The sequence below is a fragment of the Homo sapiens genome, chromosome 15 (genome assembly GCF_000001405.40).
Source record: "Homo sapiens chromosome 15, GRCh38.p14 Primary Assembly".
In the NCBI taxonomy this organism is placed as follows: domain Eukaryota; kingdom Metazoa; phylum Chordata; class Mammalia; order Primates; family Hominidae; genus Homo; species Homo sapiens.
Genome location: NC_000015.10, coordinates 21,391,707 through 21,452,654, shown reverse-complemented (window position 1 = coordinate 21,452,654; position 60,948 = coordinate 21,391,707). Strand labels below are relative to the sequence as shown.

The following is a 60,948-nucleotide window of genomic DNA, read 5'->3' as shown; positions in this document are numbered from 1 at the left end:
GAGCACGCGGCGCTGCATGCGGGAAACCGGAGCTGCGCCTCCTGCCGCCCCTCAGTCGCTAGGCAGGAACCCCAGGAGAGGCTACGGTCCCCTGACCTCCACAGAGGCTCGCCAGGGCCGGCGCGCAGGGGCAGGTGGGCGCGGGGGCTGCCCTGCGGCGCCGCAGCCTGGGCCTCCCCTGGCACCCGTGGTCGGCCATCCGCCGCGTCCGCAGCGGCGCGCCGAGCCTCTCCAGTTCGCGGGCCCTCCCCGGCTCGCTCCCGGCTTTTGCAGACCTCCCCGGCTCCTGCCCTGAGTCCGAGCAGAGCGCAACGCCAGCCGGCGCCTTCCTCCTGGGCTGGGAGCGAGTGGTGCAGCGGCAGCTCGAAGTCCCCCGGCCTCAAGCAGCCCCCGCGACTAGCGCGACACCCTCGCGGGATCCGAGTCCACCCTGCCACCAGCGCCGGGACGCCGCGTGCCTCAGAGCCCAAGGGCTGACCCGGGCCTTCCAGGTGGTCCATCTCGCTCCTACGGCTCCCGACGGTGGCGCTGGGTGTCCCCCATCCCGCAGTTCCTACCGGCTGACCCATGTGCGCTGTGCCCAGGTACCCCGCCGGGCAGGGCTGAGCAGCCCGGACCCCGCGCTCTCCTGCGCCCAGATTCAGCGCTGCAGTCGCCAGGGAAAGTTTGCGCTCCGGACTGGCCGCGGCGCCCCGCCTGCTCTGCACCTCTCCTGGCCCACCACGCAGCCCGCGATTCGGGATCCCAGAGGAGAGGGGTGCGGGCTGAGCCGGGGCCACGAGTCCTCTCCCGCGCTCCCGCCCTTTTACCTCACTGTCCCGCCGGGCGCACGCAGAGCTCACCTTGCGTGCCGGCCGGTGGAGGCGAGCCATAGGTGACGGTGCATCCTCCTTCTCCGCCTGCTCTCGCCCGGCTGGCAGGGGCTGGAGGCTGCCAGCGCCAACCTTCCCGGCGCTCCGGGGCGGAGCAGCTCCTGCGCCCTGCGCTACCGCAGCGGCCCTTCAGTCAGCTCCGCGCCGTCCCCAGCAGAGCCCCCGGCGCACCAGCGCCTGCTTTTCCTTCCCCGAGCGCCTCAAGCAGTCTCTGGGCCGCAGGAACAGCCCTCTGAAGAGGCGCTTGGGTAGAGGCCACCAGACACTCAGCAAACGCGCCCTCGGCCCCGCTCGGCTGAGCGGGAGGGCGCAGGGCCCGCGGCTGGACCTGCAAGGGGAGTTCCGGTTCTGCTGAAGTTTCTTTAGGGCCTTCAGCAGCGTCTTCGGCGCCTCCTGTAGTCGCCGCTGTCCTCTTGTAGTGCAGGGATGGGAGGGCAGGGTCAGGAGCCCGGCAACAGAGGCCAGTTTCAAGAGCTTTGCTCCCCTAGGGCCGGCCCCCCCTCCCTGCCCAGGCCTGGGTCCCTCCCGGGTGCTCTGAGGCACCCCCGGACATGCGCATGTCTTAGTCGCTCCTGAAAGAAATTGGCTTGTTGTGGGCACTCTTTTCATCTCATTCATAGACAGGAGTGCATTGCTGCCGGACGGAAAGCCAGGGTCACATGGGACTCCATTAGAATGAAACCCTTACCTAATGCAGTATATATTTGGGGGTTTTCTGAAGTTCCATTTCTTAGCAAGAAGCCTCGGTGACAACGGGAAAGGGCCAGGGGCCAGGGGCCGCAGGTCCGAGAGCAGGTCTGGGGTGGCGCATCTGGGGTGGGGGGGCGGGATTTCCCTAGCAGGGCTTCCACGCCACGTTGGGCACTGCCTCATTAGCCACGCACATGGGGTCTTACTATGGTCATTACATAGGTGTCTTGTCCGTCCGAGTGATGCAGTTCCTGGGAGGTGAGGGTGGCGTTAATGACAGCTGGGTGGCAGCAGGGCCTCTTCAAACAACACAAGCAAGATGGGGCCAAAGCAGCACAGCCCATCGTCTCGGGGTTTCGGGGTCTTGCTTCCTCAGGAGGTGGGGGCCTCTCGACTGTAACACCCAGTGGAAAACGTTCAAGACTTACAGGAAAGCCACCAGAACATGATGGGGAGGTTTATTTACACCACTGTCCCCTTCCTTTTGTGAAACTGCATTGTTTATATTCTCTTTTAACAGAGTCATGGTAAGAAAAGGCAAATTCTTAACTCTCCTCCAGGAAAGATCTTTGACCTTCCAGTGTAGGAAGCCTCTCAGTTTTCCAGTTACACCTAATACAGTGTATTCCAAATCTAAGTTACCCACTAGTACTTCGGCACATTCCAGAAATTCTGAAATTTTCTGAAAAGGAAACTGGTAAGTCTATTCCAGGAGCAGGACATAAGTGTATAAATGTGCAAATATACAGGAAGCATTACTCTGAATACGCGTTTAGCCACATTATTAAATAACTGTTTCCAGTGGTTCTTCACAATATATGAATAAGATGCTCATTTGAAAGACTTTTTAAATTCTAAAATGGATCATTGAACACGTGCATTTCTTCATTTTCTAATCTCTCAAAAGATGTATCATTAAGGTGAAATTCCTTGGTAGTCATTAAATTTTAAAAAGTTAACAACATGGTTTTATGATCAGCCTACTATAATTTTCACCTATTAGGTGGTGGAATTCTAGGCTTAGAATTACCAGCGACAGCTGCTCGCCTCTCAGGATTAAACAGCATAATGCAAATCAAAGAGTTTGAAGAATTGGTAAAACTTCACAGCTTGTCACACAAAGTCATTCAGTGTGTGTTTGCAAAGAAAAAAGATGTAGACAAATGGGATGACTTTTGTCTTAGTGAGGGTTATGGACATTCATTCTTAATAATGAAAGAAACGTCGACTGTGAGTATGTTCTTTTGGTGGATTATGTTTAAAACTTCCATGTTTTTTGGTACACTTTCTATCAGTTTTATGTCAACACAACACATATCGTCTTGGTAAGAATTTCATTTTCAGTGTCAGAGCCTAAAATAGCTGGAGGTGGAGAAGCATGAGTGGAACATGTGCCAGAGAGCGCCCACCCTGTCCCCCAGTCAGGGGCAGGAACTGAGATGGGTGGGTGTGTTTGCATGGGTGGGTGTGGCAGAGGTGGCTGAAACGTGAATGCAGTGTCATCCTATAAGTGAGACAATGTGTTATTCGTCTTTCTGTGCTTGGCTTATTTCACCAAGCATGTTCTCCAAGTCCATCCATGCTGTCAAAAATGGCAGGATTTTTTTTATTCATTAATGCTAAATAATATCCCACTGTGTGTGTGTGTGTGTGTGTGTGTGTGTATTTTTTTTCATTTCTTTATCCATTTATCCATTGACAGACATTTAGGTTGTTTCTATTACTTGGCTATTGTTAAAAATGCCCAAATGGACATAACAGTGCAGGTATCTTTTCCAGATATTGATTTTATTTCCTTTGGCTATATCCCCAAAGAAATGGGATTGCTGGGTATAGAGTGGTTGCCAGGGGCTGGGGGAAGGAGAGATGGGCAGATGTTGGTCAAAGGGTATAAAATTTCAGTTATGCAAGATGAATAAGTTCTGGAGATCTACTGTTCAACATTGTGAATATAGCTAACAACACTGCGATGTATACTTGACATTTGCTGAGGAGGTAGATCTTATTGTTCTCACCACACACATGAAAGAGGGCAGCTCTGCGAGATGATGGGAATGTGAATGAGTTTGATTTTGATGGCAAAATATACATATATTAGTCATCAAACTGAACACCTTAGAAACCAGATTTTACATCAATGAATGGTTGAATGAATAGATCTGCACTTCTGGATTTCTTTAAAAATGGGAAGACACTCCATAGCTTTAGCAACGCTGGGCACCCACCCATTCCCACCCTCCTGCACCGCCTGCATTCCACAGATACCTGACATGGGTCCTTAGAGGAACGTGATCTATCCTTTTTCACACTTTGCCTCCTTTGTGTAATTAGGAAAATCGAGGCAAATGGGGCTTTTTAAAGGATTTTAATTTTTTTCTAATTTCATTGTATCTATTTTGTCTTCACTAGTGGCTTATTTACTGTATCTGTATTTTACCTTATTTTATTTTGTGATGGCTCTAGGGTTACAGCCAGCATCTTTAACTTAGTATAGCCTACCTTTATTTTGTTTATTTATTTATTTATTTATTTTTGAGAAAGAGTCTTGCTCTGTCACCCAGGCTGGAGTGCAGTGGTGCGATCTCGGCTCACTGCAAGCTCCGCCTGCTGAGTTCAAGCCATTCTCCCCCTCAGCCTCCCCAGTAGCTGGGACTACAGGCACTCACCACCATGCCCAGCTAATTTATTTTATTTTATTTTATTTTATTTTTATTTTTATTTTTATTTTTAGTAGAGTTGGGTTTCACCGTGTTAGCCAGGATGGTCTCGATCTCCTGACCTCATGATTCACCCGCCTCAGCCTCCCAAATTGCTGGGATTACAGGCACTAGCCACTGCACCTGGCTGAGGACATGTCTTTGAAAAGGTAGCATAACTCCTATTTCTAGCTGCTCTTGCAACTAAAAGTGGCTGTGTACAGAATAACTCTATTCCTCTATATCCAGTTTGGACAAACCAACTTTCCATTGATTTAAGCACACTTTCAGAATAAAGCGTAATTTCTTATCTCAGGAATTCCAAAGTCTAATGGAAGAAGCAAGCTTATACTGAATAATTTAGCAAAGCAGATTGTGCTTGGCAATAATAAAGTAATTCAATATCTGAAACATAAGAAAAGAAGGAAATATCTGTTTCATAGTTGTAATTAATTAGAACTTTACCATGCAGAATAGGTAGAGAGGCATTCCTCAAAAGATTAAGAGAGGTATAAAGTAAATGTAAATGTCAACCATAGGGGTTTTCTTAGGCAGAGAATCATGCTTTAGGGTAAATGAAGGTGATGCTGGTATTCAGGTTCCTTTGGAGAAGGCAACAATAAAAGTAGAGTTATCATTTATGAGATCCAAGAAGCCCAAGAAAAGATAATAAGAGCCCAAGCCACAGCAGGCTCAGCCTTTTTTTCCTAAATAAAAAGGAACGAATAGCTAAATGTGACAAAAGTCAAGGTATCTTTTAAGAAAGTTACACTTCCTCTGAACCACAACAGAAATCAAAGATAGTCACCCTACAGCACTCCTTGCCTCTCTTCCAAGGATACAGCTATGTATTGTTTTTTAAAAAAGGTAAAGGTAAAGAGACATGGTCACTTGACCATGTCTCTATCCAAGGTGAATTTCTCCAAAAGCACAACTTTGGGACACTTGTATGAGATATAGTTTAAACCCCACTGAATTTGATTTCTCACCCTCCCAGACACTTACCTTTATTATTTTCTCATATTTGTTTGCTTTTGTTTCCTTAATATAGTCTAGGAAATGTATCTGTGGGCTGTCCTACAGGAGAAGTTACAATGAATGGAAAAATGTGAAGAACCTTCTATTCTCCCAAGAGTATATGGCAAAGAGGGTGCAATTGCACCCAAAATATCAGTGTGGAAGGGTCACATAACTGATACTATAAAGTAACACATTGTCTTACAGAATTCTCATTCTTAGGCTAAAATATTATCTTCTTCATCAAACTTACTTGACTGCATGTTTGATGTTGTTTGAGTAAAATATAATACTCTTTTATTTCCCAAATGCACACACACACACACACACACACACACACACACACACACACACACACACATATTATATTATGTTTTGGGAAATATATGTGCTATAGTATCTATATTTATTCACTTCTTAAATTTGAACTTAATTAAAATGACAAAATGAATTTGCTGAAAGGAGTTGGTAAAATGATCAGCTGTATTCAGTCACATAACTATTGTTTAGTCTTAGTAATGAAAATAGAAAAAAAAAACCAGCCAGGTGCAGTGGCTCACGCCTGTAATCCCAGCACTCTGGGAGGCCAAGGTGGGTGGATCGCCTGAGGTCGGGAGTTCGAGACCAGCCTGGCCAACATGGTGAAACCTCATCTCTACCAACAATACAAAAATTAGCTGGGTGTGGTGGCACGCACCTGTAACCAGCTACTTGAGAAGCTCAGGTAAGAGAATCTCTTGAACCTGGGAGGCGGTGCTTGCAGTAAGCCGAGATTGCGCTACTGCACTCCAGCCTGGGTGACAGAGTGAGACGCCACCTCAGTCAAAAAAAAAAAAGAAAAATGAATATAGAAAAAAACGACAGACGCTAAAAGCTAAGAAAATAGTGTGTTCATTTTGGAATCTAATTCAAAATTCATTATAATGAATTTTAACGGGCCACCAAAGGTATGTGTTGAAGTTCACTGAATATTATTCAATGTTTGAGAATTACTGACAGCACATATATTTCATTTGTAGCAATGTTTGATTTGTTTTGCATCCATATATTTGCATTTATTTAAAACAAAAAACATCAAAGTATATTTCATCTGTTATTTGGAAAAAACATTGAGTAACTAATTGTCCAAATATAGCTATTTTCTAATTTTTAATTAAAAATGCTTCCTGTTTAAAAAAATAACTTATTTCAAAATAACTGACATTTAATGTATTTACATTTTTTAAAGTGTTCACGCACATCTATTTAATTTCTAGATGTCTTGAAGGAATCGTCACTGTATCTGGAAGCCAGATGCCAAAGATGTTCAGTTATTATCAATGCATCTATGCATAAAGGATTGAAAATGATTCTTCATGCCATAATTTATCTAAATGTTCATTCCTTTGGAAAACTGTTTTCCACCAATAGTAACAAGACTTGGAACAAAATAAAATAGCAATATCATATGCATTTTCTATTTCTGCACTTTTCCACTTCTGGAAATAGTCATAGAATCATCTTGTGACAGATTAATATCATCCATGATCCTAAGCCACTAAGAATAAGTGTTAGATTCTTTGGGTTAAATTGTCATAAGGACTAAATTTATTTTTTTAACCAATTCCCTAAAGAATCAACTGATATTTCTGACATAGTTTTACAGCATATGTATCACCTCTCCATCCATTTTGCCTTAATTCTATTTCTTTTTATCCTTCACTGGTGAGGATGAGAAAACCTGGATGCATATGGGTATGGTTGATTTGAAAAGTACTTTTTAAACATTTGGAAGTTTTTCAAAACCAAAAACATATTTGCCAAGTGATCTTTTTCCCCTATATTTTAAATCCATGTGCAACTTAAAAGAAACTTAGACCATATGCTAGTTCAGATTCACTTATATTAAAATCATGAAAATTTTATTTAATAGCTCTTTGACACACAGGGAGTGTTTAAATTAAGCTTCTCTAAATTTTACATTTCTCAAAATACACTCTCTTTCCTATCTACCCTCAACTACTCCTCACTACTCTCCAAGAAAATATCAGGTTTAATTCAGGAGATGTAAGTTGGATGTTGTCAGTCCATCAACAATGATTAAGTAATTTAAAAAGCATTCTTTTCTTCACTTCTTCCCTAGATTTTTTGTTTCTTTGTTCGTTTAAATATCTCTGTGCAAGTTCTGAACAGTTTTATTTATATCAGGATCAATAATCTGAGGAATGAAATAAATTGTTGCATTTGTTGCAATAAATGAGTTTATGCTTCCTTTACAGAACATTAAGGACATGAACTTTTAAGAACATTTTAATGTTTCACTATAAATGATACTTGAGCCTTGCATTAGAATACATAATGTAAACTTATATAAAGAAAAAATAAAAATCTTCTCCTTCTCATCTGCATTTGCAATCCCACATGCACTGAAGTAATCAATGTTAATGGTTTTCTGTCCATTCGGCCACACCTCTAATGGATGGAATTTATGTAGTGTAATTCTTTGTCAGGTACAACTACACATGAGTAAAACTAGGTGTGATTTAGAACTCAAGATTAGGATTTTTATCTAGTAGTGAAATGGGAAGGGAAAAGCAAAAGTAAAATATACATCAACTAATGGCAGAATGGTGTACAGAAGGGAGTCATCTGTATATATGACATCTGATGGCCCCGCCACTCAGCTAACCCATCCACACATGAAATAATAAGTAGACAAGTGCATTGAAAATTGTAAGTGTGACAGAAAGGTCACCACTTGATTGCTACTATTATATCGTTTTATTATTTTGTTCTCCCAACAATGTATAGCTCAAATTTATACTACAGGCTGTTCATATCCCTTAACAAAATATCCATTAATTTATGAATTTGATAAAATTCTAACTTACTGCAGTGCCCTACAAATAATAGTTTGGCCCATCTGTGGTGATGACTGTTCTGGAAGATCTTTCTGATGTTGAATAACTAATATTGTGTTTCAATGTTACTATTAGGTTGGTGCAAAAATAATTGCGATTTTTGCCATTAATCACAACTACATTTGTGCGAACCTAATAGTAATTTAACATTCTGTATCTAACATTTGTGGACACTGATCGAATATGCAATATTCTGGGGAGAAGTTGGTGGAAGAGATGTGTGTTGTTTTGTGAAAGATAGTATTCTGAGGGAAGGCAGAAAAGGGATATACATATAAGAAAATAGTGGATCTTGATCAGATGCACACTTGTTCCTATTTACAAGAAGTCTACTCTGTGTTACTGAACAAATCAACTTACATGAAGTCAACTAATTCCAAAGAATTTACCGTCTAGAGAAATTCACATTTGTAATAATAAATACTTTTCTTAATGACAGAAATTTTATAATATGTCTTTTTTACTTTATAGCTATAACCGTAGAGTTATAAAATCTAAATACAGACAAGCCTACCCAGTGTTTGATTATATTCAATGATGTTTAAAAGTAATGGCCTCTCTTTTGTTCTTACTGGGAAAATTATCATTAGCACAGTGCTTCATGCAGGCTCTTATTACTTCTATCTCCCATTGTTATGATTGGCAAAGCACAAAGCCATACTCAAATTGGAATGCTTGGGCACATTGCAGTATTTATCACAGGGTGGACTGGATACTGAGTTTCTTAATTTATAAATATTTCTTTCCAATGCAAAATTCATGAAGGCTTAATGTTGGGAAATGTCTGAATGGCTATAAATTCCCTTCCTAATTCCCTCCCCTCAATGCATACCCATTTTTTTTTGGCTCATTCTTAGAACTGTAGCTGTTCTTGAATCTTTGATGAGTTGAAGCTAATCCACATTCGGATTTTACAATCTCATATAATTGCCAAAATTCTACCCTTCAAAACACTTGTTTCTTTCTTTTTTTTCTCTTACATTTCCTCAAAGAAAATTAGTGAAAAAACAATTTTTTATTTGGTCTGAAACTTTATGGTGGAAATCTGAGGACAGGAAGAAATTTAGGGACTTGTTCATGCACTTTTGATTTGGCGAATGCCTGGAATATATTTTTTTCTCTCTGCACAATGCAAAGTAGTTGCACTCACAAAGTATCAATTAGAAAAAGAAATTCTTTCCACATTTCATCAGAGTTTTAAGTGGTTACACCACAATAATCCCCAGCTATTTGGGAAATGGTAAAAAAAAAAAAAAACAACTTTGAAGATCAAGCCATCATTATTATTTTCACTAAAACCTAAAAATTCAGCCACAATATGTCAAACCAGTTGGGACAGGACTTCCTTCCACTAATTTAGTTTTTACTGCTGGATACCTGATGGGCTACTTACTATATCAGGTGTCTCATAGGGCAAATTGTACCTGGAGATAAAAAAAAGAAGAAAAAAACAGGCTCCACCCCCTAGCAGCAGAATACAGCAGAACATTTAGGTACCCACAGAACATAAACCAAAATGGACTGTATCCTGGATTTTAACAAACATTAAGAATTTTTTAAAAACTGAAATCCTGTAGAATGTATCCTCCAGCCAAAATGGCATCAAATTAAAAATATAAAAGTAAAATAACAGCAGAATCTTAAATACTTGAAAAATAAACAGCATACTTTTTTAGTTCTTTTTTTTACATTTTTATTTATTTTAAGTTCTGGGGTAGGTGTGAAGGATGTGCAGGTTTGTTACATAGGTAAATTTGTGCCATGGTGGTTTTCCCTACCTATCAACCCATCACCTCGGTTTAAGCCCAGCATGCATTAGAGATTTTTCCCAATGCTCTTCCTCTCCCTCCCCCATCCACAGGCCCCAGTGTGTGTTGCTTACTTCCCTGTGTCCATGTGTTCTCATTGTTCAGCTCCTACTTATAAGTGAGAACATTAGATGTTTGGCTTTCTGTTTCTGCATTAGTTTCCTGAGGATAATGGCTTCCTGTTCCATCCATGTCCCTGCAATGGACATGATCTCCTTCATTTTTATGGGTGCATAGTATTCCATGTTGTATGGGTACTGCATTTTCTTCATCCAGTCTATTACCAATGGGCATTTAGGTTGATTCCATGTCTTTGCTATTGTGAATAGTGCTAAACAGCAAGCACACTTCTAAGGAGAACGTCTCAAGGGAAACAATTAAATATATTAAACTGAATAAAAATAAAAATACAACATATCAAACTTGATTTAACACAGTTGACGTCAGTGCTGAGAGGAAAATGTATTTCACTAAATATATATAATAGAAAAGTAGAAATCTCTCAAATAAAAATTCAAGCTATCACATCAAGAAAGTAGAAAATAGTAGCAAAATAAAATCAAAACAAATATAAGAAAGAATATAATAAGGATAAGAGCAGAAATAAATGAAACAGCCAAAAGAAAACAACAAAGAAAAGCAAAGAAATAAAGCTGGTTCTTTGAAAATATCTATAAAATTGACAAACCTTAACTAATAATGATAAAGAAAAAAGGGATGTCATAAATTACCAGTTTCATGAATGCAATGGGCTAACATTAGCAGTAGAACTCAGCAATGTACACAAAGAATTACACAGCATGTCCCAGTGACGTTTACTCCAGTGACTGCACACCTAGACATTCATCCCACTGAAATAAAAACTTTTTTTTTGCACTTGCAATTGGCTTCCCCTCTGCTTTTGTTGGCAAGAGCAGGTCGGTGTCCCAGGCTTAGAATCCATTTTTCTCTCTCTCCGTCTGTCTCTCTGTCTCCGTCTCTGTCTTTGTCTCTGTCTCTCTCTCTCTCTCTTTCTTTTTTTGACAGAGTCTTGCTTTGTCACCCAGGTTGCAGTGATGCGATCTCGGGCTCACTGCAAGCTCCGCCTCCCAGGTTCACGCCATTCTCCTGCCTCCCGAGTAGCTGGGACTACAGGCGCCCACCACCATGCCCGCTAGTATTTTGTATTTTTAGTAGAGATGAGGTTTCACCGTGTTAGCCAGGATGGTCTTTATCTCCTGACCTTATGATCCGCCCGCCTCAGCCTCCCAAAGTGCTGGGATTACACGCGTGAGCCACAGTGCCCGGCCAGAATGCATTTTTCCTCCCACACCAAAGCACCTGCAGTATGGGTGAAGCAGCCTGGAGCCTGGCTGCATAAGCCTGCACAGCAGGAGGGTCCCAGCAGGAGGGTAGAGGTGCCACTGCCTGGGTCCAGCTCACAGGCTGCCAGGGAGGCTCCGATCTGGCTCCCTGGTGCTGGCAGTGTCCTGTTCCCAGGATCTGCACGTGGGGGTGCCTTCCTGCATCTCCCCATCAGTGGTAGGTGCTCCTCCCAGCCCCCTCTTGCAGGCCTGGAGACAGCGGCCTGCACCTCAACCCTACTGCATGCCAGTGAAGCGAAGCACCCCGGGCCAGAAGCCCCACAGCTGTTGGCCCTGGTTTGGACACCAGGCAGGGGGCACCACAGCAGGAGCTAGCAGCCCAGCCCCGATTCTGTGGCCCCGAGTGCCCCGTTGCTGATGGCCCTGTGTTCTGGGTGCGGACCAAGGAGGAGCAGGTGTGGAAGGCGCCTCAGGCAGGCCCTGGGCTCCGTGGGCGTCTTGTGCTCGGAGATTTTGAGGCCATTTGCATCCAGCTCCGCCAACCAGAGCTCTAAGCTGCAGCGGCGGCCACCCGCAACAGCGCCACCACTAGTGTCTTGGGGGCTTTCTTCAGAGGAGGCTGTCAGCATCCTCGAGTTCCAGGCGCTCTAGCCCCAGTCCTGCTTCAAGAGGCTTTTTCCCACCACAGGCTTCTCTCCTCAGTGGCCAGAAAGCTGGGCCAACTCCCATGAACTTTGCCAGTAACGCAAGGCTGTCACTGACATTTGTGGCGCCAAGACTTGCGCACGCGGATTGCACACATCGGCCACTTCCTGGACCACGTGCAATGACACGCGCACGCCTCACGCACACGCCGCATAACGTCTGAGGCGCGCGCCCCGCACGCGCGCCCCGCACGCGCATAACGGCTTGGCTTACCTGTAACGGGTACACTTCGCTTCGCGTTCCTCGCTTGGCCTTGCGTTCCTAGCTTGGCTTGGCTGTTAGTAGCTTTGCCTGGTGTTTCTTGCTTGGATTGGCGTTTCCTCCCTCGCATTCCTTTGCTGGACTTGACCTTTTCTCTGCTGGGTTTGGCATTCCCTTGACTGGGCTGGGTGTTTCCTTGGGAGGGGGGGCTTGGCCTTTCCTGGGGTGGGCGTGGGGTCCCCCTGGTGGGCGTGGGCTTTCCCCGGGTGGGTGTGGGTTTTCCCTGGGTGGGGTGGGCTGGGCTCCCTTGCTGGGCTTGGCAAGTTTTGGCTGGGATTGACCTTTCTCTTCAAACAGATTGGAAACCCAGGGTTTCCTGCTAGTTGGTGAAACTGGTTGGTAGACGCGATCTGTTCGCTACTACCGGCCTCCCCTGGCTGTTAAAAGCAGATGGTGGCTGAGGTTTGTTCAATGCCCGCTGCCTCTGCTGTGAAGAAGCCATTTGATCTCAGGAGCAAGATGGGCAAGTGGTGCCACCACCGCTTCCCCTGCTGCAGGGGGAGCGGCAAGAGCAACATGGGCACTTCTGGAGACCACGACGACTCCTTTATGAAGACGCTCAGGAGCAAGATGGGCAAGTGTTGCCACCACTGCTTCCCCTGCTGCAGGGGGAGCGGCACGAGCAATGTGGGCACTTCTGGAGACCATGACAACTCCTTTATGAAGACACTCAGGAGCAAGATGGGCAAGTGGTGCTGTCACTGCTTCCCCTGCTGCAGGGGGAGCGGCAAGAGCAACGTGGGCACTTGGGGAGACTACGACGACAGCGCCTTCATGGAGCCGAGGTACCACGTCCGTCGAGAAGATCTGGACAAGCTCCACAGAGCTGCCTGGTGGGGTAAAGTCCCCAGAAAGGATCTCATCGTCATGCTCAGGGACACTGACATGAACAAGAGGGACAAGCAAAAGAGGTAACCGGGCCTGGGATGGGAGGAGGCGGGACATGGGGGGATGATGGGGACATACCCTCCTGGCGCAGGGAGGGAGGAGCCAGGCTTTCTCTTCCTCCGCAGGCCCCACACCACCCTGGGTGTGGAAACCTCAGAGATGTCAGGGCCCAGGTCCCTTTATAAACAGCAACACAAAAACAAAACTTTAGCTGATTTCCAATCCAATTATAATTTCCCTTATAGAACACTAATAGACGGTTTTAAAGTGATTTAACTCGCAAAATTAAGTCGATGCAGCAGATTATTTTTAATGTACACATTTTAAAACAATGTTCTATACACTATAGAAAGGTGTATATTGAGAACTAAGTCCCATAATATATCAACTTCTGGGCTAAATATTTTTCAAATAAAATCCAATATGGATTTTATATCGATGTGTACCCTATGTAAACACGTTCTTTACTGAGTAACCTTAAAAGGAAACTGAAATGGGAAGTATGGTTCATATCTTTGAATAGGAAGGTTCGTTTTTCTTAAGATGTGAGCTTTTTCTGTGTTTATCACTTTTACATAAGCCAAATAAAAATAGCAAAGTCTTAGTGTCTTTAAATTGCACATGATGTATTTTATCATTGTGATAAATTGATTTTTTGTAACAGAATGGAAAAAGACTTGCTTTTCCAGATATCAAAATGTGCGTGTGTTATTTCCACAAATTGTTTACTAACAGCTGAAAAGACATAAGTGAACAGAACAGAATAGGAAATCCAGAAATACCCAAATATATGTAAGAATTTAGCACTTGATAATGGTGATGTTTCATATTGGTAAAACAAGGTGAATTATTCATAAATTAAATGCATGCTGTTTGGAGAAAACTACCTAGATTTTTATGTCACAAAAATAAGTTCCTGGAGTATAGATTAAAAATTTTAAAGATACAAAAGGAGAAAAGTACCAGAAGAAAACACAAATGCCTATTTATATGTGCAAATATTTATTTATTTTTCTGAGACAGACTCTCACTCCATAGCCCAGGCTGGAGTGCAGTGGTGCAATATCAGCTCACTACAACCTCTGGTTCCTGGTTCAAGTAATTCTTTGCCTCAGCCTACCAAGTAGCTGGGATTACAGGCACCCACCACCATGCCTGGCTAATTTTTTGTGTTCTTAATCAAGACGGGATTTCACCATCTTTGCCAGGCTGGTCTTGAACTCCTGTCCTTGTGATCCACCCACCTCAGCCTCCCAAAGTGCTGAGATTACAGTCATGAGCCACTGAAACCGGCATATATATGCAGATATAATAAAATAAGCTCAATTTAAAATTGGGCAAGGTACTTTTTTGCATGTCTACCAGTGACCTGTGTACATAGGAAAACATAGCATTCCTGCTAAGAGAAGGAATTTAAGTTAGAAGAGGAATGAAAGACTATTTTCTGTTTAAGTTAGAAGAGGAATGAAAGGCCAGCCATGGTGGCTCATGCCTGTAATCCCAGCACTTTGGGAGGCCAAGGCAGTTGGATCACGAGGTCAGGAGTTTGATACTAGCCTGGCCAGCATGGTGAAACCCATTTCTACTAAAAATACAAAGAATTAGCTGGGCATGGTGGCATGCACCTGTAATCCTAGCTACTCAGGAGGCTGAGGCAGGAGAATTGCTTGAACCAGGGAGATGGAGGTTGCAGTGAGCTGAGATTGCACCACTACACTCCAGCCTGGGTGATGGAGTGAGACTCCATCTCAAAAAAATAAATAAATAAAAATAAATAAATAAATATAAAGGAATGAAATACTGTTTTGTGTCCACAAAGTTTGTGAGGGTGAAGAACAGTGGTACTTATATACCTGCTGAAAGTTTAAGTTGCTGCGACTTTTCAAATAGACACTTTGATGGTAAGAACCACATTTTTAAAATGTGTATGCCTTTTACCCATCTGTTCCATTATACCGAAATATCTATATGAAACAGACACAGCTGTTTTTCTTAGTATTGCTTAAAATAGCCATGTATTGAGAAGAACTCATATAAAGATTTTATGAACAAATTTCAGTGCATCCATAGGATGGAATAATATGTAACCATTGAGGGTGTCAGTAGATACAGAGATATGTCGGCATGCAGAGATGTACTTTGCTGTATCAAGTGAGAAAAAATCAGTTTGTTATACATATACACAAATAGAATCTGCTCTTGTGTTAGCTGGAAATATGTGGAAAATATAATCAAACTTATTTCTGGGGATTTGTAAGTGAAGTTTTTCCCTTTCTCTTATCTGTGATTTCTGCAATGAACATCTGCAAAGTTTTAGTTAAGTTTCATTAGTAATGAAATAATCCTTGGGAAGAGAAGGAATATGCTACTTGCATAGATACAAATAATTTCTTACATTCTATTATTTATTTTTATACCTGTGGATGGCTATCTTCTGTGAACTTTTACCCTCTTCAGAAGTAGAGGGCTTCTGTTTACCTCTTCTGGTAGATTTTATTGTGTATACATCTTATTATATATAGATTGATGTGTAAATAGTATGGATTAATTATTTTAGTTTAGTTATATATTTATGAAAACTAAAATAGCAAATATAAATGATCGTTACTATCGCAAATGTATTGCTCTACTCAACAGGAGTTTTCTTTTAAAAATATTGAACTTCCAACCTATGTTTATCCATTCTTTCAATCCGTTTAGTCATCAAACATAAGCCAGACACCTATTATATGGCAGGCATATTCTGCTATCTCTCAGGATCCTTCCACCTTTGAAAACTTCATGTTTACCTGCTGCGCCTGAGCAAGCTGAGAGAATCAAAATTGGGGCATTAGGACTTAATCTCAATTGAAGCTTTTCCTCCCTCCTTTCAAACAAAAGCACTTCTGAAGGTGGAAAATAGTAAAAGATAACCCTTAACTGCCCTTTTGAAAATGTATAAGACTTGGGTAAACACTGTTTTAGCTGTTTTAAGAACTTAAATGTGGTACATAAACAGCATGGAATACTATGTAGCCATAAAAGAAAGAACAAGAGCCTGTCCTTTGCAGGGACATGGATGGTGTTGAAGGCCATTATCCTTAGCAAACTAACATAGGAAGAGAAAACCAAATACTGCATGGTCTCACTTATAGGTGAGAGCTAAATGAGGAGAACACACAGACACCTAGAGGGAAGCAACACACACTGGGGCCTATCAGAGGGTGGAGGGTGGGAGGAAGGAAAGAAGCAGGAAATAGAACTAACGGGTACTAGGCTTAACACCTGAGTAATGAAATAATCTGTACAGCCAACCCCCTTGGAACACGTTTACCTATGTTAACCAACCTGCACATCCTGCACCTGTATCCCCGAATGTAAAAGTTGAAAAAAGCTCCACAAATAGTTTCATAAATCCATTTTAAAAAGAGAAAATTTATAACAGTCTTAAATCCTAATATGAATGATTGGAAATATCTGATGTACATACGTTGTATAAATCTAAGTATTGAAAAAAATGAGCCCATGCTATTCATTTGAATTTCAAGATTTCTTTGGCTTAAAGTTTTTGAAAACCAAAGTAAGAAATAGATTATTTTAGAAAATTGTTTTTGTTTTCACCTCAGCCCTCTTATTCCATAGTTCTTTTAAGAACTAAAATTTATCTAAATGCTAGTCATCTGACTGGAACTGCCCCAGACCTGTTATATTATAACATATTCTACTTAATGTAAGGCACCAGGGATTGTATGATGCCCCATTATTTTATGTCTCACTAAGAAAATTATTTAAATGCTGCCAATTATAATTATAGTAAATCATGAATTAATAAGTGGTATTTCAGTGTAAGAAATGTTAAAACATGGAGACAATGATCATCTTAGACTCAATAAAATACAGTACAACGCTACCTGTAATCTTTAAAATGTACCTGAAAGTGTAGGTATAATTGTATCGTTTCACTTAATTCAAATGTTGTCTTTAGTGGTATTAGTAAAAATTATAATATCTTACAAGTTTTGAGCTGTTATTTGTGTTAGGAACTATTCTATATTTTGTGTAGAGTCTTATTTAAGCATTACAGTGGTTTCCTCTGAGAAACTGACTATTTTCATTCCCATTTTATTGATGAGGAAATTGAGACACAAAAAGGCTAAGCAACAGCTAGGAAGCGACAGAGCTTCAAGTAGGATTCCAGCCCAAGTTGAATGTCATCCAAGAGCTATGCTCTTTCTATTCAAATAGGCTGCTCTTTCATTAATACAGTGACTAATGAGAGGTAATAAGTAGTGTGCTTTCTTCAAAGGAAAATTGAGTTTGTTTTGAAGGCAGAGTAATAGGCTATTCAGTGTTTGCAACTACATGAATCATTAATGTGGCATTAGCTAGTGCACTACAATTTCCTGAAGTCTTCTCACTCTCATAGGACTGCTCTACATTTGGCCTCTGCCAATGGAAATTCAGAAGTAGTACAACTCCTGCTGGACAGACGATGTCAACTTAACGTCCTTGACAACAAAAAAAGGACAGCTCTGATAAAGGTATGCAGTAGTCAACTATATCAGCGTGAGATGGGTTTGATTTCAATAGATAGCATAAAAATGAGTTTTCTCATTTAAATATAACTAGTTGGTGAAAGCTGTGGAATGTTATTTTGAATTCCTAGGACTTATAATTTGTTTTTGGTCTAATACTGACAGGCCGTACAATGCCAGGAAGATGAATGTGTGTTAATGTTGCTGGAACATGGCGCTGATGGAAATATTCAAGATGAGTATGGAAATACCGCTCTACACTATGCTATCTACAATGAAGATAAATTAATGGCCAAAGCACTGCTCTTATATGGTGCTGATATTGAATCAAAAAACAAGGTATAGATCTACCAATTTTATCTTCAAAATACTGAAATGCATTCGTGTTAACATTGACCTGTGTAAGGGCCAGTTTTCCGTATTTGGAAGCTCAAGCATAACCTGAATGAAAATATTTTGAAATGACTTAATTATCTAAGACTTTATTTTAAATATTGTTACTTTTAAAGAAGCATTAGAGGGTACAGTTTTTTTCAGTGCACTTGTGGTTAATGCTTTTAAAAAAAAAAAACACGGAATTTGTAAAAGGTAATACTTTTTTTTTTTCAATTTTTCCCTGCCAAGTTTTTTTTTCCCTAACAAATGTAAAATGACAAAATTTGCCCTGGAAATAGGTTTTACATTAAAACTCCAAGAAAACTTAAACATGTTTCAGTGAATAGTAATCCTGCTACTTTGGCAAATTCCTAAAAAAACACTAATAGATATGAGGTGATGTATCTCTCAGTGGCAAGGCTTAAGATATTTCTGATTGCTCATGAGGCAGAATTGGAAAGGGAAAAATGCAGCAATCAGAAATACCAAGGCCAACTTGGAAATTAGGTAATGGGGGAAAAGACCATGAAGAGGTTTTTTTTTTGTTTTTGTTTTTGTTTGTGTGTGTGTGTGTGTGTGTGTGTGTGTGTGTGTTGTTATTGTTGTTCATTCATTTGTTTCCTTTATATGGTGAGACAGGGTTCTTTTCCATTTTAGAGAATGACAGTTTTCAGTTTGGGAGAGGGAGTTAGTGGGTTGTAAACTGCCTAGAGATCAATTTTAGGAGGCCTCTGAGGAACCAGATTGGCAGTGAATATGTGGTAATGTAGTGGGAAACCCTTGAGTAGAAGGAATAACAAGTAATTAACCAACTTAGTATCCTATTCTGGTAGAAATGGCCAATTAGAGTCTCAACTCTGCTTTCAATTCTAGAATGTCTTGATGGGAAGGTGGGAGATAAGGGGCTTATAAGTAAAAAGATCAGGTTGGATTTTGAGTTTACTAGACCTTGTTCTACTCTTACCAGGGAAAATTTTGTGGTGTTTTCAGCAAATGAGTCTCTCTCCTACTCTTTCCTCTTTTTGGCCAAATCCTCAAATGATAAAGGGAATTGTTTATGTGATGAGAGATGAGACTGAAATAATTGTCTATTGCACTAGCTTCCAGCTAGAGTTGTGCATTCCAGTTACCTCAGGAAAATTTTTAAATAATCTTCAGGTCTAGGTTTTCCCCTGAAGATTTTGATAGAGTAAGTCTAATAAAGCCTGGATATGTATGTTTAAAAATGTTTCCTTGAAGCCAGGCATGGTGGTGCATGGCTGTAGTCCCAGCTGCTAGGGAGGCTGAGGTGGGAGGATTGCCTGAGCTTAGGAGTTCTACTCTAGCCTGGTCAACATAATGAGACCCTGTCTCTAACAACAACAACAACAAATTTCTCAAAATCCGGATACACTCCTGCTTAACCACTGAATACAGAAGTGTAATATGTAAATTCTTATATCTCAGAAACTTCAGATATTTCTAGAAGAGTTGGAGTTGGATATGTGCTAATTCCTTTAAATCTTTCCTTTCCAATAACATTAATCTAAATTTTTGTTTGTTTGTTTTTGAGATGGGGTCTCACTCTGTTCCCCAGGCTGGAGTGCAGTGGTGCGGTCACAGATCACCACAGCCTTGACGTCCCTAAGCTCTGGTGGTCCTCCAATCTGTTTTTGTATTTTTTTTTTTTTAGTAGAGATGAGGTTTTTGCCATGTTTCTCAGGCTGATCTTGAACTCCTGGGCTCAAGTGAATCACCCACCTCAGGCTCCCAAAATGCTAAGATTACAGGTGTGAGCCACCATTCCTGGCCTAGTCTGACTTATCTCTGTCGTTGGGACATTAAAATAAATATTATTGGCACTATCTATCAGCTTACAGAATAATACCTTTTCCTTTCTACCATCAGTTATTCACTGCCATTCAGAAGGTCTTTAGAAATTTGCAGTGAGTAGTCTTCCAATAAGTAGAGGATGGCTCTCTCAGGACTTTGTGTCCCTTTGTTCAATCATTCAAGTGCTTAGGTCAGTAAGTCGTTTTTAAGAGCAGAGTTTTCTCAGAATTGTAGCAAATTCTAAACCTTTTTTGTCAATTGAAGCTATATTGTGGGCTATCCAGTATGTCTCTTAAGTTTGTAGAGCTTTGGCTTAATCAGGATGGCAGGTTTAAACACTAAAAACCATGGAGTTATTAAGAATACAGATAGGAAATCTCTTAGTTTCAGTAATCCTATGAACTGATTATCTATCTAGTTAACAATCTGGAAAAATTAAATACAAATAGATTTTAAATGAATAAATGTTGGAAAAAATTCTTGAAATGGGCAGTGTGAGTATTAATAGCAATATTTATTGCATGTTGGAGCTTGAACTTTGGTAAAACATGTGAAACTAAAGAAATATTTTACATTCAAATTCTTGCTTTATACACAACAATTTTGTCTTAGGATTGGATAATAATAGAGATAAAAGATACAGCCCCTGCCCTCAAGAAGCTTTTTGTTTAAATGAAAAAAAAAATCATCCAAAAGTGCCATGCCAAATGCTCATTTAGAAACAAAGAGTCTTGGAAACAGTAAATGTTTAAAGTGAGTTTTTGAGATGATCAGATTTAATGTGGTGAGGCAGAGAAGGGATGTTTCCAAGGGAAGGAGTGGCATGTGGGAAAGTACAGAAGAGTGAGAAGGAAGCGACCAAATTTTATTTACTTTCTGTGAGTGTAAGTCCATAAGCTTCCAGTTCAGTTGAGAGATACATAATTTTTTGAATTACATATTGTTTTTGTTTTATATTGTTTTACAGTGTGGCCTCACACCACTTTTGCTTGGCGTACATGAACAAAAACAGCAAGTGGTGAAATTTTTAATCAAGAAAAAAGCTAATTTAAATGCACTTGATAGATATGGAAGGTATGGTTATTTCTTTTAATCTGTGTGTTGTTCTAGATTGATAGCAGTCACTCAAGTCATAAATAATAAATTAATAAGATCAAATTATACTTATTGGGACATAGTGATCAGTATCAACACAAATCAGTTAAGTAGAAAAGCAATTATTTGGACTGGGCAACATAAAGAACTGTTTTAGTAGGATTCATCTTCTCTTATTATATTGACTGATGTTATTTGTTGTATGATGTTTTTGGTTACATGATCTTATGTTAGCTAAAGGGATTTCATATTAATTTTATGAAGTTTGAACTTTAACTTTCAGTTTACTTTATGACTCAGTATTGAACTTTTTAACCCTTTCTAGTAGGTTTTAACCTCTGTATCTTATATGCTTTTCCACTAAATATGCTGTATTAAACATAAATAGGAGTTGAAAATCCTTTTGTCTTTTCAATGACTCTGCTTTAAGTTGCTTTCTTTGAAGAATATTAATGTTAGCTTATCCCTACATGACAATTAATTGCTATTCCCACATACTGTGGGTTCAACAGCTTTTTTCCTTTTTTATTTCCAGTGTATTTTGATGTTTTTATTTTTAGTTGGTATGGAGAGAGGGAGTGAAGATAGTTTTAAGTGGATACACTTTTCCTTTAATGAAGGCAAGCTGTAGGTGGGTGACAAAGAGAAAAGAGCTACGCTTTGGATTCACACAAGACTGGGTTTAATTCCTAACTTTCTTACTTGCTACGTGTGTGACATTGGGAACGTGATTTACCACCCAATATGTTGTCATATGTGAAAAGTAGGAGAATATATCCTTCAAAGTTGGCTGTGCATAAGCAAGAAAGATACATGTGGCATTTAATTCAGTGCGTAGCACATGCTTATTGGCATCATTAACTGAAACTCCTGTGACTACTATTCTTACCATTATTATTAATATTACTGCTTTCAGCATGCAGAGAGCTCTTATTTATCTTAGCCCCTAGCTAATTTTCTATCACAGCATATCAGTCTAGGGAAGCTGTGACAAAATCTTCACTTAAATCTTTGTCCACTTCAGATAAGTGGCCCTAGCATTGTTTCTTGCCCATCAAAGGACTTTAAATTAGTAGCTTCTGCTATGCAATACCCCACTGAGATAAGAGGTTTCCTTTTTGTCCCTTCCTTTTAACCTTGGTGGTATTTTACAAAGATGAACTCTTGAGCACCCAAGATGCTTATGTCTTTTAGCGCATGTAAATGTTTGATTCTGCATGGACAGGCAAGATGTCAAATTGGTAAAGTATATCAAATTAGCTTTTAAAATAACTTTATTACAGTTTCTAAAGGAGAAATTATCTCTGTAATTTTAGAACTGCCCTCATACTTGCTGTATGTTGTGGATCAGCAAGTATAGTCAATCTTCTACTTGAGCAAAATGTTGATGTATCTTCTCAAGATCTATCTGGACAGACGGCCAGAGAGTATGCTGTTTCTAGTCATCATCATGTGTAAGTGTTTACATGAAAAGGCTAGTTAATGCTAAATTGAGGTTTAAAATAATTATAACAATTGCATCTTACATATCAGGTGAGATGTCATAGTTTGGTTCAGGTAGTTTTAGAGTGGCAGTGAGTTAGTCCCCTGCATCAGCCAGAAATCAGACAAAAAGCAAGACAAGTTAGAAGTACCAATGGGTGCAGGATTCTTTACCTCAGGACTTTTAAGACCTTTATCCTTAGAGATCCCAATATTGTTCATTTCATCCAAGTATAACACCTATGCATGGCATAAAAAAGAGTATCACATCTTTGATTTTTCTGATTAGTTATTTGGGTCTTGAAATGTCCAGTTTAGCAGAAAGCCTTGTACTGTCTTCTGGGGACTGTCTCCTACATACTCCTTGAATTTTTCAAGAACCAAAGGGGTTCACTAAATCCAAGGAAGACAGTCCCTTTTATCAAGTCAGAAGGAGGAGAGAAAAAAGGACATTCCAATCATTCTGTTGTTTCCATTGTTTCTGTTGCTGCATTGTTGCCACTCAAACTGCTTCTGCTGCCTGGTAATTGTTGACCTTTGACACCAAGGTGCCCTTACTGATTCAGATCCCTCAAGTCTTCATGGGGATTCACACAGTGACTTTGAAGTTACAACATTTTTTAGTTCCCTTACCTATGCTTATATGCTCAGCCATTGTTCCCAAAGCACCAGCACCCTGCTCTGGCCGCTGGGCATCCTGACTTTATCCGCACACAAAGTGAGCAAATTGACCCTTCCTCCTGTATTCAGAACCTAATGTGGAACCCACATCTTAGCTAAGAATTAGCTGAGACCTTCATGGTAAGAGATCCTTTCAGGCCGTTGTTGGTCTTTTCTCTAGCAGATATGAGGTGGGCTTGTTATAAAGGGTCAGAGGGGTTCAAATAATGTGGCAGAAAGAGATCAGTGTTTGTTTCTTCTTCTTTGCTACCAGATCTACACAGTGAGGCACCTTTATATCCTGTGTAGAACCTTAGGCAGTAGAAAGTCCCATATGAGCCTTCCCCAAGCAGTGGCTCCCAGCTGTGGTTGGCCCCTTGAGTGATCTGATTTACATGATAATGAAAATCGTCCAAGCTACTTCCATCTCTAGCTCAAGATTTTAAAATATTTTCAAATTGTACCTCACAGGAAGCCATTGAAGAGAATTCTCAGAATCTCACGTGGGTTAAGTAAGTAGTGATGAGTCATGGACAAGAGCCAAGCCTTGCCCATGACTCATCACAAATCATGTGTAAAAGTAGGGCTTTGTGCCTGCTTTGGCGGCACATATCCTAAAATTGGAACAATACAGAGAAAGTTAGCACGGCTTCTGCATAAGGAGGCAGCACAACTCTTTGAAGCATTCCATATTTTGTGCAGTCACTGGAAGATCATTTCACTATTTGCTGGCTAGCTCTAAGGAAACAGTGTGAATCAAAGCAAAATGGGTGCCACCAAAATATCGAAATGTGATTTGTGCTGCAAAAATAGTCATGGAAGATGGTCTGTGAGATGATTTAGAGCTGAATAATGTGTTCAGTGCAAAATATATTATAAGTATGTACGTCAAAAATTAGAGAATGTCAATTTGCAGCTTCTTCATGAAAACTGAAAAAAAATAAAAGTAGAGTTTTGGTCTCCCATGTCAGCTGGAATTGAACATCAATATAAAGCATTATCCTAACAAACATCTGCTGGCTCAGAGTTTGAGTCTGTAGAGAAGGATCATTGCTCCAAGCCAGGTCTTAACATCCATTGGTTTTTCTGCCCTTAGCACAACAAATTGGTCAACTCCGTAATAGTGGACAATCACATTATCTACTTTAATGAGAGATTTATGAAAAAATTTAGTTACAAACTATGACACAGTTGAGATGCCCTGAATGATAAGCCATAAGGAGTAGGACAACTAAGAAGCAAAATTAGGACTTAATAACATTTCCTGAAAACTACAGCATTTGCATATTAGAACCTATGAACAAAATACACATGGGGTTTTATTTGGGATTCCAAGATAATTTTAGTCATAAAGTTTAGGAACAGATTATTCCATTGCTTTACTATTTCTCTGAGCATTTAAAAAATGTTACCTTGTTAAATCTTTATAACAACCTAGTGAAATAAGGCAGCAAAGTCCTCACTTTGTAGAAGAAGACATTGAGCCTAAGAGAAGAAAGTTGTCCAAGAACAAATAGCTGTTCATTATGGAGCTAGGACTTATGCAGAGTTGGGACACTTTCTATTATGTCATGCTAATGCCTGCTGATTTACTGGGTCACAGTGCCCTTGATTTATGAGCATTTCACCTAATTTTTTTTCTTCTTTAATTAGAAGCTTAAAGAAAAGTTTGTAGAATGTACTCATAAGTGTATGGGATAATACTGTTAAATTCTGATATTATGATATTGTTTGAAATACTCTAAGAATCTTACATTTGGTAAGTATTTTTTATATCAGTATTAAAATAGTAATTTGGTTTATTACATTTTTATACATAGAATTTGTGAATTACTTTCTGACTATAAAGAAAAACAGATGCTAAAAATCTCTTCTGAAAACAGCAATCCAGGTAAGACTTGTGATAATGAATTACTTTAGGTCAGTTGTCCACAATGTTTTTGGCATCAGGGACCGGTTTTGTGGAAGACAGTCTTTCCATGGGCTGGGGGAAGGTGGGGATGGTTTCAGGATTATTCAGCCATGTTTCATTTATTGTGCTACTTTATATTATTATTACATTGTAATATATAATGAAATAATTATACAACTTACCATAATGTAGAATCCGTGGAAACTCTGAGCTTATTTTTCTGCAACTAGATGGTCTCATCTGGGGGCAAAGTGAGACAGTGACAGATCATCAGGCATTAGTTTCTCATATGAAGCACACAACCTAGATCCCTCAGATGAGCAGTTCACAATAGGGTTCATGCTCCAATGAGTATCTAGTGCTATCACTGATCTGACTGGAGGCAGAGTTCAGGCGGTAATATGAGCCATGGGGTGTGGCTGTAAGTACAGGTGAAGCTTCCCTGGTTTGCCTGCTGCTCACCTCCTCCTGTGTGGTGTGGTTCATAATAGTCCATGGACTGGTACCAGTCTGTGACCTGGGAGTTGTGGACCCCTGCTCTGGGTGGTCCTACCGTAGATAAAAAAATAAAAGTAAGGAATTTTTGATCACAAAAGAACGCCAAAGCACAAGTCATGTTACATATCCTTGTCCCAACAAGGTCTCACTCTTACTGACTTCATTCCTCCTCATTTGAAGTTGGAAAGAGATACATTTACTTTGTTGGAACAAGATGTGTTCTCTACCTGCTGGTCAATTGTCTTGATAACAGTAATTTTGTTAGAACAAGATGCTCTGCTACCATTTACCAAAAGATTGTCATAATAAATATACAAATTGCCCAACTCTAGGCTCAGCAGATTATAATAAAAGTAGAAAAATGCTTCACATTAACAAAAATACTAGTATGCCACCTGGTTGTGGACACCTAATACATTGTATAATCCAAACTGGATGAGGACACCTTTAATTTAGCCATCTATTTATCAAAAAGCTTCTGTAAGTTAGGTTTTATAAGTTGCAGAAGACAAAGATGGAATAGATGTAGTTTTGATCTTTAAGGTGCTCATAATAGAGGTGTCTCTATTTCATTTCTGTGCTTTTTCAACAGAATTTACAAAGAAAACATTTCTATGTTTTCACTTGTCCACTTAACAAATAACTATCAAATGTCTTTTAGATACTAATCATTTTTCTAATGCTACAGAACACACACAATTAAAAATACAGACAGGAGCTTGTTATTATCATTGTCACTTTTATTATTTTACTACTTTATTCAGTGCTTACTGTGTGCTAGATGCCAACTGGAAGCTTATAATTATGATTTATTATGTATTAATTATGTGCCAGACATACGTGATGAGGAATGAAAGTTTTGAAAAAAAGTAGGTATGATTCAAAGTAAGCATGCAGAGTGAGAAGAATTTTTCTAGGTAAAGAAGCAGAAGAATAATTTTTGGCAGAAGGAACATGCAACAAGTTTGTGTGTTTGCCAGAAGAACATCTGATGAGATTGCCTGTTTGGCAGGAAGAGCAACAACTGCAAAAGACAGGATGCCGAGTGAACTTTGCAGGGTTTCTGAGCAGTTCACTTTTGCTAGTACCAAAAGTGTGAGACACCAGAGTTTGGGAATGAGGTGAATACTTAGCTAAGGCAAGTTTATGATAGACTTTTTTAATACTATAGAAATGAGTAGGTCTTACCCTGTGGGCCATGGGAAATTTACCAGGTAGAATGCTTTGGACTGTAAATACTAGATGAGCAGTGGCTAAAACAGTAGGAACCAGAGTTGTTTTGGTTGTTCAGTGATATCCTAGGATCCCATTTGTCCCTCTTTCAGCTGTGCTGTTGGCAGTGTTTTCTTCATGTTTCCTTTCATGGTTGGCTAATCCGCAGCAGCTCCAAACATCTTGTTCTCACAACACAACATTTCAAGGGCTGCTTTTCTTCACATGTGTCTTTTAAACAGGGAGAAAACTTAGAAGCATGCAAGGGGCTTCCTGTAACATTTCATTGGCTGGGTCACACCACATGCTCATTCCCAAACCAGGCAATGGGATGGCAAATACATGATTAGCTTAGAATAAACATTTCTCTTTCTGAGGCTGAGGAGGGGGATTGGGATAATAAATATCCCAATAGACTTGTGTTTCTTCTGCAAGAAAGAATAAGGAATGGCTATTGATAGGAGCCAACAATGTGTGCTGCAGGGGCTCATTGGAGAAATTTGAGCAGGGGAGTTACAAGATTAAATTTGAATATTAAGGCATATTCTGCTTATGGTGTAAAATGGGTTAGCAAGCTTTTTCTGTAAAGGACCAGGTGGGAAATATTTTAGACTATGTGGTCTCTGTCATATCTACTTAACCAGGCTGTTGTCTGTTGTTGTAGTGTGAAAGCCACCATGATTATATGTAAGCAAACAGGCATGACTGAGCTCCTATAAAACTTTATTTACAAAGCCAAAAGGCAGATTGGATTTGTCCTGTGGCCTATAGTTTGCTGGGATTGATGGAAGATAACCATGTAAAGAAACCAGGAGACAAAGGAAGCTTTTGCAGTAGTCATCTATAGTTTCCATGTCACACATCCTTGGACTAGTATCAATGTATTCTAAGGTTTTCACCTGCCCATGGTGAAATAAAGTTTGGAATCCCCATTACTCATTTTAATGTGTTGGCCTTTTTTTGGTGTTATGCTTTTTTCATTTGTTTTGCTTAATTTTTTTCATGTGAGAAATAACATTAATAGTTGGAAGGCTTTTTTGTAATAAAAGCCATTTTGTAAATGTTTATGTTCTCAGTGGAAGTGGTAATATAAAGCAGAGGCAGAAGAGAGGTATAGTCAATATGATTTAGTGATAATTGAATGAGAAAGGTTTGGAGGACAGAGAGAAATGTCAGATAATTTACAGGTTTCCACGTTGTACACTAGTATTTAAGCTGGGCATGAGGAAGGAGTACGAAATTTTCTCCATGACCTGTGTGAGTCACAGCTTCCAGAAAAGAAAGAGAGCAAGGAGCATATTAAGGAAGCACAGCAAAGTCAGTCCTAGAGTGCCCTGCTTGACTTCATGTCATAGTTCTGACTTCTAAAAAATCATTTTCTGCAAAATGTGCTTTGTGTTTTTCCCCTCTTGCAGCCTGCAGCCAAACAGAATCCCTTTAGCAGGGCATTTTTGTGTTCTTCCTTTAAACAAAGCAACATATAAATAACAAAAAAGAAGTAAGAGAAAGAGTATTTTTTGTATAGGCTAGCATTTAACTTAAACTTGAGAGCGAGTACTAGGATTATACTTAGAATTTATGGACTGGGTAGGAAGACTAGATAGAAATCTAAAGATTGCTGACTCAAACACAGTGTGATTTTTTTGCTTTATTCTCACAGCTCTGAATTCACAACTATTAGTTATATTCATATACACTATAACTTTATAAAGCACCTTCCCAAACAAATATTAAGTGATTTATTATAATTTCTATGACTTATTATAGAATTGACTTTCCAAGTGTTCATGAGAATTATTGGGAATTTGCTACATAGTATCATCTCAGCTGTGTCCACATGAGCTAGCTGTCACCTTGTCTTAATGAATAATGGCTCACTAGGAATATTGGTTTTGGCATTAAAATGATCTACATCTTAATACAGATAGGACCAGGGACCACTCTTGAACGTTAATGTCTAAGCATCTTAAAGGTACACATAAGGCTTTCATAATCTGACTTCTGCCCTATTCTACATCTTTAGCCCTTTTCCCTGTGTGCCCTTTCTCTGGCATTACTGAGTGGCTCTTAATGCCCTACTCACTCCTCCTTCTATTGCAGGCAAATACTTTCACTCTTTCAGGCCTCGCTCCTGCTCTTGCTGCTGTGTGGCATGCTGTCACCCTTTCTTGCCCTCTACCACTTTTAATCTAGCTAGCCTCAATATTTAAGTCTCTGCTTGGGCAGGTGTTCTAGAAAAGCCATCCCTGACAGGCTTTATTTTCATTCTTTTTAAACCCTAACACCTAGCATGTATGTAGCAGGACTCAATAAGAAATTTCTGAGTAAAATAAAGACTGTTTTTACAAAGATGATGTGCAAGACTGTCCTCTGCAGTCTTGGAGCAGAGGGGACAGACATGTGGAGGAATAGTGTACAGTTCAGGTGGTAAAGGTGCAGTAGAAAAATCAGTGAGGTCCTAAGGCAACCTCAAGGAAGGAGTTACCTGTTTATCTGGGGAAAGATCTGCAGAATCAAGGAAGACTTCCCATAGCATTGTTTTAAAAGATGAAAACAAGGCTGGGTGTGGTGGCTCACACCTGTAATTGCAGCATTTTGGGAGGCTGGAGCAGGTGGATCACAAGGTCAAAAGATCAAGACCATCCTGGCCAATGGTGAAACCCCATCTCTACTAAAAATACAAAAATTAGCTGGGCATGATGGTGTGTGCCTGTAATCACAGCTTCTCAGGAGACTGAGACAGGAGAATCATTTGAACCAGGGAGTCAGAGGTTGCAGTGAGCTGAGATTGTGCCACTGCACTCCAGCCTGGTGACAGAGCAAGACCCCAGCTAAAACAAAAAAAAAAGAAAAATGAAAATAAATTTGTCATAATAGTGGATGGAAACATTTTAGATGTTAAGAAGACATTGTACACTAATAAAGGTGTCAGTAGTAATTTTGGAAATCGTTTGTAAGGTACTATTTTTGCAGAAAACAGGAGGCAGGAGAGACCCAGTGGGTCAAACAAGAGGATTTTGTTTAGGTGCACACCAGCTCAGCGGATTTGCATCAAAAAGCTGAGCCCTGAACAAAGACAGGGCTTGGCTTATATAGGCAAACTTATAGAAGCAGAACAAAGGCAGTTAATCATATAGTGACAGTTTTGCAACCACTGCATAGCTTGCGACCTTGCAGCTGCATTGAGGGAAAACAAGAATTTGCAAAATATATGCATTTGTAAAAATAGCTATGAATAAATGCTGAGGGGGAGGGGAGATGGTAAAGGAATTTGTTTTCTTAACCTTGCTCTGGGATGTCTGGAGCCCATACCTGTGGGCTCTGGCTTCTCAGACAGGGTCACCATGACCTTTCCTGGGCCTGCTTGTTACTATCCTTAGAGTCAGACTAGCTAAGTGCAGGAAAACTTGTTTCTCTTTAAAACTAAATTTCCTTTTCTTTACATTTACTGCTTCACTATTAGGAAGTGAACAACATACTGAGTTACCTTATATGTTTCTACTGTATTTTAAAGTTGTGTTTCTGGTGGTTTTGTTCATTTATGTTGGGTGGATGAATTTGTGAGTGAATCACATCAGGTGTCTCCCCAAGTGGTTTGTTGAAGTTTTGGAGAATTATTTCCTAAGTAACTATTTCATGAAAGACTAAACACTCAGTTTATGAAATAAAATAAAATGTTGTCTTCAATCTATTTTTATAAAGGCAATAGTTTTTAACTGTTCTAAGTGGTTCATTTTAACTGAATATATGGATTTCTCAACAGAACAAGACTTAAAGCTGACATCAGAGGAAGAGTCACAAAGGCTTAAAGTCAGTGAAAATAGCCAGCCAGAGGCATGGAAAATTTTAAGTTTAAATTTTTGATTTAATGTTGTTTTCTTTGCTTGAATAATATTAGATAGTCCAAATGAAATTACCTTTCAGACTAGGTTTTAAGAATCAATAGATTCTTTTTTTAAGAATTTTTTAATAGATTCTTAAAATTTATTTTAATAAATTCAGCAATCTCATTAACAGAAGAATTAATAAATTCTAACTTGACATTTGATATTTAGCTTAAAAACGTAACCACTATAAAATTTAAAATACTCTTATTTTATGGTATTCTTATTTAAAATATTCTTATCTGCCTTTTTGATTAGCTTATAGCTAATCTTTCCTTTTGGAATAGAGGCAAAAACATATTCCAGACCTTTGTTTGTTCTTTTATTTTTACAACACCCTAACATGATAAAGTACCATCAATTATTGGATTATATTATTAAGCAATAGAACTGTGAACAATGTAACACTGAAGGTCCCTGAGCTGGATTCATGGTTAAAGAATAATCACGGCCAGTGATTGAAAATCTGCAGTTTTATATTGTCAGTCACAGATACCAAGGTTAAAGACATATTCTGCCTTGTGGTCTCTCACTGACCTCAGCATTTCTGTTCAGGGAGGGAACCAGGTCATAAAAGCAACCCAACTGCCTATTACAAGAATCATATCTTGCAGAATGGGACATTTGGTGTTAGTGCACAAACACAATAACCTTCTACCTTATTTCAGTTGCAGAAAATCAGTACAGATTATTAAAAAATTTTTATCCACTGTAATTAGTACACCTTAGAATATATTAGAACTGGACTTAAGCAGATCATCTAGATACATAACACTATCATATTACAGCATATAATTTCAATTAAAATTTAAGAATTTGCATTTCTTCCTCTTTGGTGTTGATTTCAGCTCCTAATAATTTAAAGCGTGCCTACAATCCAATTAGGAATCTTTTTAAAAAGCACTTCAGTGCACTATAGGGGCTCACTAGTTAGGGTTTCATGAGATATACTCTTTTCAAGTGAGGAAGCCCTTGGAACACTACAAATCATCTGCTAATTCATTTTTGGTAGATTTAACACATAACAAATTAAGTTTAGTCCAAACAAATGGTGACAAAGTTAAGTTTGCTGGTTCATGTTTTTATTCTCCCTTTGTCTAAGGTGAATTATTTTCCCATGTTAGTCAGAAGCCAATGATGTGGCAGTAGCTAAACATAGATTAAAAAGTTAATTCTTAATTTTAATTATTTATTTATTTAATTATTTTAAGTTAAATTTTATTTTATTTTCTAATTTTTCATGTCCATACTTGATTACTTAAGAATAAAATTATTTTAACATGCATTCCAAAAGAGGAGACATACACGGAAATACAACAAGCAAATTAACCTTCTATTTTTGCATCTGCAGAAAATGTCTCAAGAACCAGAAATAAATAAGGACTGTGATAGAGAGGTATACCTTTATGTTCAAATGTTTCTGTGGAATTAGATTTTTATGTTATGCTGTTTAACAAAGTGTAGTAAGTGTACGCATACATGATCCTATCATGTAAGTAGCATAAATCACCAGTGAAAAATTTAATATTTAACTCAGAAAGAATTCTGTACATTGAGTTTTCAAGAGATACAAACCCTAGAGAGATTCTTTCATTATTATGGAACAATCCTGAATGGTGCCATAAAATGCTAGGTAATGCCTCTTTAGGAGATTTGGACCAATCCTTTTATCTTTCTTGGTTTTAGTCTGATTATCACTAGATAATGTGGCTAAAGAAGATAATTACTTATTCTTTGTAATTTCCAGCTGGAAAATTGTATAGCTATTGAATGTGAAATTTGGGGAGCATCTAATTTTCTGGAATTCCATGCTTGCACCTCAGCAGTTTCACTCTGCTCCTTGTGTTGTGGCAAACTTTGGTTTTCATGTTTCAGTGAGCACCATCATGTTTTTGATATCCAGGAACCAAATGAAAAAAGAACGATCAAAGGCAGTGGGAGAGGAGAATATCTTAGTGCAGAAAAGGGCCATCTTCCTTTCTATTCCTGAAGCCCCCCAGTGTCTCATCCTCTACATCTGAGTGTTTAATGTAAAATCTAGGTGGTAAAGACAGAAGACACATTTTGTGTCTATGTCGTTTTATTTTTGTGTTCCCACGAGTCAAATGGGGTAAATTCATATATAAGATTCTGAAGAGTTTTTGGGAATAAAAGCACAAAATGAAGGAGGGCCCTTTTTGAATTTTGGAAAATTCTGTTTTATTCAGTCAAACAGCTGGAATCAAGCAAACTACAAAAATTTCAGTGATATACTAATGACATGATAATTACATCTTAAAATTATACGGTTATAGTTCTGTATATATGATCAAATTTAAGTGTGAAATATTTTTAATGACTAAAATAATGGCAAACTGAGTCAATTGATAAAATCAATTAAAAAGGTTATTTTTATTCAATAAAGTGATAACCATCCTTAATATCAAACTTCCACTCAAGGTTGAAGAAGAAATAAAGAAGCATGGAAGTAATCCTGTGGGATTACCAGAAAACCTGACTAATGGTGCCAGTGCTGGCAATGGTGATGATGGATTAATTCCACAAAGGAAGAGCAGAAAACCTGAAAATCAGCAATTTCCTGACACTGAGAATGAAGAGTATCACAGGTAAGCCTATAGGAGATAACTATATGCTGTCAAACTAATCCTAATTTGGGCTTTCATGATGAACAAATTTTATACTTTTACTAGAATATTCAGCCTTGCCTGTTAATCAGAAAAATGAAAATCAGTAAACAATGAGTTACCGTTTTTTCCAGTCATTAATTTATTTGAAAAATAACCGGCATTGGCAAATGTGAGGGAAAAGGCATTTCCTTTTCTTTTTAATGAACTTTTATTTTAGCTTCAGAAGTTCATGTGTAGGTTTATTATATAGGTAAACTGTGTCATGGAGGTTTGGACTACAGATTACTTCATCAGCCACATAATAAGCAAAATACTCGAGAGGTAGTTTTTTGGTCATCTCCCTCCTGCCACACTCCACCCTCAAGTAGACCCTGGTGTCTGTTATTCTCCTCTTTGTGTCCATGAGTTTTCATTGTTTAGTTCCCACAAATGAGTAAGAATATGTGGCATTTGATTTTCTGTTCCTGCATTAGTTTGCTTAGGATAATGGCCTCCAGCTCCATGTGTGTTGCTGCAAAGGAAACGGTCTCATTGAAAAAGACAATTCATACACTGTTGGTAAATATATTTTGAACATTAATTTATTAGCATATTTGCACACACACATATATAACATAGTAAGTATATATATGTATGTTAAGGATATTTGTATAGATTTGTCACATATATACTTATGTATAAGGACATTTCTTACAGCGTTATTATATCAAAAAGATGGATCCTTATCAATAGGAATTTATCATTATCAAAAGTAAATCCTTACCAATAGGAAATGGCTCAATTTTCATACCCAGAAAATAATACGGTATGCAAACATTTTTTACAAATGAGGTTAGATCTAGAGTATACTGATTATTTCACAATTAAAATGTATTTAAAGCATTTAGTTTGGTAACACATCTTAAGATAATTTTGTTAGAATTCTTGTAATATCTGCTGTGTTGCAAATGGAAGCTACACGCTACATTGACACTGTACCTTGTTAGCAACGAGATTGGTAGTTATTAAATTTTTGTTGTCAGTGCCTGAGTGCCAAAATATTGGACCTTCAATCTGAATATTGCCAAGGGATTGTACATGGGGACCTATATTTAATATAAACATTTGAGTATATTGGGTAAAACTTTTATTAAAATATATCAAAGTATCTTTCATCTGCTAAACCAGGAGCTGGCCAGCTTTTTCTGCAAAGAGCCATTTAGTAAATATTTTAGGCTTTGTGGACTATATATATTTATTTTTTTTGAGACAGGGTCTCTGTTGCCCAGGCTGGAGTGCAATTGTGTGATCACAGCTCACTGCAGCCTTGACTTTCTGGGCTCTAGTGATCCTCCTCCCACCTCAGCCTCTCTATTAGCTGGGACCCCAAGTGTGCAACATCACACCCAGCTAATTGACTCTATGGACTGTAAAGTGAATAAGCATGGCTGCGTTCCAAGATTCTTTACTTACAAAAACAGTCAGTGGCCTGGATTTGGCCCACAGGTGCTAATTTGCTGACCCTTGTGCTAAAAGGAAGGTGCTGCTAATGCAGTAACACTTATTTATAAAAGTGCCCAGCATGTGTGACAGTATCTTTCCTTTGAGAAAAGGATATATTTTGGTATTCACCTCACCATATTTTTCCACAGTGACTTCATATAATTTTAAAAATTTCATTTGTAAAATAAGATTATTTTCTGCATTTCTGCCACTTTATTCCTGTTAATAGAATTCAGTATTTTATGGTGATCAATTACTTTGTATATTCGATGAGCATCAACTGTCCTAGAATTGGCTGATTTTTATCAAGCAAGAAATACTCTCCTTGAAACTTTTAGTTTTTCTTGGTCTTTATGTATAAGCATGAACAAAATGATAATTGGCTTATGTAATCTAGAAATGGTCAAGGCAACTTTTAGTTCTATAGTTTTAAGATTTAACACCTTGGTCTGGCATTTTTAATGCCACATGTGTATAATTTTTATAAGCTTTAAAATATATAATTGTTATATAAAATTTGAAAACTACACCTTTTATGTAAAATTTGAAACTATTTGTCTATTACTTTTCCATGACTGTGGAAGAAAATTACAACATTCTCAGCCATGACTCCTAAGTATGATGTCCTTAAAAGAACTGTCTACACTCACGAACTCAAATTTTCTTTTCATTCACTCTTGATCTCATGCCAGTAAGTCTTCAATTTCAGTAGTCCTCCAGCATTGTTTTTCCTCAAGATTATCACTAATTTTTTTCTGTAATAAATCTAGGCACTTTTCTTCCACCTCATTTTATTTAATCTGTCAGCAATATTTGAGCCAATGGAGGGCATCTCCTCCCTAACGGCATCTTCACTGGCTTTCAGGACCTCACTCCCTCAGGCTTTTCCTCCTGCCTTTCTAGTCCATTCATCATGGTCTGTTTTGCTTGCTCCTCCTCATCTTTCTCCTTTTGGACATTGTTGTTTCCCAGGGCTCACTCCTCAGTCTTCTTTCTTGTGACTTTTTCTTTTTCTTTTTTGGAGACAGAGTTTCACTCTGTCTCCCAGGCTGGAGTTCAGTGGTGTGATCTCGGCTCACTACAACCTCTGCCTCCTGGGTTCAAGCAATTCTCCTGCTTCGGCCTCCTGAGTAGCTGGCATTACAGGTGCATGCCACCGTGCCCAGCTGATTTTTGTATTTTTAGTAGACACAGCATTTCCCCATGTTGGCCACCCTGGTCTCAAACTCCTGACCTCAGGGGATCTGTCTGCCTTGGTCTCACAAACTGTTGGGATTACAGGTGTAAGCCACTGCACCTGGCCCCTCGTGACTTTTTCTACTGTGTATATGCTAGTGATTTCTGAATGTATGTCTCCAGCTCAGATCTTTCTCCTTAATTCCAGATTTCTATATCAGCCTGCCTACTTGACGTCTCTATTTGGTTAGTTATTGGGTATCACACACTTGTCAGATCCAAAATTGGGCTACTGATGTCCTTCCTGAAATCTGCACCTCATGTAGTCTTTCCTATTTTTGGTTAAGGGCAACTCTTCCAGTTGCTCTGCCAAATATCTCGGTGTCATTCTTGACTCATCTCTCTCTCTCTCTGACACCTCACATCTAATCTCTCAGTAAATCTTGTCAGGTCTACCTGAAGAATATGTCCAGAAGTCAGTCATATCTTGTACATCTGAGCCACCCTCATCTGCAGTCTAGATGAGTGTCATAGACTGGGAATTGATAGTCCTGGTTTTTAAAAACTTCCCTTTTCATCAATTCTTAACTCAGTGGATGTATTTAAAACATAAGTCAAATTGTGTCATTCCTCTGCCCCAGCCCTTCTGATTATCTCCCATTTCACTCGGAGTATGTGTCAAAGTTCCTCCTAATTATCTCCCTTGCTCTGCTTCAGCCAAACTGAATTCTTGCCGTCCCTTATCTACCCCTAGTGCTTAAAGATGCCAGGCACACCTCTGTGATTCGCAGTTCCCTGTGTCTGGAATGCTTTTTCCCCAGTTATCCTCCTAGCTTTCTCTTTCCATTCCTTCAGTTCTTTATTTAAAACCCCCTTTCTAAGAAGAAGAGGAAAAAGGGTAAAAAGAAAGACATTAAGGAACAACCACTTTCTGAGGAAGAACAGCGTGCTACCTAGACGCGTCATGCTTGAGGTTCAATTGGGTGCCTACCAGGGATGCTCTCTAACGTAATGAAGGGAAGGTTCAGTGAAACAAAGTGATTTAACATCTCTAACTTCAAACCCATTTGTATCTTGACATCAATGCCGTTAACCTTATGTCGTCATTTCTTAGAGTCTTTGATATACAAATAAAAGGTTTTTTGTATTAGAAAAAAAAATCCCCTTTCTCAGCAGGGACTTTTCTGACCACCCCAACTTTCCCACCACCCTCCCCATGAAACACATAAACATTTCATTTTCCTGCTTTAGTTTTTCTCCTCTAACATACTGTATATTTTGCCTTATCTGTCTGTTGTTATTGTGTGTTTTTCTCACTCTCATGAATGGGTTTTTTATTTTTCACTACCATATCCTCACTGCCTAGAAAAAGGCCTAGCATATTGGATGAAGCTACCTAATAAATACTTATTAAATGAGTGAATGGAGTTTATCCTGGATATATTGTTTGATTAATTCTCACTTTAAAAATGTTTGACATGGTTCATTCTAACAGTTTTGCCCGGTAATTACATGCATTTTAAAAATTGTTTTGGCTCTTTATAATAAGCTACATTCTTTATATTATTTTTTTATTTAGAGAGAAAAGCCCAATATTGTGGTTATTCACTATTTATTCTTTTACTAGTAAACATAATTGTAATTATGGTAAACTGAGTCAGAGGAATTGCAAACTTTACTGGTATTTTATTTTATTTTGAGATGGAGTCTTGCTGTATCCCCCAGGCTGGAGTTCAGTGGTATGATCTCAGTTCACTGCAACCTCCGCCTTCTGGTTCATGCATTTCTCCTCCCTCAGCCGCCCAAGGAGCTGGGATTACGGGGGCATGCCACCACGCCTGGCTAATATTTGTATTTTTAATAGAGATGGGGTTTCACCCTGTTGGTCAGGCTGGTCTCAAACTCTGTACCTCAGGTGATCCACCCACTTCGGCCTTTCAAAGTGCTGGGATTACAGGCATGAGCCACTGCGCCTGGCCACTAGTATTTTATTTAAAAAAAAATTAGGGTGGCACATTTAATGGACTTACAAATTCTTTTCAAGGGATTATGAACCTTTGGTATTTGAAATAAAGATACAGAGTTGGAATTTTTTGCTTCCTATAGTAAGAGGAATACTGGTCAGGCACTGTCTATTCTGGTGGAGCAGGTGCTGCTGCGTGGCTGTATTTCAGAAGTAAGCTGCTCACATTGATATTGGTTGGTGAGCAAGAGCAGTGGTCATTGATTGATTGACTAGATTTCAAACTGGCTTTTGGGTGGCTTGTTGTTACCATTGGTACAAGTCATTTCTTTCCTAAGTTAGAGTCAACTTTAACCAAAAATTTTCTGTATAAAAGTTGCCTTCAATTAACTATGTTCAAAATGAAAGTATTTTATATTCCAGAATTGTAGACTTCATTTTAAAATTTTGGTCAAGATGAATTGGTTAATAATAGCTCTCAGGAAGATCTGTTTTCCTTTTTTAAAATACATATTTCTCTGTATAATTTATTCCTTAAAATTAATTATTTTCTTTCTGTTTTTGGTATTTTTAGAAGCTTTTGCTCAAGTCCTAACATAATCTCCAGTAGGAGATTTTAATCTCTTTGTCAGTTCATGTATGTATATGGTAGTGATACTCTCTTTTTAAATTCCTTTTCTCATTCACTTTCTTCTCAGTACAATAACAGTGATATTCTTATACATCTTTACCTCATTTAAAAGTAATTACAGTTTTCTGCTGGCAAATTCAGCTTTTTATATTTTGACTAAATACTAGGCTAAAATTGAAGAAAATTTACCAGGTCATTTTATTTTCAAACAAAATCATTACTAATAAAAATTGCTATTTTTGAAATATAAATAATGACATTTTGATATTTTAAAAGTAAGGATACACCCCCCCCCAATAGTTTCGCTTTGTGTTTCCACCCAAATCTCATGTCAAATTGTAATTCCCAGGTGTTGAGAGAAAGACCAGCTGGGAGGTATTGGATCATGGGGTCGGTTTCCTCCATGCTGTTCTCTTGATAGTGAGTTCTCACAAGAGCAGATAATTCTATAATGGGCTCTTTCCCTTTCACTTCTCTCTCTCCTGCCACCTTTTGAAGAAGTTGCCTGCTTCCCCTTTACCTTCTGCCATGATTGTAAGTTTCCTGAGGCCTTCCCAGCCATGTGTAACTGTGAATCAATTAAGCCTCTTTCCTTTATGAATTACCCAGTCTCAGGTATACATACATACATACATACATATATATATATATATATATATATATATATATATATATATATATATAATTTTCTTTATTCCACTCATCAGTTGATGGACACTGGCTGATAACATATCTTTGCATATGTGAATTGTGCTGCAGTAAACATATGTATATAGGTGTCTTTTTGAGAGTATGATTTCTTTTATTTTGGGTAGGTATCCAGAAATGAGAATGCTGGATAGAATGGTAAGATCTACTTTAACAGAACTCTCCATAATGTTTTCCATAGATTTGTACTAATTTGTATCCCCACCAGCAGTGTATAAATCTTCTTTTTTCACCACATCCACACCAACATCTGCTGTTTTTTTTATTTTAGTAGTGACCATTCTGGCTGAAGTGAGGTGATATCTCACTGTTGTTTTATTGTACATTTCCCTGATGATTAGTAATATTTAGCATGTTTTTATATTCTTGTTCACCATTTGTACATCTTCTTTTGAAAAATGTCTATTCATGTCATGTGCCCACTTTTTAATGGAATTGTTTGTATTTTTCCTGCTGATTTGTTTGAGCTTCTGGTAGGTTATGGACATTAATCCTTTGTTAGATTCATAATTTGCCCATATTTTCCCCATTGTATAGGTGGTTGGCTCACTTTGATGATTATTTCTTTTGCTGTGCTGAAGCTTTTTAGTTTAATTAGGTCTTTATTTATTTATTTATTTATTTATTTATTTATTTTTATTTTTGTTGCTTTTGCTTTCAGGGTCCTCATCATAAATTATTTGCCTAGGCTAATGTCTTCTGGTCTTAGGTTTAGGCCATTAATCCATCTTGAATTAATTTTTTACATGGTGAGAGATAGAGATCCAATTTTATTCTTCTATATGTGACTATCTTTTTTTCCCAGCACCATTTGTTGAATAATGTGTACTTTCTCCAGTGTATGTTTTTGTATCCTTTCTCAGAGATCATTTGGTTGTAAGTGGCCTTTTTTCTGAGTTGTCTATTCTGTTCCATTGATCTGTGTATCTACTTTTATACCAGTACCATGATGTTTGTTACTGTGGCCTTAGAGTTGAAGTCAGGTAATTTGATGCCAACATGTTTGTTCCTTTTTCTTGGTATGTCTGTTGCTATTCAGGCTCTTTTGTGGTTCTACATGAATGACAGCTTTTTAAAATAACTCTGTGAAGAATGACATTGGTACTTTGGTAGAAACTGTATTGACTCTGTAGACTACTTTGGGCACTATGGCATTTTCACAATATCAATGCTTTCAGTCCAGGAACATAGAATGTATGTTCATTTATTTGTATGATCTATGATTTTCTTCAGTGGCGTTTTCCAGTTATCCTTTGATAGATCACTCACCTCCTTCATTAAGTATATTCCTAGGTATTTTACTATTTTGCAGCCATTGTAAAAAGGATTGGATTCTTGATATGACTCTCAGCTTGGTTGTAGTTGGTGTATAGTGGTACTATTCATTGGTATTTGTATATTTTGTAACCTCTGAGACTTTACTAAATTCATTTATCAAATCTAGGAGTGTTTTGTAGGAGTCTGTAGGGTTTTCTAGGCATAAGATCATATCATTGGTGAAGAGAGAGTTTGACTTTCTCTTTTCCAATTTGGATGCCCTTTATTTCTCTTGCCCAATTGCTCTGCCTAGGGCTTCCCAGTTTTCTTCTTAATAAGCATGAAATAAAAGTGAAATTGAAAGCGATTAATGATCAGTTTATTTCACATCTCTCTCTCATACACAGATAAAATTAATTCAAAGTTCTATGTTAAAAACACAATATTAGACCCTGTCTTGTTCCAAAGGGAATTTCTAATTTGTCTATAAATTACAGAGGAATCAAGAATATAAGTGGAAACTGTTTCCAAAAAATAAACATAAAAAGTTTGAGTTAACACAGGGGTTTCCAATCCCCAGGCCACAGACCAGTACCAGTCCCTGGCCTGTTAGGACCTGGGCCACACAGCAAGAAGTTAGTGGTAGATGAGCAAGTGAAGCTTCATCTGTTTACAGCCACTCTCTGTCACATTACCACCTGAGCTCCTCCTCCTGTCAGATCAGCGGTGACATTAGATTCTCATAAGAGTGTGACTTGAACCCTATTGCAAGCTGCTCATGCATGGGATCTAGGTTGTTCACTCCTGATGAGAATCTAATGCTTTATGATCTGTCACCATCTCCTGTCACCCCTAGATGAGACCATCTAGTTGCAGGAAAATAAGCTGAGGGCTCCCACTGATTCTACATGATGGTGAGTTATATAATTATTTCATTATATATTAGTAATAATAGAAATGAAGTGCACAATGTATGTAATGTGCTTGAATCATCCTGGAACCATCCCCCACCTCAGGTCCATGGAAAAATTATCTTCCACAAAACTAGTCCCTGGTGCCAACATGACTGGGAGAGCAGGGTTAACAGATGTGAGGCCCCTTTGCCTTGTCTTGGATTAATGTGCAGATATACATTGTGTGAATGACATCTGATGGTGCCATCTTGTCCTGTAGATCATTTTAGGGACACCTCCAGTATTTCATGAAAATTAAAATTTCTTCTAGTGACGAACAAAATGATACCCAGAAACAACTTTCTGAAGAACAGAACACTGGAATATCACAAGATGAGATTCTGACTAATAAACAAAAGCAGATAGAAGTGGCTGAAAAGGAAATGAATTCTAAGGTATTTTCTTTAGTCATTATCAAATGTTTTCATATGTGTGTATATTTTTAAAAAGCTTTATTTTGGAAGGTATAAAGGATTTTTAAATCATATATATACACACGTGTGTGTGTGTCTGTGTGTGTGTATATATACACACACACACACACACCCCCTGTATATCCTTGGTCATATATCTATATATGTACACATAGGATAAAGCCATGTTCTTAATTCAACTGCATTTGCCTGCAACAGTCGAGTAGTGACCTTCACAATGGCCTCAATCCAAAGGAAAAGCATTTGATATTTTTCATAAGAATTGATTATCTTTCCAATATCAAAAATAAGTTTTGCTACTAACAACAGATTTGCTAGTTTTGGGACATTAGTTCTTTTTAAAATATTAATAGAGAAGTCAGTTTGTTATTTTCACTAATAGGAAAGTAGGAAATGTACAGCTGGGTCAGAGGCCACATTGTGGATGTCATTATCCTTGCTTTTGAGGAGAGGAACAGTTTGCTCCGAGTAGTTTCTCATTTCAATGCAAAGAGCTTTGAAAACAATGACATGCCATGATACACATTTAGTGATAATTTATTGATAAGTATTTTGTTCCCAGATGAATAGTTCAGTACGTTTCCCGTATTTCACACTTACTACTATAATGTTTCAAACATTATGAAGAGGAAAGAAAAGTTATTGCAATGGCAAATAATCTCATGATTTCTAAGAAAAGCCTTGTAAGTTATATCTTATTTATCATTTGTATTTTGAAATAAAAGGCTTCTTTTGTATTTATATATTTACACCACAGAAGCAACTGATTTTGTGGAGGATCACTAGCAGTAGCATCAGAAGACCTGGCAAAAATCTTGCACGTTGCATATATATATGTGTGTGTGTGTGTGTGTGTGTGTGTATTCTAGATGGAGTCTTGCACTGTCACCCACGCTGGAGTGCAATGGCACAAACTCAGTTCACTGCAACCTCTGCCTCCCAGGTTCACATGATTCTCCTGCCTCAGCCTCCTGAAGTGCTGGGATTACAGGTGTGAGCCACTGGTCCTGGCTGCATATATTTTTTGATCTCTCCTTTTAAGAATCGTGATCTTAAATGAGTTGAGTGTTGTATGTAGAAGTGCAATGCTTAGATGCCGGTGTGTACATTGTAGAAGGGTACAACGCTTAGATTTAACAGTTATGAATAAATGTAATTCTTATAACTGACTGTAAAAATATTAGAAAAGCAGTATATTGATAAAACATTCCTCAGAAAAAGGAACTTAAAGAACTTTGAGGAATTGCTTCTGTCCTAATATATGCATAGCTAAGGCTCTTATGATGGTGTGGTTTGTAGGTTAGATATCAGAGTGTAAACCCAATTTAAAAAATGTAGCCAAATGTATTAATCTTCTATTTTATGCCTCTGGGTTTTTTGTAATTCAGAGAAAGGCTTTCCCAATTCTGAAATTCTTAAAAATCCTCTAGTGATTTATTTTTCATGGTCTTTAGATAAATATTTCAACTTTTTGGAATTTACACTCTTTTAGATTTGAAGTTTTGTCCAACTTTTTTCCAGTTAAATATCCACTATGGGAATTATTTCATTATACAAATATAAATGTCATTCTTTGATTTTAGAAGAAATCATGATATGTCATTCTATTGAGTGCTAACTAAAAGTTCCCTTTGTTTACTTAGCTTTCTCTTAGTCATAAGAAAGAAGAAGATCTCTTGCGTGAAAACAGCATGTTGCGGGAAGAAATTGCCATGCTAAGACTGGAACTAGATGAAACAAAACATCAGAACCAGCTAAGGGAAAATAAAATTTTGGAGGAAATTGAAAGTGTAAAAGAAAAACTTCTAAAGGCTATACAACTGAATGAAGAAGCATTAACGAAAACCAGTATTTAAGTACAGTGGACAGCTTAGGATTTTGACAACTGAGAATGCTCAGTTCTGAACTGGAGAATGTAAGACACAGCTAGGAAACACTGGAAATGGAAATTCAATCATGTCATTGTAGACTGACTACTGCTCTACATGATTGTGATCAAAGTCAGATAGCTGAAAGGGACTTCTTTCCAGAGAACAAACATCAACAGGTTTATTTACAGGAGAAAATGAATTCTTATATATCTCACCTAAAAGATAACAGTGAGATTCTTTCTGAACAACTCTAACGCTGACAGTAAAATTAACAACCTAAAAATTAAGCTCCATCACACAGGATAAATTCTGAGAGAAAAGATGAGGCAGGCCACCATCTTTCCTGTTTGGGCAACTTAGTCATTCCAGCGTGCGGGCTTTGGAGAGTACAAACTCACCAGGGACAGAAGAGATCCTGTGGCATAGCACAGCTGCTTTACCAAATCATGGCCAGAATGCTTCTGTAAGCAGGCCCCTGATCCTGTTCCTCGTCACTGGACAGGATCTCCCACCTGAGGCCTCCAGCTACACCCACCAGTGTTCCCTGGCCAATGGAGATTTGAAACCTTCCTGGGACAGAGTTCCCAGAGAGAGGGGTGGGCCATGATGGGCAGGTCTTCCTGGCCTGGGTCTCCAGCCAGCCCCCCACTTGAGCCTTCAAGCCAGTAGCAACTCAGCAACTCCCTGGACAGAGCTTCCAGGAGCAACAGAAATCCTCTCTGCCACTGCCTCTGCAGTGGAACTGCCCTTGCTACCCTCAGAATGTCAAGGGAGCAAAGACCCTAAGTGCCATATTGACACCTCCAACAAGCTGCAGTTGACACAAGGAACAAGTCAGTCCATCTTCCACGGGTACAACACACCCCTTACTGCTCATCAACAGACAAGGAACCCTGGCTTGGGCCCACAGCACAGACCCTCCATCCTGGGGTGATTACATTAAGTAACTCCTAACTTACACCTCTCTGGGGTGTAGCCCCCAGGAGACAAGGAAAGTGGTGGAGCAGCAAGTCAGCTGATGTGGAGCCTGGAGGGCAGGGACATCTATGTCTCTAGGCTCCACTTGCTCTTATGAGACACTTTATCCCAGCACTTAAGGAGTGCTGAGGTCAGACCAGCCCCATCTCACGTGCAAGATTGCCCAGCACAGATCAGGTCTAAGAGTTCTCTTCCTAAAAAGGGGGACTTGCTTAAAAAAGAAGTCTGGCCGCGTTTGTGTAGAGCAGTTGTGCTGTGCTGAGGATTCACTTTTGAGAGAGTTCTCCTCTGAGACCTGATCTCTGCTGGGCAGTCTTGCACATGAGATGGGGCTGGTCTGACCTCAGCACCCCTTAGTCTGCTTGCCTCTCCCAGGACCCCAGCCAGGCCACACCTGCTTAGAGGGCACTTTTGGGTGCCCACACCATAGCTTCTGTACAAGCAGACCGTGGCTGATCAGTGGAGAGCTGCAGCAAGGTGACCTCTACAGCCACGTACCAGCCTGCACATTACCTCTCCATACTGCAGCCCTTTATATGGAAACTTCCTACATCACTTAGCTGTGTGTGTTTACACAGGTGGGTTTTGTTGTACTTGCCCTAACAGCATATGGGAATGCAGCACACACCCCAACCCACACCAACTGCCACTGAAGATGAAGCCATGGTGGGCACAGAACCAAAAACCCCACCCCTGCTAGCATCTCACCCTTGAGGTAATGCTGTGCAGAGGAAAAGGGACCTTCTTATACCCTGAGTGACCACTGTTGCTTGGGGGGGATCAGAGAAGGCACCTTCACTGGCCAGCCACCCACCCCAAACCAGAACTACCTCCAGTGCAACAGCACACACAGTCAGCAGGGGCCCCCTGGCCCACACCCCAGCTGTTTTGCCTCCACCACTAGGTGAATGCCCACAGGGAGGCAGGGACTTTTGCATCTGCTAGCATTCTGCCACAGCTGCCACACTTTGGTCCCCTCAGTGCGGTGGACTCCAAACCTCGATGAGCCAGAGAACAAAGTTGTGGCCCAATACAAGTTCCCCAGAGTTAAAGCACACAGTCCAAGAATTGGGAGCTGCATGTTGGCCCCTTAAAATCCTCCAAAGACAAAACCTGTTGGCTGAATCCACCTTACACCACAATCAAATCCTCAAGGTCATCAGATATAATAAAGGAAAAATACCCTGTCCAAAGGTCAGCAGCCTCAAAGATTGAAGGTGGATAAGCCCATAAAGATGAGAAAAAGACTCTGTGCAAGAACACTGAAAACTCAAAAATTCAGCATGCTTTCTTTTCTCCAAATGACTGCATCAACTCTCCAGCAAGTGTTCAGAACTGGGCTGAGGCTGAGATGTCTGAAATGATACAAGCAGAGTTCAGGATATGGGTAGGAACAAAGTTCCCTGAGTGAAAGAAGTATGTTGTAATCCAATACAAGGAAGCTAAAAATCATTGTAAAACATTGCAGGAACTAACAGACAAAATAGCAAGTATAAAGAAGAAAATAACTGACCTGACAGAGCTGTAAATCACACTAGAAGAATTTTCATAATGCAGTCACACGGTGATTGTGTGTGATTGCATTATGAAAATTATTGTAGTATGTGTGGGCACCTGAGAGTGCCCTGTAAGCAGATGTGGCCAGGCTGGGGTCCTGGGAGAGGCAAGCAGACTAGGGAGGGCTGAGGTCAGACCAGCTCCATCTCATGTGCAAGACCATCCAACAGAATAGACCAAGAAGAGGAAAGAATCCCAGAATCTGGAAACTGGCTTTCTGAAATAAAACAGGCAAACAAGAATGGGGGAAAAAAGAATGAAAGGGAATGAACAAAACATCCGAGAAATATGGGATTATATAAACGACTAAATCTATGACTGATTAATGTACCTGAAAGAGATGAGGAGAATGGAACCAACTTGGAAAACACATTTCAGAATATCATTCATGAGAATGTCCCCAACCTAGCCAGACAGGCCAACACTCAACTTCAGGAAATCCAGAGAACCTCAGTAAGATATGCCATGAGAAGATCATCCCCAAGACACATAATCATCAGATTCTCTGCGGTCAAAATGAAAGAAAAAGTGTTAAAGGCAGCTAGGGAGAAAGGCAACATCACCTGCAAAGGGAATTCCATCAGACTTAGCAGACCTCTCAACTGAAACTGTACAAGCCAGAAAAGATATTCAACATCTTAAAGAAAAGAAATTTCAACCCGGAATTTCATGTCCAGCAAAATTAAGCATCATAAGTGAAGGAGAAACAAGATCCTTTTCAGGCAAGCAAATGCTGAGGGAATTCATTATCACCAGACCTACCTTACAAGAGCTCCTGAAGGAAGCACTAAATATGGAAAGAAAAGACCACCACCAGCCACTACAAAAACACACTGAAGTACACAGACAAGTGATGCTAAAAACCAACCACATACATAAGTCTGCAAAAAAGCCAGCTGACAGCATGACGAGAGGATCAAATCCACACATACCATTACTAACCTTAAATGGAAATGGGCTAAATGCTCCAATTGAAAGACACAGGGGGCAAGCTGGATAAAGAACCAAGACCCATTGGAGTATGCCGTCTTCAAGAAACCCATCTCACATGCAGTGCCCTACATAGGCTCAAAATAAAGGAATGGAGAAAAATATTTCAAGGAAATGGAAAATAGAAAAAAGCAGGTGTTGCACTCCTAGTTTCTGACAAAGCAGACTATACCAATAAAGATTAAAAAAAAAAAAAAAAAGACAGAGGGCTGGGCGCGGTGGTTCACGCCTGTAATCCCAGCACTTTCGGAGGCTGAGACAGATGGATCACAAGGTCAGGAGATCGAGACCATCCTGGCTAACACGGTGAAACCCCGTCTCTACGAAAAATACAAAAAATTAGCTGGGCATGGTGGCGGGTGCCTGTAGTCCCAGCTACTTGGGAGGCTGAGGCAGGAGAATGGTGTGAACCTGGGAAGTGGAGCTTGCAGTGAGCCAAGATCGTGCCACTGCACTGCAGCCCAGGCAAGACAGTGAGACTCCGTCTCAAAAAAAAAAAAAAAAAAAAAAAAAAAAAAAAAAAAAAAAAAAAAAAAGAGAGAGAAGGAGATTACAAAGGTGGTCCTGACCTTTGATAAATCTCATTATTGCTTGATACCAACCTGGGCTATCTTTATTGCCCAAACCAATAGGATAATGTGCTGAGGTTAGGGAGCTTCTCCCCTGCAGAGAATCCCTGATCTCCCAAAATTTGGTTGAGATCTAAGGTTGATTTTGCTATACAACTCCTTTTCTGAAGTTTTACTTATTTCCAACAAGGCAAGTTTTCCTGCTTCCGTGATGATGGAGAGCAGGCACCTCCTTTCTTGAGTTTCAGCTTGCTTCTGACAGGGAAGGTGAGTGTAAGTTTTTTCCAGCTTCTAAGATGGCAGAGAACAATCACCAGCCTGAGACTTATTTCCAGGTAAGTAGCTGAATTAGAGTTTTGTCTTAAAATTTTTCCTTAATGACTAAAATTTAAGATTACTCACCAGCTGCTTTTAATTTCTCGTTACCATTAGAACACTCAGTAATCATATGAATTGTGCATTTGTTTGTTTTGCTTAACTCTTTTTGTTTGTTTATGTTTGGGGTTTTGTTGTTGTTGTTTCACTTTTCTCCCATCTCTTCCTGACTTGGTGAAATCCAAAGAATGCTCCAAATTGTGGGGAACAAGGCTTCTGAATTGGCTAAAACTCATGTGGCTGCAAAAAAAAAAAAAAATTCCAGTTAGCAGAAATGATTTTTTTAACTTTTTTATTTTTATTTTTTACATAAGTGGTTGCATCTTTTGCTAGCCAAGGCCAAACTGAGGGAGTAGTGGTGGCGACCCAAAGTTAAGATTCTGCCCTGTTCACTACAGAAACCTGAGTTTGGTTCCTAAGTCTAGTTCTTTCTGTTTGATATTTGTGTTACTTTTAAAATATCAGCAGTTTGTCCCAGCTATGATGTGGTAGTAAAAGATTCAGAAGTATTTTCTTTACAAGTTCTATGTTGAAAAGCTTAATTAAAAGCAAATTTCTTTTTTTTTAAATTATACTTTAAGTTCTGGGGTACATGTGCAGAACATGCAGGTTTGTTACATACGTATACACATGCCATGGTGGCTTGCTGCATGCACCAACCCATGATCTAATGCCATCCCTTTTCTAGCCCCCCACCCTGACAGGCCCTTGTGTGTGATGTTTCCCTTCCTGTGTCCATGTGTTCTCATTGTTCAGGTCCTACTTATGAGTGAGATCATGTGGTGTTTGGTTTTCTGTTCTTGTGTTAGTTTGCTGAGAATGACAGTTTCCAGCTTCATCCATGTCCCTGCAAAGGATATGAACTCATCCTTTTTTATGACTGCATAGTATTCCATGGTGTATATATGCCACATTTTCTTTATCCAGTCTATCATTGGTGGGCATTTGGGTTGGTTCCAAGTCTTTCCTGTTGTGAACACTGCCGCAATAAGCATACGTGTGCATGTGTCTTTATATTGGAATGATTTATATTTTTTTGAGTATATACACTGTAATGGGATTGCTGGGTCAAATGGTATTTCTAGTTGTAGATCCTTGAGGAATCATCACACTGTCTTCCACGATGGTTGAACTGATTTATACTCCCACCAACAGTGTAAAAGCATTCCTATTTCTCCACATCCTCTCCAGCTTCTGTTGTTTCCTGATTTTTTAATGATGGCCATTCCAAGTGGCGTAAGATTGTATCTCATTATGGTTTTGAATTCCATTTCTCTAATGACCAGTGCTTTGCTTCACATGTTCATTGGCTGCATAAATGTCTCCTTTGGGAAGTGTCTGTTCATATCCTTTGCCCACTTTTTGATGGGGTTGTTTGTTTTTTTCTTGTAAATTTGTTTAAGTTTTTATAGATTCTGCATATTAGCCCTTTGTCAGATGGATAGATTGCAACAATTTTCTCCCTTTCTGAGGGTTGCCTGTTCACTCTGATGATAGTTTCTTTTGCTGTGCAGACACTCTTTAGTTTAATTAGATCCCATTTGTCAATTTTGGCTTTTGTTGCCATCGCTTTTGGTGTTCTAGTGATGAAGTCTTCGCCTATGCCTATGTCCTGAATGGTATTGCCTAACACAAGGACATTTCTGTGCCTGAATGCCATATCTCCCAAAGTAATTTATAGAATCAGTGCTATCTCCATGAAGCTACCATTGACTTTCTTCCCACAATTAGAAACACTACTTTAAATTTCATATGGAGCCAAAAAAGAGCTCGCGTAGCCAAGACAATCTAAGCAAAAACAACAAAGCTGGAGGCATCACGGTACCTGACTTCAAACTATTCTACAAGGCTACAGTAACCAAAACAGCATGGTACTGGTACCAAACCAGATATATAGACAAATGGAACAGAACAGAGGCCTCAGAAATGACACAACACATCTAAAACCATCTGATCTTTGACAAACCTGACAAAAACAAGCAATGGGGAAAGGATTCCTTATTCAATAAATGGTGTTAGGAAAACTGGCTAGCCATATGCAGAATACTGAAACTGGGCCACTTCCTTACACTTTATACAAAAATTAACTTACGATGGATTGAAGAGTTAAACTTAAGACCTAAAACCATAAAAAACCTAGAAGAAAACCTAGGCCACCAAACTCAGGAGAAATGTACTTGTAGTGCAATGCATGGTACAAACACACATTCCCTGCTTCCTTAAGTGGGTGAGGTTGGTGGCTGGTCCACCTGCTCCAGGTGGATCCTTGCAGAGGTGGCTGGTTGCTCTTTGAGCCAGCTTGGCCTTGCCTGGCATTCACAAGCCTCAGTGCAACAACTGTGCTACAAATGGAGCCACACAGAAAATGACCAGCAGGCTCAGGAGCAGGGTGTACACTGCCTTTGGGGCTCCAGTCCATGCCTCAGGGCTCATATGGCACCGTGGGCTTCTTGGTTGCCAAGAGGCAGATCACAGGCCATCTTGTGGAGGACTTTATGTTCAAGTGCAGAAAGCAGCCAGGATTACAACCTAGGGGACTCAGCCTTTTGTGACCCTGGCCAGACTTAGAATTTGGCCCCAGGCATGGCACGCTCACTCAGAGTAGCGTGTCAGTACCTGGGGCCTGTGCATGCCAGGCAAAGCCAAGCTGGCTCAAAGAGCAACCAGCCACCTCTGCAAGGGTGTGCCTAGAGCAGTTGGACCAGCCACCAATCTCACCCCCTCAACAAAGCCGGGATGGCCAGGTTCCCACAGCCTGAGTGGCTGCCACCTGATGGCTGAAGGAGCAGAGGCCTGAGGAAAAGCAGATGGCACTGGGGCCCTACCTTTAGGATAGAAGAACTGAGGTACCATGTCTGGCAGCGAGTGATGTTGGTGGCTGGTCCACCTGCTCCTGGCACACCCTTGCAGAGGTGGCTGGTTGCTCTTTGAGCCAGCTTGGCCTTGCCCAGCATGCACAAGTCTCAGTGCAACAACTGTTCTACAAATGGAACCACACAGAGGACATTAGAGGCAGGCTCAGGAGCAGGGTGTACACTGCCTTTGGTGCTCCAGTCCATGGCTCAGGGCTCATATGTCACTGCGGGCTTCTTGGTTGCCAAGAGGCAGACCACAGGCTGTCTTGAGGAGGACTTTATGTTCGAGTATAGAAAGCAGCAGGATTACCACCCAGGGGACTTGGCGTTCTGTGGCCCTGACCAGACTTAGAATTTGGGCCAAGGCAGGACAAGCTCACTCACAGCAGCATGTCAGTAGCTGGAGACTATGCATGCCAGGCAAGGCCAGGCTGACTCAAATAGGAACCAGTCACCTCTGCAAGGGTGCACCTGGGACATGTGGAGCAGCCACCAACCTCAGCTACTCAAGGAAGTAGGGATGGCCAAGTTCCCACAGCCTGAATGGCTGCCTCCTGATGGCTGATGGAGCAAAGGCCTGAGGAAAAGCGGATGGCACTGGGGCCCTACCTCTAGGGTAGAAGAACTGATGTGCCCTGACCTGCAACAAGTGAGTTTGGTGGCTGCTCCACCGGCTCCTGGCACACGCTTGCAGAGGTGGCTGGTTGCTCTTTGAGCCAGCTTGGCCTTGCCTGGCATACACAAGCCTCAGTGCAACATCTGTGCTAGGTATGGAGTCACAGAGAGGAAATGAGCAGCAGGCTCAGGAGCAGGGTGTGCGCTGCCTTTGGGGCTCCAGTCCATGCCTCAGGGCTCGTGTGGCACTGCGGGCTTCTTCGTTGCAAAGAGGCAGACCACAGGCCATCCTGAGGAGGACTTGATATTCAAGTGCAGAAAGTAGGCAGGATTACCACCCAGGGGACTCTGCCCTGGACAGAGATAAAATTTGGGCCAAAGCAGAACAAGCTCACTCAGAGCAGCATGTCGGTAGCTGGGACCTGTGTATGCCAGGCAAGGCCAAGCTGGCTCAAAGAGCAACCAGCCACCTCTGCAAGGGTGCACCTGGAGCAGGTGGAGCAGCCACCAACCTCACCCACTCAAGGAAGTAGGGATGGCCAGGTTCCCACAGCCTGCATGGCTGCATCCTGATGGCTGATGGAGCAGAGGCCTGAGGAAAAGCAGATGGCATTGGGGCTCTACCTCTTGGGTAGAAGAAGTGATGTACACCGACCAGCTGTGAGTGAGGTTGGTGGCTGGTCCACCTGCTCCTGGCACACCCTTGCAGAGGTGGCTGGTTTCTCTTTGCGCCAGCTTGGCCTTGCCCAGCATGCACAAGCCTCAGTACAACAGCTGTGCTACAAATGGAACCACACAGAGAAAACAGAGCAGCAGGCTCAGGAGCAGGGTGTGTGCTGCATTTGGGGCTCCAGTCAATGCCTCCGGGCTAGTATGGCTCTGTGGGCTTCTTGGTTGCAAAGAGGCAGACCACAGGCCATCTTGAGGAGGACTTTATGTTCAAGTGCAGAAAGCAGCCAGGATTACCACCCAGGGGACTCTGCCTTCTGTGGCCCTGACCGGACTTAGAATTTGGCCTAACTCAGGACAAGCACACTCAGAGCAGCGTGTCAGTAGCTGGAGCCTGTGCATGAAAGGCATGGCCAAGCTGTCTCAAAGAGCAACCAGCCACCTCTGCAAGGGTGCTCCAGGAGCAGGTGGAGCAGCCACCAACATCACCCACTCAAGGAAGCAGGGATGGCCAGATTCCAACAACCTGAGTGGCTGCCTCCTGATGGCTGATGGAGCAGAGGCCTGAGGAAAAGCAGATGGCACTGGGACCCTACATCTAGGGTAGAAGAAGTGATGTACCCTGACCGGCAGTGAGTGAGGTTGGTGGCTGGTCCATCTGCTCCTGGCACACCCTTGCAGAGGTGGCTGGTTACTCTTCGAGCCAGCTTGGCCTTGCCTGGCATGCACAAGCCTCAGTGCGACAACTGTGCTACATATGGAGCCACATAGAGGAAACGAGCAGCAGGCTCAGGAGCAGGGTGTGCGCTGCCTTTGGGGCTCCAGTCCATGCCTCAGGGCTCGTGTGGCACTGTGGGCTTCTTCGTTGCCAAGATGCAGACCACAGGCCATCTTGAGGAGGACTTTATGTTCAAATGCAGAAAGCAGCCAGTATTACCACCCAGGGGCTCTGCCTTCTGTGGCCCTGACCAGACTTAGAATTTGGCCCCAGGCAGGGCAAGCTCACTCGGAGCAGTGTATCAGTAGCTGGGGCCTGTGCATGCCAGGCAAGGCCAAGGTGGCTCGAAGAGCAACCAGCCACCTCTGCAAGGGTGTACCTGGAGCAGGTGGAGCAGCCACCAACCTCACCCACTCAAGGAAGTAGGGATGGCCAGGTTCCCACAGCCTGCATGTCTGCGTCCTGATGGCTGATGGAGCAGAGGCCTGAGGTAAAGCAGATGGCACTGGGGCTCTACCTCTTGGGTAGAAGAAGTGATGTACACCGACCGGCTGTGAGCGAGGTTGGTGGCTGGTCCTCCTGCTCCTGGCACACCCTTGCAGAGGTGGCTGGTTTCTCTTTGCGCCAGCTTGGCCTTGCCCAGCATGCACAAGCCTCAGTACAACAACTGTGCTACAAATGGGGCCACACAGAGAAAACAGAGCAGCAGGCTCAGGAGCAGGGTGTGTGCTGCATTTGGGGCTCCAGTCAATGCCTCCGGGCTAGTATGGCTCTGTGGGCTTCTTGGTTGCAAAGAGGCAGACCACAGGCCATCTTGAGGAGGACTTTATGTTCAAGTGCAGAAAGCAGCCAGGATTACCACCCAGGGGACTCTGCCTTCTGTGGCCCTGACCGGACTTAGAACTTTGCCTAATGCAGGACAAGCTCACTCAGAGCAGCGTATCGGTAGCTGGAGCCTGTGCACGCCAGGCAAGGCCAAACTGTCTCAAAGAGCAACCAGCCACCTCTGCAAGGGTGTGCCTGGAGCAGATGTAGCAGCCATCAAACTGACCCACACAAGGAAGCATGGATGGCCAGGTTCCAACAGTCTGAGTGGCTGCCACCTGGAGACTGATGGAGCAGAGGCCTGAGGAAAAGCAGATGGCACTGGGGCCCGACCTCTATGGGAGAAGAACTGATGTGCCCCAACCGGCAGCGAGTGAGTTTAGTGTCTGCTCCACCGGCTCCTGGCACACCCTTGCAGAGGTGGCTGGTTCCTCTTTGAGCCAGCTTGGCTTCGCTCGGCATGCACAAGCCTCAGTGCAACAACTGTGCTACAAATGGAGCCACAGAGAGGAAATGAGCAGCAGGATCAGGAGCACGGTGTGCACTGCCTTTGGGGCTCCAGTCCATGCCTCAGGGCTCATATGGCACTGCGGGCTTCTTCATTGCCAAGGGGCAGACCACAGGTCGTCTGGAGGAGGACTTTGTGTTCAAATGCAGAAAGCAGCCAGCATTACCACCCAGGGGACTCTGCCTTCTGTGGACCTGACCAGACTTAGAATTTGGGCCAAGGCAGGACAAGCTCACTCAGAGGAGCATGTCAGTAGCTGGGGCCTCTGCATGCCAGGCAAGGCCAAGCTGGCTCAAAGAGCAACCAGCCACCTTTGCAGGGGTGCACCGGGAGCAGGTAGAGCAGCCACCAACCTCTGCTACTCAAGGAAGCAAGCATAGGCAGGTTCCCACAGCCTGTGTGGCTGCCACCTGATGGCTGATGGAGCAGAGGCCTCAGAAAAAGCAGATGGCACTGGGGCCCTACCTCTAGGGTAGAAGAACTGATGTGCCATGTCTGGCAGGCAGCGAGTGAGGTTGGTGGCTGGTCTACCTGCTCCTGGCACACCCTTGCAGAAGTGGCTGGTTCCTCTTTGAGCCAGCTTGTCCTTGCCCAGCATGCACAAGCCTCAGTACAACAACTGTGCTACAAATGGAGCCACACAGAGGAAATGAGCAGCAGGCTCAGGAGCAGGGTGTTCACTGCCTTTGGGGCTCTAGTCCATGCCTCCGAGCTTATATGGCACTGCAGGCTTCTTGGTTGCCAAGAGGCAGACCACAGGCCGTCTTGAGGAGGACTTTATGTTCAAGTGCAGAAAAAAGTCAGGATTACCACCCAGGGGACTTGCCCTTCTGTGGCCCTGGCCAGACTTAGAATTTGGCCCCAGGCAGGACAAGCTCACTCAGAGCAGCGTGTCAGTAGCTGGGGCCTGTGCATGACAGGCAAGGCCAAGCTGGCTCAAAGAGCAAGCAGCCACCTCTGCAAGCATGCTCCTGGTGCAGTTGGACCAGCCTTTAATCTCACCCACTCAAAGAAGCATGGATGGCCAGGTTCCAACAGCCTGAATGGCTGCCACCTGATGGCTGATGGAGCAGAGTCCTGAGGAAAAGCAGATGGCACTGCTTTGTAATGCCCTTTGTCTCTTTTGATCTTTTCCATTTAAAGTCTGTTTTATCGGAGACTAGGATTGCAAGCCCTGCTTTTTTTTTTTTTTTTTTTTTTTTTTTTTTTTTTTTGCTTTTCATTTGCTTGGTAAATATTCCTCCGTCCCTTTATTTTGAGCCTGTGTGTGTCTTTGCATGTGAGATGAGTCTCCTGAATACAGCACACCAATGGGTCTTGAGTCTTTTTCCAACTTGCCAGTCTGTGTCTTTTTACTGGGGCATTTAGCCCAGTTACATTTAAGGTTAATATTGTTACATGTGAAATTTATCCTGTCATGATGTTGTTAGCTGTTTATTTTTTCCCATTAGTTAATGCAGTTTCTTTATAGTGTCGATGGTCGTTACAATTTGGTATGTTTTCCCAGTGGCTCATACTGTTTGTCCCTTTCCATGTTTAGTGCTTCCTTCAGGAGCTCTTGTAAGGCAAGAATGTGGATTTATTTCTTGTAAGGCAAATATGTGGATTTATATCTGGGTGCTGTATTCTATGGCCTCTACCCCAAGAGTCATTACTTTTAAAAATGCAATTCAAATTAGCATAAAACATTTACAGCCTAGGGAAAGGCTTATGGCATTAGAATCCTTATTTATAGGATTATTTTGTGTTTTTTTGAGATATGGTCTCTGTCTGTCATCCAGGCAGAAGTGGAGTGGCTTGGTCATAATTCACTGCAGCCATGAACTCTGAGTCCAAGCCATCCTTGTGCCTTAGTCTCCCAACTAGTTGGATCTACAAGCATAAATCACCATGCCTGGTTAATTTTAAATAAAATTTTTTGTCGAGATTATGTTATCACTATGTTGCTCTGGCTGGTTTCAAATTCCTGGCCTCAAGTAATCTTTCTGCCACAGCCTCCTATAGTGCTGGGATTACAGGCATGAGCCACCATGCCTAGCATAGAGTATTACATTATTTTCAAAGTCTTATTCTAAGAGCCATTTATTGACTTTGGCCTAAATAACTCAATATTATATCTCTGAAACTTTTTTTGACAAATTTTGGGGCACGATGATGAGAGAAAGGGGTTTGAAACTTTCTAATAAGAGTTAACATAGAGCCATTTAAGGAGGAAAAAACACAAATTATCAGAAAAGTAAAAGAAAGATCAAGTGCAAAAGTTCTGTGGCAAAGATGATAGTAAAGAATATATGTGACTTATGGTGGCTTTTACTTTGTTCTTGAATTTCTGAGTAATTTAAGGGTTAACATTTAAAGAATCTACATTATAGATAACATTTTATTGCAAGTAAATGTATTTCAAAATTTGTTACTGGTTTTGTATGAGATTATTCTCAGCCTACTTCATTTTCAAGTTATATTATTTTATTAATGTAGTTTGGTGATCTTACAGCAGAGCTGGAAGCTGTATCTTCAAAATATGTCTGTTTGACTCAAAACAATCAAGGTATTCAACAGGAGTTATTATGTATGAAAAAATACAACAGGAATGTAAAAATCTTGAGGAGGCTAAAAAGATGTTGGAAAAAGTAATATTAAATCTTAAAAAACGTATGGAAAGTACACATTGGTGAAGACACATTGGTGAAGTACAAAAATATAAATTGGATCTAGAAGAAAGGGCAATGCAGGCAATGGAAAAATTAGTACAAATCCCTTTACAGGTTAGTTTGTAAAATCAGGTAAGTTTATTTATAATGTGCTTTCACTTATTTCACTGCAATGGCTCTCTTATAGTAATTTGCCTTGTAGAGTTCTAGCAAAGAGGTGGCATCTGTTTTTACTTTTATATGTTTAAATTTCTATCATTATAACAAAATCGATTTTTCACAGTAATGATTCTCAGTGTGGAGTCATTTGATTATTAAGACCCATTGACATGAGATTACATCCTCTGCCTATAAAAATCCTGGAAGAAAACCTAGGAAATATTCACCTGGACATTGCACTTGGCAATGAATTTATGGGTAAGTCCTCAAAAGCAATTGCCAGAAAAATAAAAATTGACAAGTATGATTTAATTAAACTAAAGAGCTTCTTCTGCACAGCATGAGAAACTCTCAAGGGATTGAACAGACAGCCTACCGAATGGAAGAAAATATTCACACACTATGCATACAGCAAAGGCCTATTATCCAGAAGCCATAAGAGACTTAGGCAAATCAACGAGCAAAAAATAAATAACCCCATTAAAAAATGGGCAAAGAACGTGAACAGTTTTCAGAAGAACACATATGTGGCCAACAAACATATTAACACATGCATACCATCACTAATCATCAGAGAAATGCAAAACAAAACATCAGTGAAATACCATCTCACACCAGTTAGAATGACTTCTGTTAAAAAGGAAAAGTAATAAAAATATTTAAATATTTAATATTAAAATGTCATTTAGATTGAGATAAATTAACTTGTCTTTATCATTAATTCTCAAAACATGGATATTTAAGAATAACCTTACTTCACATGTAATAACACAACAACTACCTTAAAAACTAAAAGCTGGGGCCTGGCACGGTGTCTCAAGTCTGTAATCCCAGCACTTTGGGAAGCTGAGGTGGGCCGATCATGAGGCCAGGAGTTTGAGACAAGCCTGGCCAACATGGTGAAACCCCGTCTCTACTAAAAATACAAAAATTAGCTGGGCATGGTGGTGGGCACCTGTAATCCCAGCTACTCAGGAGGCTGAGGCAGGAGAACCATTGGAACCTGGGAGGCGGAGGTGGTTGCAGTGAGCTGAGATCACACCATTGCACTGCAGCCTGGGCAACAGGGCGAGACTCCATCTCAAAAAAAATAAATAAAATTAAATGAATACAAACAAATAAATAAAAGCTGGAAGTTCTATGAAAACATTAATGCACATACCATTTTTTAAAAATGTTCATGGTTTCTCTAGAGATTTCAATACCTATTCTAGCTTATTACAGTAACCTATAATTTGTACTATACCAACTATGGTATAAAAACCTTAAAATGTATATTTCTGTTTCCTCTCTCCTTTATACTATTTATGTCATGCATTATAGTCTCAAATATTATGAATTCCATAATATAAAGTTACTCTTTTTTTAAAAAATTAGACAATCAATTATCTTTAGAGCAATGTAAAATAATTGGGTTATATATCTTTATATCTTCTCTGGCATTATTTATTTCTTTGTGTAGTTTCAACTTTCACCTGCTTCCATATTCCTTTTGCCTCAAGAAATGATTTTGACATTTATTTTAGTGCATGCCTGTTAGCAAGGGACTCTTCCAGTGTTAATCTGCAAATGTCATTTAATTGTTATTTTTGCTGTATTACAGTTAATGGATATAAGATTGGGGGTTGACTTTTCTTCAGTTATTTAAGAATTTTGTATCATTGGTTTCTGACTTGTAGAGTTACTGACAAGCAGTTCATTACAATGTTTGTTTCTGTTTATCTCTCTACACAGTGTTCTTATTTTTTCTGTGACTGAATTCAAGATTTATGCTAATCGTTGGTTTTCAGCAGTTTCACTAGTGTGATTATTCTAGCGTTCTTTAAATTTTGTATTAATCTTTCTTGTATATTTTGAGGTTATTTGGTCTCCTCAGTCATCTTTTTCAAATTTTTCTTCTCTCACATTCTGTTTTTACTCTCCTTCTGTAATTCCAATTAATTGTATTTTGGTTAATTTCATATTACCAGAAAATTCTTTGATTCACTGGAGTATTTTATTTGCTTGGTTCATTGGTTTATTTGGTTTTTCTCTTTCCTCCCTTTGTGCTACCATTCAAATGATTTGTATTGACCTAGTATAAAATTTACTGCTTCTTTCTTTAACTCTGATGACCAGTCTGCTAATCAGCTTGCTGATGTAATACTTCATCTCTGTTCTCATGCTTTCACTTATTTCTAGATTTTGCCTTTTACTGTTCCCATCTTTGCTGAAATTCCTCATTTTTCCATACATGTTGTCTTTTTTTAACTAGATCCTTTCACATTTTGATCATTATTATTTTAAATTACTTTCATTTAGTTCCAACATCTGAATTATCTCTGAATTTGATTCTGTTGACTTTTTATCCTTTGAAAATATTATAACTCATAACTCAAATTTCTAACTTGCTTTTATGTGTCTCCCAATTTCTAAAAAATGCAAATCATCTGATGTAGAAAAACAGTAGATCATGAGATAATTATTTATGTCGAGATTGTTTTATATTTCTGTTTCATTTTTGTTTGTGTCATGCGATTAGTGTGGGCAGGAACAAAGGTTGCTTTTTGCTGCGGTGTCTGAAACATTCAGTGAACAATGTAACTCAGATTTCTCCAGCAGTAGACTGCTATATGATGTGCCTTGTGTGGGGCCTTAGACTCTGGAGAGCATATGCCAATGATCCTGTTCCACAGTTAGCTTTCGGTAGTCCTTACAACCTATGTTATAGAGAGGGTCTCTCTCCACTTTCTTGTTCTTCTCTAACTGTAGAACATCATTTTGTGTGTGTGTGTGTGACTAGGCAAAAAATTCAGGTTGGGGACAGAGGGATGGTTTGTGTTGTTTTTGAGCCAGTTTCATCATTGGACACTCAGAGATGGGGTATTTTTAACACTTCTTGACTCTTTTTCTAGTGGGAGTCAAACTGTCACTTACCTGTGTTGTTTTTTGCAGAAGAAATAATACCTTACCCTCCTCCCACCTCAGTAGTAGAAAACCCCTGATTTATATCATTGCAAGTTTTCAACCCCACAATAAGGGCAAACTCTTTTATTTCTCCTTCCATAGGAACAATGTACCTTTGTCTGTGGTCACTGGATGGAGACTTTCCAAACCTTTACCACAGTAACACGACTCTGCATTAGTGCAAAATCCTGGGCCCCAAAACAATCCTTGTTCCTCTCCTGATGGAGGAGTATTTTTCTTGCATCCCTCTCCCAGAAGCAGTGATCCTTTGCCTGGTGTCAGGTGGGGTAGGGTAGGGTATGAGAGGTTTCTTAACCTTCTCTGGAAGCTGATGTGTTTTGCTTCTTCTTATCTCCCAGAAACAGTAGACTTTTGCATGGGTTCATGGACCCAGATGCTTTTTTGCCACAGCAAATTAAGGGTTTTGATTCTTAGGAGAGAAGCAAATGTTCACGTAGTCAATTTTTTTCTTATTTATTTTTTGCTTTGTTTTCTTATTTCAGTAATGATGAGTTCAATATGATCATTATTTTCCACTTACACTGCTTGCAACTCTAATATTTTGTTTTTGTTAGTCCCCCTTTGACAGTTCAGCACTAAATCAAATGCAGATAATCATCAGTTGTGTGAATAAAGTGTTTTTAATTGAGAACAAAATTATTGATATAGACACAAATTTGGATATTATCCTACTTAGCACAATATGTCGCTGGTTCAAAATGTAAAAACCTCTTTAGGCTGAGCAAATAATGGTTCTTGGAACTATTGTCCCATTTTGACAAATAAAACCCAATGCTTTTTATCTCATGGATAGATTATTAAAATAACTACATACCTGATCTTCAT

At 40.2% G+C, this 60,948-nt stretch overlaps 1 protein-coding gene and 2 non-coding genes across 7 annotated transcripts; 2 read left to right on the top strand and 1 right to left on the bottom strand.

Annotated features, from left to right (window-relative positions):
* Nucleotides 1–12,155: 12,155 nt before the first annotated feature.
* On the top strand, nucleotides 12,156–47,254 carry POTEB3 (POTE ankyrin domain family member B3). 5 transcript variants are annotated; one of them, NM_207355.5, is made up of 11 exons: nucleotides 12,156–13,164; nucleotides 17,547–17,661; nucleotides 17,821–17,994; nucleotides 20,810–20,916; nucleotides 22,254–22,391; nucleotides 24,900–24,970; nucleotides 30,465–30,535; nucleotides 31,937–31,981; nucleotides 33,025–33,191; nucleotides 41,654–41,777; nucleotides 43,460–47,254. In NM_207355.5, the coding sequence occupies exons 1-11, from the start codon at nucleotides 12,644–12,646 to the stop codon at nucleotides 43,670–43,672; spliced, it is 1,746 nt and encodes a 581-aa protein (NP_997238.2). In that variant the 5' UTR covers nucleotides 12,156–12,643; the 3' UTR covers nucleotides 43,673–47,254. The 5 variants fall into 5 exon arrangements, 4 of the variants coding, with proteins under 4 accessions (NP_997238.2, XP_011542099.1, XP_047288063.1 ...); NR_110752.1 differs by lacking the exons at nucleotides 30,465–30,535; nucleotides 31,937–31,981; nucleotides 33,025–33,191; nucleotides 41,654–41,777; nucleotides 43,460–47,254 and adding exons at nucleotides 26,407–26,627; nucleotides 27,366–27,636 and having other exon boundaries at nucleotides 12,273–13,164; XM_011543797.3 differs by lacking the exons at nucleotides 30,465–30,535; nucleotides 31,937–31,981; nucleotides 41,654–41,777; nucleotides 43,460–47,254 and having other exon boundaries at nucleotides 33,025–33,044.
* LOC124900632 (U6 spliceosomal RNA) lies at nucleotides 23,670–23,776 on the top strand. Its single transcript, XR_007064806.1, has one exon. It is a non-coding gene; the product is annotated as a U6 spliceosomal RNA (small nuclear RNA).
* MIR3118-3 (microRNA 3118-3) lies at nucleotides 46,196–46,270 on the bottom strand. Its single transcript, NR_036063.2, has one exon. It is a non-coding gene; the product is annotated as a microRNA 3118-3 (primary transcript).
* Nucleotides 47,255–60,948: the final 13,694 nt, after the last annotated feature.

Excerpts from the sequence above, each read along its gene's own strand:
- POTEB3 (NM_207355.5), top strand. The coding sequence starts at position 12,644 with ATGGTGGCTGAGGTTTGTTCAATGCCCGCTGCCTCTGCTGTGAAGAAG. Across the intron at positions 17,995-20,809 it reads ATATTGAATCAAAAAACAAG|TGTGGCCTCACACCACTTTT; the intron begins GTATAGATCTAC and ends ATTGTTTTACAG. Across the intron at positions 24,971-30,464 it reads TTCTGAAAACAGCAATCCAG|AACAAGACTTAAAGCTGACA; the intron begins GTAAGACTTGTG and ends ATTTCTCAACAG.